Source organism: Dermochelys coriacea, chromosome 12, assembly GCF_009764565.3.
Source record: "Dermochelys coriacea isolate rDerCor1 chromosome 12, rDerCor1.pri.v4, whole genome shotgun sequence".
NCBI lineage: Eukaryota > Metazoa > Chordata > Testudines > Dermochelyidae > Dermochelys > Dermochelys coriacea.
In genome coordinates, this window is record NC_050079.1 from 15,693,001 (window position 1) to 15,765,089 (window position 72,089).

General features: G+C 40.6%; 1 long non-coding RNA gene across 2 annotated transcripts; it reads left to right on the forward strand.

The window, feature by feature from the left end:
- The first annotated feature begins 23,025 nt into the window (after positions 1–23,025).
- LOC119841483 lies at positions 23,026–48,882 on the forward strand. Of its 2 annotated transcripts, none has more exons than XR_005288563.2 (3): positions 23,026–23,148; positions 23,544–23,720; positions 46,767–48,882. It is a non-coding gene; the product is annotated as an uncharacterized LOC119841483 (long non-coding RNA). The 2 variants fall into 2 exon arrangements; XR_005288562.2 differs by having other exon boundaries at positions 23,033–23,155.
- Positions 48,883–72,089: the final 23,207 nt, after the last annotated feature.

Sequence of the window (72,089 nt, forward strand, 5' to 3'; positions counted from 1 at the left end):
AGGAGATCTTTAAAAGGACCTGAGCACAGGTTGTTAGGAGATGGAATAAGTGTCCCAGAATCACTGTTGTGTGATCGTCAGGCAAAGTATAATGTGCTTCCTACCAACTGTCTACACATCTAAGGCAGGATCCTAAAAAATGAACAGAAATTATGAGTTCCTTTTGAAAATCTTGGCCTTACTGCCTATGACCCAGCTTCAGCTTTCATATAACAGATGGAAATGGTCATCGGATGTCTCATGGGCTAGCCTAACATTAATTAAAACATCACCATTCATTATCGCATGCCATTATTTATTCACCCTCTCTTCTTTACCCATTGTTTACATTTTACCTTTAAAACTGTATTGTTTCCTAATACAAATGAGAATATATCTCACATCTGTCTATTTCTAATAAACACACACATTCTTATAAATTATGGAATTAAACATCTGCTTTATTATTTTCATAATTTGATATCTTCAGACCTTTTGTTAACAAACTCATTAACCGATATTGTAATAATAAATACAAGACGTGTTTAAGTAGTCTCACTTCAGAATTTTGCATCCTACTGCATTAGAAGCTCTTCCTCTTGTTGTTTCAGTGTATTCGGTGTGATCTGTGAATTTCGGTGCACTTTGTGTTCTGAAAGAGCGGATCTCAAATTCAAGAAAGTATCTTACCTAGAATTTCCCTTGATATAGGCAGAGAATGAACAAGTGAGAGGGAGCGAGCATGAAAGCGAACAAAAAATTCTGTACCCTCATCCATGGGATGATGATTAGCTAAAGACACTTCTTAAAAAAGTAAGGGTCCAACTTCTCAAGGACTGTTAAATGTCTGGTTAAATGAATGTTCAGCTGACTGCCATCATATGGGTATGCTTTTCAAACCATACAGTAATTGAGATATTATTATGTCGAGTCATCCTTGAAAATATGGAAACCAAATGGGAACCTCTCCACTATGATCTAATTACATTGTCTTTCTCAGATGGTTTTCTTATTAACTTGAAGGTTATTGATATTTTCCTTATATGCTGTAATACTTATGTATGTTGGATAAGTGTACCAGTGCTTTAAGCTGATGGTGGCATCACCATTTATTATTTGTTTTTTTTTTCAAAGCCTTCTCTTCTTTTGGAGCAATTGTTATGGCAAGAAAGGAGTGAAATGTAGTATGTTTACATTATTCATATATGATAGGGCCCATAATTCAGTCTGCAAAGATTTTAAATGGCCTGTCACATACAGCAGACTTTAGGCCTGAATGGTACATAATATCACCTATTCTTATACAAGAGAGAGAATAAAAGGTAAAATTCATTAGAAGCCATTCAGATGTGTAAACAAAATTGCATATTTGCTTCCAAAATGTGAAAGTAGATATTGATTATGTGGCATTAAAGCGCCTTAGGCTTTCAAAGACATTCAAAATAGGACTTGCTCAAGATCAATAATAGATTTTATGCTTCTGACCTAAAAAAAAGTACTAGTGCCATATAATTTAAAAGCAGACGGCTCTTTGTATATCTCCTTCGTATCTGTTGAGATTTCCTCATGTATCCCTTACACATCTGTTAATTCCTCTGTGACCAACTTCCTTTCTGCCAGAAGATGACAGTAGCAAAATAGAACAATATGCTGAAGTATAGGACCAGTTGTCCCCACTAATATTGCTCTTACACGAAGCACCGTCTTAGACTGGGTCAAATGGTTATGCCCCATTCTGTAATTAGAGTGAAAGTGAGGCTCTTTAAAGATTTTGAAACAAATCAGTATGGGTTGTAATGTTATATGTTCTGCTATCATGTCAATGTATTTGTCTAAGTTCAGATTTCAGATTAATTAGAGCAAGATTGATGCAGTTTCCCCCTGAAGATTAATTGCACATGGAGGATATCTAAAACTATATTTCTTTTGGGTAACCCTTAACAGACTTGTTGCATCCCATCTTAATTTTTTAGTAAAGAATAGTATCTGAATTACTATTGTATTTTACTTCTCATTGGCAAATGGAGATGCATCATTTTTTCACTATTAAAACCATATATGTTTGCTAGGTTTCAAATACAGTACAGTGAAACTCTTCACTGTTATGATTGCTTTGTTTACAAGTATACGTAGTACAAAGGCTTTGCCTTTAATTTTATAGCAGGATAAAACAGCTAATCTGTTTTGACATGCTATCTAAATGGCACACAAATCAGTATACGGACTAACTCATCCATAAGTCATTTCTTTTATACACATGTACTGGTGTGTCCAAGAAAAAGAGTTATATTGGCTGCAAGAGTTTGAATAATAATGGTCATTAAAATGGCGAATTGAGGGTCACCACATTCATCCCACATATCAAATCCCCTTTCAATGAGATCAGTTCCATCAGCTGTCAGATTCCATTAAATATATCCCCCAGACCTACTGACCAGCTGACAGTAGAGAAACTCAAAACCATACACCCACTATTAGCATTATAAAATGTGAAATCAGCTGGAAGGAATGATAGCAGAACTGAAAACAAAATAGATGAAAATCTGTAATGCCCCAGTGTCTTTCTAAACAGAAACCCCAAAGAGTTAAAATACATCCATAAAATACTGAGGTAAAAACAAAGGTTGTCACATTGTTTTCTGCATAACCTATAATGATTCTTTTACCTTTTGCTAATGCAAGATTTGCATAAATGTTTCATGAGGTTAATACAATGCATAAACTGAACAGTTTATTAAGCAACATCTGTGCTGTTTTCTCAGATAATGCAGTGTTGTTTCCAAGTCACTGAAATATAACCTATCATAAGGTTTTGGTTGTTAAAATACTTGTTTTGCAAGGGCTGTGATCACATCTGACATTTTTAGCAGATGCCATAGTAGTACAAAAGAATTCCTTAATACAACAGTATGTGTTCGCTAGCACCAGGGAAAAAATGAACAGTGTTACTCTGCAGTGGTATAGTTTTAAATGCAGTGCATAACATGTTGGAACATATTGTTGTATATATTCTTTCAGATAAATACCTCCTTTATTTTAAAACTTATGCGGTTGCCTCTGACACTTTGTGCAAGCAAGACCTTTTTGTCTTGTTTAGTGTGTTTTGACTTTGTCATAAAGTCTCTTCATGATTTTTTTTTAAATCAAGGTATTGCTTATGTTGTTTATGATACATGCTGGAATATAGTAAAAACAAAATCTTTGGGCTGCTACAATTTTATTATGATATTGGCTCCACATGGGACTCTTTAAGGCAAAAAACAAGTTATGGGACCAGTAATTTGTAATGAAACTTGGCTTAGCTCTTTAAGCAGGTCGTGCAGCTAAAAAGTAGGCACAGAAATTCTGTAACCATAGTCTCTTTTTTCCTGGCAGGGATTAAAGAAAATGTAGTCTCAATTAAATTAGAACTTAATGGAGATGTGTTTTATATTATTGATTCTGCAAACAATAATTTGGGTATTTTCCTTCTGACCACATGTCTCTGTGTTGATCTTCATTGGTAAATATGGAATTTCTATTCTTTTAAGTATGGAAGTTTACCTGCACAACACCCAGACTCTTATTTTTGGTTCTTGATTTGAAATGTTGGTTGTAACACAACTTCAGAATAAATTGTGATATCCTGTCTTCATTGTCAATGACTTCAGTGGAGTCAGGATTTCACCCAAAGTTAGAAAAAAAATCCAGATTTTATTTTGGAAACCTATACTAGTACAATATCATACAATTATGACAAGGGATCCCAATGAATTTCAGAATTTGGTACACCTGACAGTGTAAAGTGGGCCCAGTTCTGGGTTGTTCAAACAACTAAAACTCCTATTGACCATTTGTGATTATTAAAGATCCCATGGCAATATGAGTCAGCATGCTAATCTGCTGTGCCAGCTAAATTCCAATTATGGTAATTGTATGCTGCCTACCTAAAATTCTCCTTGCATTTTCAATTGAATATAGATTTCTTTATTTCCTGCCTTTACACAGTTGTGTAGGGTTTTTCTGTGCTTTTAAACAGCTGCCACAAGGAATGGAAGATCAAGCAATATGTAAATAAGTTCATGCACCAAAATGCAGCCACTTCTGGAGTAGAGCAGAACAGCTGTTTGAAGGCACACTACAACCCTAAAGTTTAGTGAACAAATTCTGAAGTCCTCCTTGTGGCAACACTCCCTTTGAAGACTTGGCTCAAAGACAAGAAGTAAAACACTATATCTGGATGAAATGTGGGATCTAGGTAAGCACAATGGCATAATTACCTGAGTTAGGATTTGGCTAGGACTCCATTGTTAACACAGAATTGAATTCATTGTGGACTCTGGATGCACCAGGATTGCAGGATCAAGTCTCTTGTAATGAAAGGATTGTTTACATTCATCCTTGATGAAATGCTGTCAGCATGGCTGACGCTGCTTTTTTTAAAAAGCTAGCTGAAAAACACAAACATGATTTTGTGAATCATTTTCAAATTTTAAAGTTTCCATACTGCAGGGTCAAAATAGACCCGCTTTCCATTTGCCCCACAATTGTATGCAATTTTTTTTACTGGAATTTCTATCAATTATGTGTTAAATCATGTTTGTAAAGTTTTTGGTGAGTAAACTTTTGGTTTTCAGTAACCAAAAACTTTTAATGATTCTGAAAATAATGACAGTAAAAACATGGAAAATTTTACAAAACCCTGAACATTTTGATGTCAACAATTTTTTCATGAGCAGTTTCATTTTTTTAAAATCCCTCCCCCCATTTTTTTTTCCGCTCAAAACTTCTCATGAAAAATTGGTGACCAGCTTTGTGTGCGCTATGCAGGAATGCTGGTTAGAAACTGACTTTTATGACCTAGCCTCAGCCATGGCATGAGTTTAAAAAGCTGAGTACCTCTGTCACATGGCAGGAGTGCTATTCCCTGTAGTGGGTACTGTTTTATATTTTCTTTTATTAGCAATCATAATGTAAATAAAAACATACTAGTCCAAACCAACAAACACAAGCTAAAACAGCCAAAACAAAAATGGAGACTTCTGTATATAGAGTAGAGATCAAGGCAGAACAAACTGAACCCCTTCACAGAAGAGTTGGTTATTCATCCCTCTTGTTGGATGTCTGTAATAAGTGCTATGGCTAACACATGGCCTTCTGCAATGGACTGATTAAATGTTGAAGTGGAGTTGCCTCTTGGAACTTGTATTTACTGCTGCTGCTGGTTTTCATGTTTTGTGTCTGGGGGGAACCATGTTACTTTTGACAGCAAAGGAACTCAGTAGCATTCTGGAGCACTCAAGAAACCGAAAGCCAGCATCCTCCTCAGTTTTATTTAGAGATTTTCTGTCCTCCTGTTGTAATGATTCTCTAGGTAGTTATGACATATGAATGTGGTGTGGGTGGCATAGCTGTTTGGCTTTGTCATAATATTTTTTTCTGTTCTAGTTTCCTGTATATAGAACTCTTTTGTAACTAACAGTTCTTAGGGGTTAATTGGCTTTAGCTCAATCATCTATTGTAGAACTTTGTTTAGAAAATGTATGAAGAGACAACAAAAATGTCTTGTATTGTTATCATCAAACCTTTGTCCTCCTTTGTTTTTTTCTTTAGTCGTTTTTTTTCTTCTTTTTGCAATTTGTACTTCAAAATGTTTGCTTCTATTATGCATATTACTGCACACTTTGTGCTGGACACTTCTGTATGAGTATGACAACTACACAAGTGTGTTAGGCCCCAATCCTTTAAAGAGAGATACATGGGTAAAGCTTTATGCTCACAGAGATCTGTTTCAAGAGTAGACCCTAAGGAAGGAAGTTTTTTGCGTCAGAGCTAGTTGAAATTCTTTTAAAATCTTCTGATACACAAGGGACTTAAACAAAAAAGCACAACTTTTTTTTTTTAAATGACAAGCTTTATGTTGGAGATCTTCCATCCAAGTATTGACCTAGGTCAGACCAGCTTAGCTTGTGAGCTATAAGGGGGTGCATCATAAGAATGTATAGCTGTAGATGACTGACAAGATAAATAAGTCTTTCATACTAAACACTTAAAGTGGGTTTTTCAGAAGCATGCAGTATGGCCTAACTCTTCTCCCACTGGAGTCAATATGAATTTTAGCATTGATTTCAATGAAAACATAGTTAAACCAATGTAAGTGCTTTAGAAAATCCCAACCTACAATATTAGCTGACTAATGCTAGCGGTGAAGAATGTTCTATTTACATAGGGCCCTATTTATGAAATAAATTAGGTTTTTTAGTACAAAAATGGAAACCTTTTTAGACCATATCTCATTTACATTTACTGATCACAGCACTATGATTTGTAACGCCTCCACCTCACATTAACAATGATATGGGCCTCCTTTAAAAAGAGAAGGTGATCCTGTTAGTTCAGGTACATTTTGTGTGTACACAGCCTGCTTTTGCACACTCACCTATTGCAGGTGTATGCACATAGTGACTGACTGTGCTCCTACTAAGTCAATAGTATCTTTCATACATGGATATGATTTCAGTGGTCTGCATGTTTCTACAAGAGACTCTACAACACCCACTTGTTCAGATGTGTACCAGGTTTGTACGTTGGCTTGCTGTAAGTGCGCACCTGAAAGGAAATACACCAGGTGCGTGCACAAAAGTGCGTGCAGTTTTCTAATTTTTTTTAATTACTGCTTTACATATCTGAGTGGAGTAGAGATCAGATACACAAAGAAGCCTTCACAGTGCTGTTGCTAAAATGAACATTTCACATTTTTCCCCCCATTCAAAGTGTGTTCCTAAATGGATTCTGGTAGTTCCAAAAGAGCATAAACAGACTGACAAATACTGTGGCATTTATGGGCTACAGGTTAGACACCATAGAGTGTGCATGCACAGACACACATACATATTTAAAAATAAATCACACCATGATTATAAAAACCAAGATAGGTAATATAATCATAATAGAACTAATATTTGCTCTTATCTCTCACACTGAAAATGGGCTCACAAAAATAAATGAGTACACATTCACAGTTTTCTCTCTAAGCTTGGTCCAAAGCCTATTAGAGTCAATTGAAATATTTCCATTGTATTCACTGGGCTTGGGGCAGGTCCTGTGCCATGAGTAAATCCTATTGAAGAGAAGAATGCAGCAAAAAGGGTTTGTTAGTGAGACACGACTATTGACTGGCAGATCAGTCATGAAAGTCCCATTCTGAAATGGGTTTTCTTTTTAACTCCATTTGATTTCCATTTGTAGCTCATCTAAACCATAAACCCATCCCACATTCCAGTACACCAGCCTTCTAATTCTCTTTATGAAGAACATGTAGAATTTGCATCCAAGGTCACATGTGAAGATTAGAGAAAAGAATGTGACCTGCCTACTTATAATTTAGGAACAGCTGAACTACATTTCTGAATTTTAAAGTAAATTCAGCAATATAATAATGTATCTATTCAGGAAATTATTTGTAATTTCCAAGTGGTAAATCATCATTTGTAAGAAATGTGCTCAATCAAGGAAGAAACAGACATATAATTATGTTCTTTATAATGAATTCTGAAGGAAACAAAGACTTTATGAAGGAAAACTCTGGAGATAACCAAGGAAGAAAATCCAGCCCAATAATACGGGTCGCTCCTAAGAAGATGCGTAGCTGATCAAACATTTGCATTTATAATATGAAATTCAGCCTCTGATAATTCAGCAAGGGAACCATCAAAACTCAGGAGTCTAGGAGAACAAGCCTTGACTTTTATTACATAAATTACACACTCTTTTCTACTTCCACAAGCATCAATAATATCAACTTTTTGACAAATAGTTATCTCCTGGGTGTGAGTTCTGAGGATTTCTTCTAATCTTCATCCTTTGAAGTATCCAAAGGATTAAAATCATGTGTCAATAACAGTGGCCTCTGACCTTTTAAATAGAAGGTACCACTGTCTTTCTAAAATAGCTAAGCCTGTGATGTGAGTTATGTATAAATGCTTAAAGATCATTGTGGAGCCCTCATTGTGCAGAAATCTGTGGACTTGGGAAAAATGCTTTCCTACTGTAGGACTCTTGAATGGTCTCTATTATCTGAGAATTAGACTTCATTTGTATTTCAATATAATTTTACAAACAGCTCTGATTGCAACCCCTCCCCCCTCCAACACCTTTAACATGAAAGTAAATAAGGAAGGAAAGACTCAGTAAAGTATGAGAGTTTTCTTGGGCATGGAATGAGTTTCACGACAGGCAACTTCAAGAAACACACTGGCTCAGAAATGACTTCTTATCACAAAGATAGATGTGTATAGTCTGATTCTCTTCTCACACAGGAATAACTCAGCTAACGTCAGTGGAATTAAGCTGATGTAAAACTGATAGGAGAAGTAACTGTGTGTGTGCGCGAGTGTGAGAGAGAGAGAATATATTAACAATGAGTACGAGATTTGAGTATTGCTGTTTATGATGATTGAATATTTTGGTTTTCATCATATAATCTGCCTATCAGATTGTAGCATTTGTGCAGTGATTGTAAACCAGTGGTTAGGGGGCTAGTCAAGAACTTAGGAAACCTGGGTTCAATTTCTGCTCTACCAAAGACGTCTTGTGTGACCTTGGGCAAGTCCTTTGGTCTCTCTGTGCCTCAGTTCCCTCAGTAACAGAGAGATAATAGTGTTTCCCTGCCTTACAGGGGTGTTATGAGAATAAATCCATTAAAGACCGCAAGGTGCTCAGATGCTATGGTAACAGGACCCATAAATGTACATAAGTTAGACTGAAAACATTGGGTTGAGATTTGATTTAATTTTACTACAATATTACCAAAGGCACATATCACTAACACAAAGACTAAAGGTGAATCTTGGCTCCACTGAAGGTAATGGGGGTTTTGCCATTGACTTTAATAAGGCCAGGATTTCACCCTAGAAGTAGAATTTACATTGCTGGTGGTAGCATTTTTGAAAGTCTGTTCATGTATATATTTAATGTAACTAAATTTTATAAAAGGTAATTTTAACTTCCTTGTCAGACTAAAGTAAATTCAATAAACATATCCATTCCATTTTTAACCCACTCTGAGCTTGATTCTGATCCACTTATGCTGAGTTTTACACCATTTTGGTCTGACCCCTTTGGGGAGAGTTGGCTTCAGTTGAGTTACTTCAGATTTACACCAAAAATAAAGCTTGTTCAGTATCAAGTAAAATGGGGAATTGGAAGACAAAACAAATTAATTGTGTCCATTTCCTTTTTCTGGTGTCATTCTTCCTGGAGTCGGCAAGTTCATCAGGGTCATGGTGCAGATCTGAATTAGAGCTAAATGCTATCACAAATGCTGCTGCTGCTGTTTTGCTAATGTCATTGTAGTGCTGCCTATCAAAAGAATTCATCCTGAAAAATAGCATATTGTCAGTGTTGGCTGCCATCCTGAGAAAACAATTCATATTGTCAAAAAACTAATGACCGCTTGGTCCATCCTCATCTCCCAGAGAACACAATTAAAAGAAGAATTGCCATGGGGCGGGGGAGGGAAAGAACTTCCAGAATATGTCAAAGATGTTTTACTGTTGAGCTCCTTAATCCTATATTATGGTCTTTAGGTTTCCCAACAGTGCTTTGTACAACACTTGCTGGTGGTCTGAGAAGAGTTGTCTGGTCATATGCTGCTGGCTTTCCTGCTTGTTCCCAGCTGCTAAATTGTGTTGAAACCAGCTAAACATACATTAAGTACAGTCCCAATAGCATTCTTTCATGTAAGCAAATAGAAGTGAGTCTTTGCAACTATGACTGGGAGAAAAGATAGTTTAGAAGACAATCTATTAATATAGACCATACCTTGAAAATAAATTGAAAGATCTACCCTGGATCAAATTGGAATATATAGTGCATATGCTGGGAACAAAGTGTGCCGCTGGTCCATAATATACATCTGTTGTGTGGTGTCTGAGGAAAGCCCAAACGTAAACATCTCCATCTGAAACATAAAACATTTTCCAACTTATAGAAGACACTAGATGTCAATGTTGTTTGATGTATTTGCAATAAAATTGTGAGCCACGAGAGGTTTTAAATCTATTCTCAAGTGCTATCTACAAGCAGTATCTGCCACTGGTTGCCTGTCTAAGACCAACTGTTTAGCTGCCCAGGTTGCTGTGAGCACATCACCTTGATACTCTATTGTTTCCACTGGCTCCAATTCAATAGAGACCCCAGTTCAAGGTCACTGTTTTGATAATAGGGCCAATCCCATGGATGGTTTTATCTACCTGAGAAATCGACTTTCCTTCTGAGCATGACCTTCCATTTCAGGTAAGTGAAACTATGAAGCCACTGGATCTATGAAATGGTGAATCAATAGAGGAAGGCTCCCGAGTGCAGGAAGGAGAACTTCACAGGAGCTGGACTATGGAACTCTCTTCCTCAAGAGAGATGCAGTGTGGGTGTAGCGCTGTTGGTCCCATGATATTAGAGACACAAAGTGGGTGAGGTGATAAAAGCTATTACCTCACTCATCTTGTCTCCCTCATTAAATGACAAGAATGACTACGGTGCTACCCTCTTTCAGAACTAAATGAAAAATTTATTTCTGACCTGTCTTTTCTATAACTTCTTAATAGACAAACGTACCCACTGTCTTCACACACACACACACACATCAACCAAGAAACAAAATGTTCAGCTAATCAAGCTGTCTCTCTTACACGCTGAGAAGGAAGGAAGATTATTTCTATTCTGAAATTTTTGAGTGGCCCTTGGGCACTATGGGGGCCACATAAATACATAGATACGATAAACAGTTGAACAACATCAAGTATCCATGGCTCTTATGTCAAACACCATTTCTTCATCTTCCATTAAATGAACTTTTTAAAAGGCCCATTGCAGGGTTATATGTGGCCAAAGATCTTACAGCAGTTGGTCCCACCTGTGCACATTGTATTACAGCCCAAATAATTGGCCACTCAGTTGTGATGAGTGGTAGAGAACTGAAATCTGATAAGTCAGAGAGAGAGGGAGAGATTAGTGGCTATAAGCTTTCTGCTGTGGAGAAGTGCCAGAGGACAATTCCTTTTTCCATGAAATAACAATGGGGGATTTCCCTAAACATCTGGCCGATGGCTGGCTATCTTGAAATGACAGCCTGAAAAAGTTCTGGGCCAGATATGTACAGCTGTGTGTGGGTTTGTTACTGCTGAACTATCCACAGCACATGCCAAAGGCATTTATTTAAATGTATGGAATCCATTAGAAGGATAAAATCCACTAAACAATATCAATAGATCATTCAGTGATTGCCAGCTTACTGTTATATGTGTAGTAAAGAGTGACTGCATGGTTTATAGTGTATACACAGTGTACTGCTTCACTTTCCTCACCTTTAGTGATTCCTTACCTGATGATAGTTTACTGAAAGCCAGTTGGAGCTCACTCCAGTCCAACAGATGTAGACGAGTAGGAGAAAGTTCTTATAACCAAACAGCTTCAAGATAATATCTTATCCCCCTTCTTCCCAGATCCTTTGAGGTACAGTTTTTGTTCTAATTGCTCATTTCCCCAAGTTGCAGGGTGGGGAAAATGTGGTTGAGAAGTTCTATTTCATGCTATGGCCATGGTTCTCAATATCTTGCATCTATCAAATGCATTTTTTAGTAGTGATTGTTGGATCAGGTTACCCAAGAAACCATAGGAGTCTTTTAGTAGCACTGACAGGTACCAGGACAAACTGGTATGTCTTTATAACCTCTCTCCAATATTTCTTCCTTTTTCTTCACTTCCTGAAAAAAAATCACTAAATACATACAATTACAAGCTTATGGGATTGGAAATTTCTATTTATTTGCTATTCCATATGTCGGTGCTTGATACTACCGTGAAGTGTGCTATGGAAAACATGGAGACAGAATTATGTGTTCTGAAACAATAGTTACATGCACATTAGTCTTTCTATTCCCATCCCCATATCACAGACTTTGGTGGTCTATAAGATTTTAGTAGTCAGCCTATATTATGTCTCAGTTTTCCTTTTCTTAATTCAATCTGTTTGTCCTTTGGTGTGGGTCACAGCACAGGGTTGTCCTGCCACCATTGGGTATCTCTGCCCAGCTCCCAAGCTGCGTGCTATTAATCTTTCTCTCAGCAGCCAGCTCTCTGGTTACTATTTCCAGCCTTTTGTACCTGTTGTCACTTAGTCCCTGGCTGCTTCCTGAGCCTGACCCCCATGTCCACAGGTTATGCTTCCTTTATGCTATACTGTGGATGTTATGGTGTCCTCCCCTGGCTGGAAATTAAACCAAGAGCTAACACAGTTACAAGTAATGAGCCAGCAGGTTCATTACGATATTAATTAGGATGAGACTACAGTGATCCCTGCAGCTGCCCATTGGACCCATGTCATAACTTAATATGCTGCCCTTTTAAAGGTCAAGATGGACAGTTTTCACTCAGGTAGAACAACAGTTTCACCCAATCAGCTTTAGTTCATTTTTCAAGGCAGGTCGTGTGAGGCACGGTGTCAGAAGGCTAAGCTTCAGATAAATCCATTGTATTCCTCACTTCCAGCAAAGGCCTGATGCTGAGAGTTGCTGAGCATCAACTTTTCCTTTTAGAAGCTCAGAATTTTTTCCTTAATATTTGTTCTATTATTTTGCTAGGAATTGAAGTTAGGCTCAATGAATAGTAATCAGAATTTTTCTTCTTATCCTTTTTGAAAATTATCACTCTCTTTCAGTTCCTATCCAGATCTCCATAACTTTTTAAAAAAATTGCCAATGCTTTATTTATATAATTTGATTTATCCTATATAAAAGCATGCTTATTCCAGGCTCCAGACACCCAGACACCTTAAAATCATACTGATGCATGTAAAACATAGCAGTCCACACCATTAACTATTTCCTTTCCCCCTTAGCCTCCTGGAATGTGTGATATCCAGATCTACTGATTTGGATATTTTCAGTTTGTCCCAGTATTCTGTTACCTGCTTTTTTTTTAATCAGCATGTCTCCATTATCTCATAATTGTTCATTCTTCTTGTTCCTATGATAAGTATAATCTTATAAGTTTAAAAAAAAAGCAGTTCAGCAACTCAATTTTTTCACACTTGAAAATATCCTCCATCCCTTTGTCTAGTGATAACTTACTCTGATTTTTAAAAAGAAAAGGAGTACTTGTGGCACCTTAGAGACTAACAAATTTATTAGAGCATAAGCTTTCGTGAGCTACAGCTCACTTCATCGGATGCATTTGGTGGAAAAAAAAACAATGGTTTTTTTTTCCACCAAATGCATCCGATGAAGTGAGCTGTAGCTCACGAAAGCTTATGCTCTAATAAATTTGTTAGTCTCTAAGGTGCCACAAGTACTCCTTTTCTTTTTGCGAATACAGACTAACACGGCTGCTACTCTGAAATCTGATTTTTAACTTACTCTAATTTTTTTCCTGTAAGCCTTAAAAAAAACTCTGAATAATATATTTTTACTGGCTCCATCTCCCCCTCCCCCGTCTCTCCAGTACACCTTTATACCCTCACATGTCTTGAGTAATTCTTCATGAATGTGGATTGGGAATTTTTTGTTCCATGCAGTTTTATTTTCAGTGGAATTGTCTGTTGCAAGTCATTTATCGCATCTCTTAAGATTCACCAGCCATCGTCCTCCTTCATGGGTTTCAGCATTACCTATCCTTGCCTCATGTTCATTAATCTTAATTCATCAGCATTTGTTTTCTTGCATATTTATGATCCATAATAAACTCTATTTAATAATGTGTTGAGTCATCTCTGAGCCTGTGTGGTCTGAGTCTGATGGGTCATCTGAAGTAATTATATGCAAGTCTTAAGGGTCCAACAGATCCACAAGCAAGGGTCTAATTAGGTGACCGCATGGCAAGTATATAGGCTTCTAATGAAGGGAGCCAAGCTAGTCTGCTGAACGTTGTTACCGCCCACCTACCTGTTTGGTAGTTCTGAAAGGCTGCTCCAGCCTGTGCCTGCTCCTGCTCCAGTCGTGGCCGGTTGCCCAGCTGTCCTGACAAATAACTTACTATTGACGCTACTAGATTACTTTTAACTTTGGATCACTCAGTTATCAAAAGTAATCGCAGTGTGGTAGCTAAGATACTGCAAACATTTCCTATTCTAAGCCCTTAGGAAAAGCTACAGTGTATTGTATACCACCATACAGTGGCTGTTGGAAAAATGTTGACTTTCTCATAGCAACCACTCTAGATATGTCTACACTGCAAAAACAAAAAACCCAGGGCAGTGAGCCTCAGGCCCTGGGTGAACTTACTGAGGCTTGCAGGGCTCATGCTATGGGGCTAAAAATAGCAGTGTAGACATTCTAATGCAGACTGAAGCCCACGCTCCAAGACCAGCCAGAGTCAGTTGACCTGGGCTCTGAGGTTTGCTGCCAAGTTTTGTGTTTTGCCATGTAGACGTACCCGCAGTCACTAGTGTCTCACCTCGATTATTATTATAACAGTTTAAACAATTCCTTTTTTAGTAAGAAGAAGAGGAGTACTCGTGACACCTTAGAGACTAACAAATTTATTTGAGCATAAGCTTTCATGAGCTACAGCTCACTTTTGTTAGTCTCTAAAGTGCCACAAGTACTCCTTTTCTTTTGGCAAATACAGGCTAACACGGCTGCTACTCTGAAACCTTTTATAGTAAGAGGACTGATCCAAGGTGCCGTCTCCTCTGATTGGATTGTCTGTATTCCGGATCATGGACTTGTCCTCTGCATAATCCATGAAGCTTTTGGATGATCCGTGGTCATTTGTCACATAGCAGGTTTCTGGGTAGTTTAAATCCTTCAACAGTACAATATCCTAGAGTTTCAAGCTTCTTAATAAATCATCCAGGAGTTTTATTTTTCCCTCTCCTTTAAGCCTGGCTTTTGTCTGCTATAGTTTCTCGCGTCTTTCACTTCTTGTATCCTGTTCACAATCAAATTGTATTTCATTGGTTTTGCAAATACTTTTTTCTGCTCAGAGTTCTTGAGTTCTATGTTCTTGTAGTCTGGTATTGTGGGATAGATAGTTTTCCCACAACTATGATGACTAGCCTAAAGAAATGCTTGCAGTCTGATGGTTTAAAAATAGATCTGAACAAACATTTTTGGGCCAAATTCAGACCTGAAATAAGCAAGTAAATCTCTGCTGACTTGAACAGAGTTGCACCTGCTTACACCAGATCTGAATGTGGCCCTCATTCACTTTCTAAAAGCATATTATTTAGAATATTTGCAATTGCCAGCTGAGAAGGCCTAATGCTTTAAATGTTGTTCAGTCCATCCCCACTAGTTCTTCCAAAGCAAGTAAAGTCTCTAATAGTTTCACGATCTTACCAAGATTTAATACAAATCTTATGGGGAAAAATTAATGAACTGATAAATTCTTGTTTTCTGTGTAACAGTCATCCAGAAATACAATTCATTCATATTTTCCCCAACTGTTTCCATTCTTACATCCCATTTATTTCATATTCTCTCTCTGTCCCCCACAAACACAGGAACATCTTTGTAATGCAAAGTCTGTTTCTAAGGTATGATGTTACCTTTTTCATACAAAAGGCAATTGTGCTATAATTAATGAATGCTAACCATCGTGGATGCCCGTGGAACTGAGACTATTTGGAAAGAATAGTAAGGAATTTAGTAACCAATTTAACTGATGTATCCTTTTCTGGCAAATGCTAAACTTCTTTCTCAGGCTAGGAGAATAAGGTATATTCTGTGTATGAGAACCTGTTTCAACATTTATCACAAGCAAACTAATGTGCTATTCCAAACATGATATATTTCACTTTAGTACTGCTGACTTCAGCTTACTAATTGCCTGACAGCATTTTCTTTGTTAAGCTTTAACTGTGATCATCACACTTTTGTTGGACTGACAGTAGAAATATTCAGTAACAGACGACCTAAATACATCATAAGCACAACTGTACTAATCTTTCATAATGGATGTTCTTTTGGCATTATATAGAACACGTGCATATAATCATTGTCAGGAGCTACATGCATTCAAGTCCCCAAAGGCATCAATTGAAAGCATTTTCTGACAAAGCATTCTGATTCTGAATGCGCATGACATACAAAACCAAACCGAAACACCCACACACATAAAGATGCAGCATTTTATTTTATGGCCCATTGAAGATTCTTATTGAATCAGAATCAGGAGGATGAACATATCACCTGCATATGGCCTTGAGATCAAATTAGTCAATTAGTCTTGTTATGACCCAAATTTGCAGAAATTGGATTTTTCTGCTGTTTCTGCTGAATCCACTGATGTTCCTGACTATTTTAGTCTATTTACGTGTGTGTGTGTGTGTGTGTGCGCGTGCGCACACCATGCATGGAGGGAGAGTGTCCGGAGATTATCTGGCTAAGGGGACACAAAAAAGTGTCCTGTAATTTTGTGATGAAAACATTTTCATAGGTTAGATGGAGCAAAGGCAAGAAATTATGTGCTGGGTTGCTGCTAAAATTTTCCTTTTTTAAACAACTCACAAACAGGGAAAGGGCAGCAATTTGTAAGCACATATCATATGTTGAAATGTCTTAAATGGCTTTTCTCATCACTGGTAGGAATTTGTCTGCTGAAAGATTGCTATTCTTTCCCTTTTGTAGAAAGATCTATCTCCAGTGAGAGAGTTTTTGGTCTAGTGCATAGAGCACAGGCCTCAGAACCAGGAGTCCTGGGTTTTGTGCCTTGTTCTGCCATTTACTTTCTGCGTGATCTCACTTGGCATGCCTTAGATTCCTCATCTTTAAAACTGAGATAATAATATTCACCTTGCTTCACAAGATTGTTGAATCTTCACTAATTAGAGACTTCAAAGGACATGAGAGCCTCAGAAGATGTTATAGGAGTTGAAAATATTTTTGTATGTAAAATTAGCCTTCTGGGGGGGTGTGTGTGTGTGTGTATGTGTGTGTGTAAAAGCTTCAGCCAGTGTTCTTTTGACCAGCTTTTCATGTTGGGGTACTTAAACAATGAGGTTTACAAACAGGGGCCTACCTTACTTTAAGGGTCCTTTGTCATTCTTTGGGGTTCTGTATTCAGTAATATAGCGTGGGATTTTCAGATATGCTTAAATGATTTCGGAGCACAATTCCCAGTGAAAATCCCACCCATGCAACTTAGTGTTGTCATACATGTGTGTCTAATGGTCTCACAGGGGTAAATATGCATTATATGAACTCTGCCACATCCTCCTGTTTGCCATCAACACTTCCTTAGGGTCCACCTTTACCTCTTGCAATGCTTATTCAATGAATAGAATGGACTGGTACTTTACAAGATCCCTCTTCCATCCCAATATCGTTTATTTTTTTCTAAGCTATTTGAGATCTGTTTCATGAGACCATTTTAATTTTCCTTACAATCTTTTATTGAGAACACAATGGACATGAATAACAATTCACAAATTTTTGGTGATAATTTTTCACAAATTCTTGATTTGGCATTTCATACTTGCATATTTTTGTAAGACTCAGGATTGTTTTACACTTACTAGATGTATTATTTTTTGTGTTACAAAGATATTTGATATATTAGTCGATTATTATAACTCAGATTAATTGATAATCGTATAAATGAAAAGTATGATGGTTCATTTATAGGGTTTTGAATTTAACCCATACAGTTAAAGCAAGATAGAAGGGGAGACTGGGAAAAAAGTTGTACTTGAGATAAGGAAAATATTTTTGCATACATATTTTTAGGGCTGTCAATCAGTTAATGTATGCAATTAATGCAAAACAAATTAACTAGATTTTAAAAAGTCAGAATTAATCCCAGTTTTAATCACACTGTTAAAAATAGAATACCAATTTCAATTTATTATACATATTTTTGGATGTTTTTCTACATTTTCAAATATATTGATTTCAATTACAACACAGAATACGAAGTGTACAGTGCTCACCTTATACTATTTTTTATTAAAAATATTTGCACTATAAAAAAATAAACAATTTAAATAGTATTTTTCAATTCACCTCCTATAAGTCCACTCAGTCCTACTTCTTGTTTAGTCAGCACTAAGACAAACAAGTTTGTTTACACTTATAGGAGATAATGCTATCCGCTTCTTATTTAGTGTCACCTGAAAGTGAGAACAGGCATTCGCACGGTTAAATATTCGTATGCCCTTTCATGCTTCAACTTGTCGGCTCTAAAGTTTTACATTGTTTTGTACTTCAGTGCAGTTATGTTAAAATAATAATTCTATATTTGTAAATTTCACTTTCATGCTAAAGAGATTGCACTACAGTACTTATGAGGTGAATTGAAAAATGCTATTTTTACAGTACAAATATTTGTAATAAAAATAATGTAAAGTGAGCACTGTACGCTTTGCATTCTGTGTCGTAAATGAAACCAATATATTTGAAAATGTAGAAAAACATCCAAAAATATTTATAATAAATTGAAATTGGTAATCTATTATTGTTTAACACTGCAATTAAAACTGATTAATTGCAATTGTTTTTTAATCATGCAATTAATTGTGATTTAAAAAAACCCATTTGAGAGTCTTAATATTTTTACAATATTTTGCACATAAAAATTAAAAATATGTTTTAAAAAATATTTTGGACTAAATTTGAAAAAAAAATACTTCTAACTTTATATGTTAGGATTGATTTGGGACCAGAATAAGCAATTATATACATTAGATTGAATTTAGGGTCCTGGTTTTCTTAGGAATAAACTGCACAACAATGCCTCTAACTTGTGCATTTAATTAGTTAATTATATAAATGACTTATTTCTCTTTCAAGCACTTGTGCATGCAATGTCTCTAATTAGTCATGCAGGTTTTTTTTACACATTTTTGAATTCCTACCTTTTTTGAGAATAAATTCCTACATGTTTGTCATACTACATCAATTTAGGAATACATTTGATTCACAAGTAGCCATATGTGTAAATTGTCATTTTCACCTACAGTTGATTTAACTGACAAATTAGAGACTGGACTGATTTGTGATTTCTTTTTCTTTAATTTTAACTTGTAACAAATAACAATTAAAAAAATTACACACAATAATTCAATTACTTGACCCCCCCAACACTTTCAATTCTGCAAAGTCTTATGTATGTGCTTGATTTTTCTGTGTGTAAGTAGTGGCACAGACTTTAAGGCGCACTGTTCATGTGCATAACGTTAAGCATGAGTGTCAATCTTTGCCATATTAGGGCCTATATTGGGAAAAGAGGAGTGTTCATACTTATGGTAATGCATGGAAGACAGGAGATGGACAGAAACGTACTGTAATTCTTTGGGAATTAGTTATTACATCAAATAATACTTCTGAATATATTAATGTAAACATTAGTGTTTTTTATTATTTATAATTTACAGGGATTATTTTCCTTGTTTAATATTCTTTGAAAAACATCCCAGTGTTTCCTTTGTGTTGATCTTCTCATATGAAAATGAATAAGGAATTAATTTTAAAAATAACACTTACAGTAGATTTTTAGTTTATTGCTCGGAGACATTGCATCGAAATGGAAGTTTACGGTGATTTTCTTTGTGTAGTACATCATTATGGCATTGCTCCTCTTGCCAAGCTTATAGGGCATATTTCAGTCTCTATGACTTTGAAGTATGTGTTCTCTTAAGGCTTAACAATGTCAAGCTTCATAACACAAGAGCTAGTTTGCTTACTTCCTACTTTAAATTGCTCGTAATCTGAAACATGCAAACATTTCCACTTTATCAAGCAAGGCTACTAAACATATTATTGCTGCAACCTGCATGTTTTATAGCCTCTCTATATATTGAAAGCTGTGCTTTATTAAAATAGACTGTAAAGAGGCTTAACTCATTATGGAATCTTCTAGTCTCTAAAAGGAAATATCTAAATTTATTATAGAGGTTTAGGAACCTTTTGGAAGAGGAAGACCGTGGAGCTGTTGCTACAGAAGCAGTACGTTCACTGGTGTTTAGGCCCATGATGCTTGTAGCTGATGTGATGTTATTCAGCATCTAGCACTGGCTGGAGGATGACAATTCCAATCTGCGACAGCTTTCAAGGTTTTGAAGTTTTGTTTTTGTTCCCCACTGAAATGAAAACAAATATTTGTCAGAATTGTCAAAAAATCAATTTTTTTTAAATCAAAACTGCAAGTTTTCGATTTTGCATCTCGCTCTCGTCTCTCTCCCGGGTCAGAAATGATAAGAGAGTCCACCTTGGACCTTGGAAACCATCCCATTGAACACTATATTGAAATCTGTGTGTCTTCATGAAAAGGTTTTGAGCTTCAATGAAAATACATTGGGTCAAAAATGTTCCAGTCAGCCGTAGTGCTGTACTGTCTTTAAAAATAACAATTATATGACAGCAGTAACAAAAGTATTGATTTTATTGAAATTCATTCCACTCTTTATGTAACATTGATTTTTAGGCCTATGTTTTCATTTGGACACAAACCTCTTGGTAGACAAAATAAAATTTTTAAAATAGTCAAGGGTTAATTTTAACCATATACTTAAGTGATTTGCTGAACTGGGGCCAAAGATAGCCGCCATTCTAGACCTGGGCAAAGATACCATTGAGAAACATTGGCTAAGGATCCCCCCCCCCGCAAAAATCTCCTGCTGGCTAAACCATTGTCTGTATTTTGTCTTTAGATCTTGGTAAGCTTTAATCACATAAGTAATGTTACATTACTGAACGGCTGAAGCTGACCCTGATCTTGATCCTGCAAGAAAAACGGTATAAGTGAGGGGTTCTGCCCAATGTTGGAACTACACAGCCATAGACTACAAGTTCTTTGGGACAAAGATCATCCTTTATGTGTCTGTAAAATGCCTGGCATACTTTTGGTTGCCATTTAAAATAATAATAAAACACAGTGAGGAGACTGAGAGCTGAGAGCCAGGGAGCAGTATCTTTCTATCAGACAGGGAATTTTATTAGCCCTGTAATGCAGGGCTTCTAATGACATAGGCTTTGGAGGGTGGAGTCTATATCAGACTCTTAGAATTATGCAATCTAATTTAACACAGACAAGTTTTTGTGCTATTGAGCAATAAAATAGCATGTAAGGCATTTAATAATACTTTGTGATGACGATGATGGCTTGGATCTTTAGAAAAAGATTCAATGATAGATAAATTGCAACGAAAAGTACAAAACCTGCACTTGCCACTGTTTCCAGGACTTGATCCTGCAAATATTAACTCACATGTTTAATTTTACATAAGTGGTCAGCAGGGCTACATGTGCATACGTTTATGCACGTGCATAAGTGTTTACATAACTAGTGCCCAATAATGAAACACACATGTTTTTGTGAAGATTGTCCTTTTCTTTTTTCTTTTCTTTTTTTTTTAAACCAGGTGTTTTTTCCCTTCCCTTCTTCCCCACAAAAAATGAAACATTTCCCACCTCTTATAATTGTTTAACCAAAATTCCTTTGGATTATGCAGCCTGAAGATAAGTAACCTTTGACTGGGTGGTATCAGTCCAGTTTCTAGTAGGCAGGGATCCACATCGCAATAAGCAACCAGCACATTGTCATTGATTGACTCATATTATGATTGTTCCAATATGATGTTAAACTATTCTTAACTTGATTTTAGGAGATGGTCAGCTATTTTAGAGTTAACTTATATGTCTGCCGTTTTCTTGTCAGTTCAATAATTTTTGTACCAAATGAAGATACTGAAGCTGTTTGTGTCTATATTAATTGCTTTCCAATTTTGTACTTTTTTCTTTTCCTTTTAAGCACAGAAATTATCCGTAACCATCATGTCAGTATATGGAAAAGTGCTGGTGAAAGCTGTTGCTGGACCGTTAGATGCCCTCTAAATCTATTCTTACAATGTGACTTCCAATTTAGTAGAAAACACTTTGCTGCCACTCATTCAGGCTCAATGCAGAGACATGGGATAACATTTTCCAAAGGGCCCAAGGTGACTTAGCCTAAGTCTCATTGAAAGTCTATGGGAATTAGATTTGTAAGTGCCTAATACACTTCTGAAAACGGGATTTAGATGTTTTGAAAAATTTCTCCATAGACTATATGTTCATATCAGAGTATTTCCTTGAACAGATTGTTTCCCACTTAACTAGAATTTATAAAATAATAACTTTCTCTTGCTAATGCTTTGAGATGGCGACAATGCCTTTTTGACATCGTCGCTTATAGACATCAATGAAAAAATATATTTTAAAGGAAATGTAGAAGTATGCTTTTTGTACTTGTGGCTGTGCAATAGAGATTTTTAATGAATATCATATGGTAAGCGTTTAATTCTATAGTAATTTACACTCTTTTTTGTCATAAATCAGCCAGAGCTCTGTGTTTTTTCTCTGTTCTCAAACATCAAAGCCCACTTCTTACAATTTTCTCACTACTCTATTTGTAACACACAATGGGGTGCATAATATGATCATGGGTTAGTTTTGCCAAAAAAAAAAAGAGAGAGAGAGAATTCCATACTTTGGGAAACTTTGTAATGTTTCAATGTACACATGCTGTCAAGTGTAGAGCCAAGCAGCATCTGCAGTGTCCCCTTAATAATGGGTTTTCATACTGCTGTGCCTTTCAGGACATGTTCACACAGTGTGTTTCCATGATATGTTTGGTTCTGGCAGTGTAGTAATCACATACCTCAAGCTGTCCAGAGGAGTAGCTCCTGCTGGATTCAAAATCAGTCTTGCAAGAGGGGGGAGTATAGTCAGGTTTGCTCTCTGAGAAATACGGTTAGCACCTTCATCAAGAAGTGGCTCTGCTACTGTTTTCTGTCTCACGGAGTATCCTGTACTTAAAGACTTTGGCCAAAGATACATCTATTTAATGAAAGCCTCTGTGAACTGTATGTAGAATAAAGGAACCTAGTTTTTAACATTAGGGGCTACATTACATTACATAATCTGCATATTAGAGGAAAGGGTGCATGCTTGAGTGCTGAATGGGGTATATGAATCCCACATGGAAGGAGCCAGTGAGGGTTTAATTGACAGGGGAACCAGCTGTGACTAAATGGCTGACCAGCAACAGCTAAGATAAAAGGCTGCTTCTAGAAGGAGAAGCCTCCTGGAGGGAGGAGAACTCCCAGGAAAAGAGAATTTAGGGCAAGAACCCCCCAGATAACTGAAGGAAGAAATCCTAACCTGTGAGGTGCTCCTCTCTCCCAGGCAGCAGAGAAGCCACTGCCTGAGCCTGGAGGTAGGAGGTGGGTCAGGGAAACAGCAGCAAGCCTGCAGAAACAGACCCTAGCTGCTTAATACAGGATCTCTGGGCTGGGACCCAGGATCAAGAGGGAGAAGGTTTGAGTTCCCCTACTAACCTCCAAGGAAGGGGGAGAGGTGTTCATATATATTTATATATTTAAAAGGCTTAAGGGGGTCAAGGGCTGTTGAGCTTAGGGTGGGGTTGAAGGTCTGGGAAAGGGTCATTAGACTTCTGCTTTAGTGGACACTTTATTACCTCCGAAGGGGTGGGACTGCAAGTACCCCAGTCAGAGGGCTGTGAGAAGAAAAGGGGCAAGCTTTAGGGCACTCTAGGCTTTGAGTAACAATTGAGAGGGGGGATGAAAACATTGTAAACTGTTATGTCTCCAGGAATATGACAATTCTTCCTACTCCTGTCTGGAAAGCAATAGCCTTCTCCACCACAGTGTCCTGATGTTACCACCCTGACTCCATTTAAAAAAAAAACAACAAGAACCCCTTTCAAAGCCAGTTAACACAGCAGGCAGCACTAGAACAACCCTCACTTTGCCAGCAGCTGAATTACAGGTAACTGTGATGTGGGTATCCTTGGACTGGGTAATGTACTCCTGGTGCCTTTTACCATTCAGGGTCACTTGTACATCAACCTGGTGGGCTTCTCTTTGTTCAGCCCAGCTTGTCTAATTGTCCGTATACTGTTAGTTATATCATAATTACGCTTTTGTCATTTTTCGTGCATGCTTTCACCTTTTGGGGATATGGGTCATGAAAGGGTCAGAGAGGTGATAACAAGTTGTAAAATGACCTTACCACTGGCTATTTAAGCATAGGTAATGTTCTGAAATTGCCTAAAGCCAAAACTGCCAATTCAGAGCTGATTGTAATGAATCAGGTTCTTCTGTACAAAATAATGTGATCAATTTCTCATTTCACTAAATAAATAAGCTTGAAGATAGGGAACTGTCTATGACCCTCTGTTAACCTTTTGCCTCATTATTCATATCAAACCTATGACATGCATGTAAGAAATCTCTGGTTCAATTTTAGCTAATTATTTGTTAGGACGGAAGGCTCTGTGAAGTGTTACTGATTGTACACGTACCCAGGGACCTTATAACATCTAATGAAAATAATCCCAAAGAAGCTATGCAGGCCTATGTGCTCTTTGTCTAACTATCATTATAACTACAAATCCCCAATTTCCAGAGAACTGGGTGTGTGTATCCTCTCTAAAACGTGAGATGCTAAATTCACAATAGCCAAGATATAATAAATTATAATGGCATATTTTTATCATACTAAGCTGGGATCACTGGTGGGGAGGAACTGGTGTCTCCAGTTGAATAAATTCTGCATTTTTTATATGCATTTGTTATGTATTTCTCAATTTAGTGTCTAACTTGCTTTTTACATACAAAAATAATTTTACTTGGCTGTTTTTATTTTTGTAGATAGATAAAGTCACAAAAATGTTAATGTGTTTTGAATATGATTAATTCCATGTGAAGTTTTTGGCATGACTAAGTTATAACTATCTTTTTAAACTGTTCAGATTTGCAGTACAAATCTGAAGACCTGCACATGAAATGGCTATAGGACATTAAGAATAAAATTTTTCATGAACACTTAAGTGAACTATCAGTCTAAATCCCATTTTGGAAAGTGATTTAGGCACTTAAGACTCAGTCTTATTAAAAGTCAATGAGTCTTAGGCTCATAGGAGCCAGATTTACAGAGCTATGTAGGTACCTAAATCCTACTGATTTCAATAGGAGTCAGGCTCCTAGGCATTATTGCATCTTTAGGAGCCCAAAGACCTTTAAAAATCTGGCCTTTGGTGCTTTAGTCATTTTCAGAAGTGGGATTTAGGCATGTTAGCATGCTTTAACTGAAGTCACTTAGGTGTCTAAGCATAGTGCAGAGAGGGCCTGACCCTGCACCCGCTGAAGTTAGTGAATAAACTCCCATTGTCTTCAATGGATACAGGATTGAGGATTCCTTCTTAGCATCTGTCCCAGAGAGAGAAGGAGCCTAACAAAGAATCCCTCAAAGTGTCCCATTACTACTTGTAACAAGTTGCCTACTTCTAAGCCCAGAATGCCCTTCCATAAAATTTGGTTGATCTGGTTCCCTTGTTTTCTCTTATGCCATTGAGGTCCACAGCATTATATCACAGTGCATCACAAATCCTGCTTAAGAAATCTTGTAAAAGCTAAATTAGTGGAAATTAAGAACAAAGAACTGAATATTTGTAATATTATTTAACATTCATCTATAGTAACACCTTTCATCCCGAGGGATTCCAAAGCACTTGACTAACATACAAGCTAAAGTGCTTCTATACAACAAGAATCACTTCAGCCATTGTTGGTGTGGCATGTGGCAACAGTTTACTACGAAACAGCAAGATTAGATGGTAATTTAGGAGAAGTAAAGAATACCTTGGCCAGCTCAGGCATTGGTGGGAGGATTTGAGTGGAAAGGATGTGCTGTAGTTTCTCAAACTGGAATTTTACCAGGACCCTATGATGTGTAGGCAACAAACAATATTTTACTGTAACCCTTGTCCTTCACACAGCTGCTCTCTTTGAAGTTTTGCATGCACATGAAATGCAATATTGGAGCCTCATTCTGCAGAACTTCCACTGATTTCTGTGTCAGTTCTGCATTATAAGTTGCTGCAGCACTAGGTACTAAAACTGCAGTTCTGCTGCAGGATATTGTATTTCCAGTTCAGTAGCGAGTGGCAGACTTGGAGGCTTTTCTGTGGTGCATGTCTCCTTGGTACATTCGCAAGGATTAATGGATTTATCCTCTTTAAAAAAAGGAAGTATTTTTGCAGATGCGGAATTGTGGCACAAACAGGTCATTTGCGTTGCTGAAGCTTACACAGGAGGTTGATGGCAAAACTGGTAACTGAACCCAGATCTTCTGCCCTCTTATCTAGTGGTTTAACCACAAGAGCGTCCTTCTAATAGTTAGCTCCTTCCTTATAATACCTACATCGTGAAACAAAAATCATTTTTGTTTGAAGTCAAAGAATTGCCACCTCATTCAGGAATGTGTAATTACAGCTACTGTATGAGCCATCAAAGTACCAAATCCTCTGCCCCTAGATATATGCATGTCCCCCCACTCTGTCTTCTGTGGGAACAATGTGCACCCATCTGATGGCACAATTTATCCCAATCAGTGGAGTTTGATAGCTAGCCCCAGTGATTAAGGGCCTCATTCCCAGACCATTGGAAGTCAATGGTTTGGGGATCACGTCCTAATGACTAAACTATTAGCTAATAATAGTTCAGCTCTGGTTCTTGAAGCACAAAGATAGAGCATTACTAAGTGTTGTATGTCTGTACATCTGTGTACTGAGTGAAATGCATCTCCAAATCAATCTGCATACACACCTATAAAATAATTTTCATGTTATACCTTTTCTGCTTGAAGAAGCCTCTAGAGAATTTACATCTACTCATCAAGGACAGAATAAGAACAAAGAATCCTCAGAGGAAATAGAGAATAAGAACAGAAAGTCTGAAGAAAAATACACAAAACTTTCACTTTATATTTTAGGCTTGCAATTACAGAACTGTTAGCATAATCTTAGGTAGGCATCAGATCCAAAATGATATAAATGGATTAGAAAACAGCTGAGTGAAACAGAAAATCATGGGAAAAAAACCTAAAAGAATCACCCTGACCACAAAAGTGATCCTACAGTGTTCTAGAATAACTACCATGCCATTAATAGCTACCAGAAAATTACTTTTTGGCTATATGGAGCATGATTTATCAATGGGTGAACAGAGTTGATAGTTTACTTTCTTTTAAATTTAAATGGATAAATGATGTGTGCATGCATGGGAAAGTCATCATCGTGATAAATTTTGTCCCTAGTTTAATCTGGTTCATAATTTAACTTGTTTGTTTCTTTCTCTTTATTTTATTTATTTTTGTTTTTATTTCTTTATATATTTTTGAGTAGGAAACAAAAGGAAAATGACACAATAAAATTACAAAAAAACCTGAAGTACACAGTAAATGGTGTATGATGATGATGAACCTATAGACCAAAACAATCTGCAACAAAACAATCCAGTTCCCAAAGGTAATCAAGGGAAAGTAGGCTTTGTGATAGTAAACTCAACAAAAGTATTTACCAGTGTCTGGGTAGCAATATAATATGTCCAATACTTTATTGAACCAGATACTGACTGAAAGAATGTAGGAATGATGCTACTGAAATTGAAAATTATGACTTTTTTCAGAGTAGCAGCCGTGTTAGTCTGTATTCGCAAAAAGAAAAGGAGTACTTGTGGCACCTTAGAGACTAACAAATTTATTTTGAGCATAAGCTTTCGTGAGCTACAGCTCACTTCATCGGATGCATTCGGTGGAAAATACAGTTATTTTATAATCAGTTATAATAAATCTCCCCACTGTATTTTCCACCGAATGCATCCGATGAAGAGAGCTGTAGCTCACGAAAGCTTATGCTCAAAATAAATTTGTTCATCTCTAAGGTGACACAAGTACTCCTTTTCTTTTTACGACTTTTTTGTTAGCCTCTGTTTTCAGTGCCCTGTTTAGCTTGGTATTTTTTACAAAGATTACAGACTGTGCACCAGAGAGTGGTTTGAGGATGAAATTTCAACTTTCTCTTTCCATGGCCTAGCTTTAATACATTCAAATCAGAATGTAAACAGTAGTAGTAGTGGGGCTCAATGACTGGTAACTGGATATGGTGCCTTTCATCTTGAAGATGCCAGTTTGAATCCAGCCAAGGATAGCTGTTTCTACCTGATGGCTGGCTAATGGCTTTCATAACAATAATTTGATGGTCTTAATCCAGTTCCTAGAAGACAAGCGTCCACTTTACAACCTACCACTGTACTAACTACACTAATTGGCCCCCAGAGGACAGGGATTGAATTGGCAGGGACACTGCTTGTATTTTTCTTACGCCTACAGGTACTAACTCTCAGTCAGGACTGAGGCAGATTGACAAGTGAGGGGTAGATTCCACTGCCCAGGCTGAATGTTTGTTGACAGAGAATTTTGTTCTCCAGGATTGACAATCTAGTATCTTTTGGCAGACTGCACTAAATGTACTCACGATACCCTAACATCAGAAGCCCCTCACTGTCCTAAGGGAAAAGAGGTTTCTGTTTGTGCTCAGTCCCTCCCCTTTCCCCGCCTGGCTGTCACTGATTTCACATCTATGCCCTCAATTCCTTAACTTTCTGGGGACAGAAACCAGGTTATATCATAGAATCATAGAATCATAGAATATCAGGGTTGGAAGGGACCCCAGAAGGTCATCTAGTCCAACCCCCTGCTCAAAGCAGGACCAAGTCCCAGTTAAATCATCCTAGCCAGGGCTTTGTCAAGCCTGACCTTAAAAACCTCTAAGGAAGGAGATTCTACCACCTCCCTAGGTAACGCATTCCAGTGTTTCACCACCCTCTTAGTGAAAAAGTTTTTCCTAATATCCAATCTAAACCTCCCCCATTGCAACTTGAGACCATTACTCCTCGTTCTGTCATCTGCTACCATTGAGAACAGTCTAGAGCCATCCTCTTTGAAACCCCCTTTCAGGTAGTTGAAAGCAGCTATCAAATCCCCCCTCATTCTTCTCTTCTGCAGACTAAACAATCCCAGCTCCCTCAGCCTCTCCTCATATGATATAGTCTAGTGAACAGTTCAACAGGGAAAGCAGAGTGCTTACCCTTATCTCCTTTTCTGGAGAATTCGTGGTCAGTGTATGCCAATGCATCCCTTCAATATCTAGTTCACAGAGGATGTTATGCTGCCAGTCAGGAGCCTGGGTCTTGAATTCAACCCTGGAGATTCATGGCTTTAGCTCTAAAGTGCCTGATTGTGTCTCTGGTGCTTCAGCCAAGAAGGCAGTCATCACAAAGCAGGAGAGTTCTGTCTGGTGTGTGGCCTCTCTGTTGCTTCGGTTACACACCTACCTACCGAGTCAGAGACATGTATCACGTGGCAGGTAGGTAAGCAGTTCTCAAACATGAGAAGCCAGCTGACTGCTCCCCAGCAGAAGCACACTTCTTCAGTGGGGGGAGTAGGGGTTCCATGAAGTGCACTGGATCTCCACTTAAGTGAGGTACTTAAATATGACTACTTATCTTGTGTAAACCTAAAACCAGATACAGGGCCAGATTTTCAGCTAGCATAAATCAGGATATCCCCATTGAAATGAAATGGAGCTATGCCTTCCTACACCAGCTGCTGATACCACACCGTGCACCCTCCTGCAGAAATGGTGGCTTTTATAACGCTGACAGAGAAGAGTGTTTAGTACCGGCATTGCAATGACATCACCAGTGGGTGTAACATGCAACCCGATTTTTGACTTTGTCCTCATTCCACACAAGTGTCAAATGACTCTCCAAGCTGCAAGGCAATGGAGAATCGGGCCTAATTAATTTTAGCCCAAAGGATTTTTTGTAGCCTCTTCAGAAAGCCCTCTAAATCTGGGTTAATCATAAAAATGGTGGCAGATCCTTAACGGCACCAACACCAGCAGGCACAGCTGAAATGAAGTTAGTGAGAAGACAAATGAAGGCTGCTGTCTTTTCAGCTAAGCTGGCCCACAGTCTTCCGTGACCCTGAGGCAAGTGATAACTGACCAGCATCTCAGTGGCTATTTTCTAGTGACAACTTGCGTGTCTGAACTCATTAATCAATTTCTAGTCAGCAGAATCAGTTTGTGAGAAAACTTGCAAAGGCTCAGTCCAGAGGGAGTGTGCACTCTTAGACAGAAGGCTTTCCAGCCATAGTATGAAAAAAAATTCCCGAATCTGTTTCTTTGCCTCACATTTTCCATGACCTTATCAATTACTGATAGCAAGGAACAAATCAGGCTTTTCAGTATGATATCACTCGTGGTAATATTGGAAAAACATAACCTCTGCCTGCTTTCCTCAACAAAAAGGATCCTTTTTACAACATTATGTCATGAAGAACTGTCACATCTTAACCCCTTGGCTTAAGCTGTGCTCCAGTGTAAAACAGGAAACGATCATATAGAAATGCTCAAATATGGACACACGAGAGAGACTTTTCTTTAATTCTCTCCAACCATATCAGTTATCATCCACTCTAAGAACTGGATTTGAAAGCAATTTGTAGACAACCCCCTCCCCAATCTGTTCAAGTCTTTGCAAGGTTAATCCTTACAAGCACCTGGCATAGAACTTCAGTGACTGGAGGAATTCTTTGGATTTACACAGACTTATGTAAATACATACACTACAACAGAAGGCCCATGAAGAGAAGCTGTTACAGTGGTCGCTTGTGGAAATGAGGAATGTTTTAATGGTTGCTGTATGAAAGAATAAAATCATGTTTTTTTTTAAATATGGTAACAATATTTTTAAAAGCAAACTGTCAGATATTTGGGCTTTGTTTCTATTGCCCATTGTGTGTGGGATATTAGCTGCCCAAGGGAACATTCCGGCAAACTGCCTTCCCCAGGGAGGCACTTTGCCAATATTTTGGTTTGATTTAAAAGCATGACACAGTGGAATTTTTTTGTGCTCAGTGGGTTTTTTTTTTTCATTTTTCAAATATTTTAGTGATTTTTATTGTCTCCGTCTGTTCTCCTCCTGCTGTTTGAGATAAAGTTGGGATAGTTTTGTCAGTAACTTCTCCTCCTGGTTGGGAATGATGAGCTATTATGGATCACACTTGATACCCCATTGCTGGGTCTGGCTGAGCTGTAGTTAGCATGGGATGTGGAGTGGGGAGACCAAAGAGGATTGTGCACCCCCATGTGCTTCCAGAATCCCTGAGACTGTCTGTTCAACCCCAGCATAAATTAGAGTAGTTGGGGATCAGAGAAACAAGGGGGATGGGGTAATATCTTTTAATGGACTAACATCTGTTGGTGAGAGAGAGAGAAGTTTTGAGTTTGCACAGAGCTCTTCTTCAAGTCAGACTGGCAGATTCTTCAATTGGGGATTGGTAGATTGAAATAGTGCCCCAACCACATCCCCTTCCATCCAGGCATGACCCAATACCTCTTCTAAGACAGAGAGGTGCACAGGGATCATAGCTGAGGATCTGGCCTTTAAAATTGTTCTTTCTTTCCTCTCTCTCCAGTGAGGAGGGTCATTCAAGCTTCATCTGGATTATTATTATTTCCTTATTATACCGCTCCCTGCCACTTCTGCATCAGGCAGAATTTTGCAGCCACAAAGGACTGGACATTCCCCTCTTTGCCCATTGTAGCAGAATGACACAGCAGCACATGTGCTTGCTCTTGTGTGCTTTTTCACTCTCTGAAAGGGGTGTTCCAGCTGTCTTTTCATCATCCACAGTCCTTACCTGCCCACTTCCTCCCTTGAAGCATTGCAGACTTTATTCAATACTGTTATTTGTGGTGGGGAGGAAGATATCTGTGTTTCAGCCCTCCTCAAATCATCTTTTGGAAAGGCAGCATTCCTGCCTACTGAATAAAGAAGAAAACCCTGCAAGAGAAGCTAAGCACCTTTTCCAGCATGTTCCTGTTCTGAGAACAGGAACTGCATGGGCTGTGGCAGTCAGCTTCCCCATTCAGCACGGCCAACCCAGAGCTGCAGGAGCCACCCCTTGAGTTCGTGCTCATTTAATCCTTGACCTTGCTGCCACCACAAGGTTGCAAATTAGTGCCAATTGTGTATGAACATCTGTCTGCTTGGAACTGTATTGAGGCCACCGACTTGCTGCAGTTCATGTCTCAGAGGTTAATGCATGCCATAAAGAGTACCTGTAATGCCCTTCTTGAGAATTAAGGTGCAAATAATGGAGAGTTCTAGCATTTATACCATGAAGCAGGATGTTGAGGGGAGAGATGAACTGAGTCCACAAACAATTGTGGGTGCAAAAATGGAGGCCTAGTCACACCCAAGTGGAAAATCAGGTCCTAATTTTCTTAATTGTAATTAACACCTCCTCTCTCCCCACACGAAATCCAAATATAACCTATTCACTCTTCTGGGCTTCATAGTACATTTTATTTTTTCTACATCTGTCTTTTTTTAAATTTGGAGATAGAAGTAGATGTAAAATAATGAGCACTTTTTCATGAAATGTGAAGGTTTTTTCAAAACTTTGATTAATATTTTTAATGAAAAATATCAATTTGCTCTAATTGTAATCTCTTCTTGGCAAAGGACTGTCTGCATCTTTGTCTCTGTACCATGCTGAATGCATCACTGATGCTAAACAAATAATGGTAATTAACTCAAGTGGAGGTTGATGTAGTCTAGAACAATGTAATCTCATAATACCGAAGATACAAATGCAGCGGAAGAGCATTCTCTTGATCCTTTCAGAGATGACTACACTGCAAGTGTTGTTACTTCTGCAGTTTGGTTCTGGAGGCATTAGCCGGAGGAGTGATTGGACTCCCCTTCCTACACACCAGCAATGATCATCTTGCACCAACAATGCTGGAGATTTTGAAATGAAGTGACTTTGTGAGTTTCCTGAATTGAAATTCCTCTACTGTAAAGCAATATCCTCCCAGTTACCTGCCACTCAGTGAACTGAGGGGAAAGGGAGGAGCGATTTAGAGTGTCTTAATAGTTTTGACTTTTTGCTACACTCTTCGGGGCTATCTGCACCGATGGGAGGGATTCTCCTCTCGGCATAGGTAGTCCACCGCCCCAACGGGCAGTAGCTAGGCAATGGAAAAATTCTTCAGTCAACCTAGTGATGTCTACACAGGGACTTAGGATGGCTTAACTGCGTCACTCAGCGATGTGGATTTTTCACACTCCTGAGCACAGTTAGGTTGACCTAATTTTCTAGTGTAGACCTGGGCTCCCTGATAATGCCAAGCTATCACAGACTGACTCCGTAGCTGCTATTATGTATATTCTGTATACAAAATATGGGTCTAATAGCAAGCTTTCTTTAATACACACACGCATGCGCGCGCACACACACACACAACCTTTATTTATGGTATTTTGTGCTCAGTAAAATGGGAGAACTGCATAGGCATGTCAGTAGAGATAACTTATTAGAGGAGAGAAGGAAGCCAGATCAAAACAACTCTGTTGCTATCAATTAATACTTGCTACCTTCTAACTGGGAAACAGTATTTTCATATATAGTATTTGTTCACTATTTGACCCCTTTAAAAAAAAGGTAGAAATGCTGTTCACTTGGGTGAAGCCTGACTGTGCTTGGCCAACAGAGTTCACAAGGACTGTATAAAGGGCAGCATCAGGAGGCCTTTGCTTCACCATTCATTGAGGCTCTCCAATATGACACCAATTGGAAAACTTGATCCTCCCATGCTGTCTATCCCTCACTTTTTGCCAGGAGAGTTGCTTAACAAAGAGGTGACTTGGCTTTGGAAAGGCGCATGTGCAGAGGTGGGTGGCCATTAGCTGTGTTGCATTACAGTTGTGGAAGATGGCTTTAGCATTTGGGGAGCTGTTCTCTGAAACATTTTTATGCTGCCATTTTGCCAGCAAAGTAACTGACTCCTTTCAATCAGTATTGTGTCACAGGGCCAGCTTTAGGTTTTTGGGAAGGGTTGGCTTGGTGATTCTTTGGGGGTACATCTCCAATGTAACTGGCTTAATTGCACAAAAATTGTGTGTGCATGTGGACAGGCTCTTTAGTTTCCATCCCCAGCCCTGCAGTGCAGAAGTGGAGCCCAGTGGCTTGTTCCTTGCTCACAAGCTGGCTTATGTTGGTCTGATTTGTTTGTTTGTTTGTTTTCCAAGACTCAAAGTTTAATAAGAATTGAAATTGTCATTTGTATGTTTAAGATCTTCACAATCAATGCAAACTGGAATGAATACCAAAAAAAAAAATAAAATCAAAGAATGGAAAATTTGGCACAAAATATTGAGATGCTGTGGAAGCCAAAACACAACTGTGGGAAAGCAAGTATTGTTAATTATTGATCTGGTTTTTAAACCATGCACATGAAAGCATCTGCATACACCTATGCCACCAATTATCAGGATTCAGCATGAGCTTCTGGAGTAGAACATTTTGGCAGAGTTGGGAGATCTAGATTCTGTTCTCAGGTGTGGCACTGATGTGCTGTGATCTTGGACAAGGCAAACTCCTTGTGTTTCAGTTCCTTCCTAGATGTTTACACTCTTTGAGGGAATAACTGTCTACTGCTATGTTTGTGTGGTGACTGGTCCTGATTTTGACTGGAGCCTTTGGGCACAGCCAAATGTAAGTATTACATGATGAGTAAGGAAATGGTATCTAGATACATAACTGGTCACCTGTGTATGAAAACATCTGGTTTGCAAGAGTAATTGTCTGTACATTAACAGACACATGCACATTTGAACATCTGATTCTTTGAAAAATCAGACCCTGTACGTTCGTCATCTTCAGGCCAGGAATGTGGCTAATTTTAGGACTATGCATCCCTATATTTCCCCCTTCCTGAAATTCTCCTTTGCTACGTCATCTTCTAAATGACCTGTTCTTATTTTCATTCTGAAAGTATGGATTGCCACAAGTGTGCCTGCATACAGTGAACGAGAACAATTTCCAAAACAAGATCCCGACTCTAATCCTGCTTCATAGGGAGGGAGGTAATCCCCACTATCATGCTATAAATTACACAAAAAGGATATAATTTGCCTCTTGGTATGAATAATTGTCACTCCATTTACTCTAGCATTCTTCTTGCCTGCCTCTAACCTCTTGTTGAAAGCGATGCTGCTTTTATGAAATTATTCACAGCATTAAGTATAGCAGAGTCACTAGTCCTGGAAGACATGAAAGAAAATTATAGGCAATGCTCTCAAGCAAATAAACAAGCTGTGTCTAGTCTGTCAGCATTGCCATCTACGATACTGTTTCACAAAACAATAGCCTGGACAAGATGATACTGACAACTAATAAAATTAGAATTGATCTCTGAAATATGTTTTTAAATTGGAAAATCTATACATGGGGGTTCATGCCCTGCATGCCACAAAGTCATAATCAGATCATTGGGAGCTCAACATCCACTATAAGTATTTGTAAATTTCAGAATAAAGTTAGGACCCTGATAAGTTTGGCACTTCATCCCCCCTGATCCCCCCTCTCCCCGCAAAGTATATGTGGGGGAATCTGTACTCTCTGTATGGCATAGCAAAGAGGTGAAGCAACCTATGTTTCCCTAAAAAGAAAAGGAGTACTTGTGGCACCTTAGAGACTAACAAATTTATTTGAGCATAAGCTTTCGTGAGCTACAGCTCACTTCATCGGATGCATTTGGTGGAAAATACAGAGCGGAGATTGATATACACACACAGAGAACATGAAACAATGGGTTTATCATACACACTGTAAGGAGAGTGATCACTTAAGATAAGCCATCACCAGCAGCGGGGGGGGGGGGGGAGGGAGGAGGAAAACCTTTCATGGTGACAAGCAAGGTAGGCTATTTCCAGCAGTTAACAAGAATATCTGAGGAACAGTGGGGGACGGGGGGGGGGGGGAGAAACAACATGGGGAAATAGTTTTACTTTGTGTAATGACTCATCCATTCCCAGTCTCTATTCAAGCCTAAATTAATTGTATCCAGTTTGCAAATTAATTCCAATTCAGCAGTCTCTCGTTGGAGTCTGTTTTTGAAGCTTTTTTGTTGAAGGATAGCCACTCTTAGGTCTGTAATCGAGTGACCAGAGAGATTGAAGTGTTCTCCAACTGGTTTTTGAATGTTATAATTCTTGACGTCTGATTTGTGTCCATTCATTCTTTTACGTAGAGTCTGTCCAGTTTGACCAATGTACATGGCAGAGGGGCATTGCTGGCACATGATGGCATATATCACATTGATAGATGTGCAGGTGAAGGAGCCTCTGATAGTGTGGCTGATGTGATTAGGCCCTATGATGGTGTCCCCTGAATAGATATGTGGACAGAGTTGGCAACGGGCTTTGTTGCAAGGATAGGTTCCTGGGTTAGTGGTTTTGTTGTGTGGTGTGTGGTTGCTGGTGAGTATTTCCTTCAGATTGGGAGGCTGTCTGTAAGCAAGGACTGGCCTGTCTCCCAAGATCTGTGAGAGTGATGGGTCGTCCTTCAGGATAGGTTACAGATCCTTGATAATGCGTTGGAGAGGTTTTAGTTGGGGGCTGAAGGTGATGGCTAGTGGCGTTCTGTTATTTTCTTTGTTGGGCCTGTCCTGTAGTAGGTGACTAGAGCATCTGCTGGGCAGTTTGAATCTGGCTTCTCTTCTCCGTGTTTCTGCAAAGAATGATGGAATAATAATAGTCCAATGTAGTTGAATGTTGTTACACAGGCAGACAGCATTTCTCATGTATCTTCTAGCTGGGCGAAAGATTGTAATTCTCTTAAGGCTAGATAGTAGAAGATTGAAAGAAGCAGAAATTCACAATTTGTTACACAGACGGTAGCGACCACATGTGAATTTTCACAGATAAAGCTCTGAAGCTGATTGTGACATATCAGAAAAAAAGTATCCTAAATAATGTTTAATTGACAGAGCCACTTGCAATTTAGTGCGATTATTTGAAAATAAATAGTGCTTAAAAATAGTTAGGTTTTCCCTGGCTCTATCAATCTAATACAGCAGCTGGTGAATCATATGGGTTTTTTTTGCAGTTGCAGATGTAAAAATTAAAGTAGCCTGAAACTACTTGTTTTAATGTAGTGAATGACTCCCTGGCTCCAGATGTGTTTTGCATTGATCTCTCTGTTAAAGCAGTGAGCCACAGCCTAGCCTCTGGGTCACAGATTTGCCTCTTTGTTGAATACTCATTAGAATTGTAAAATTGATCTTGAGGGCCTTCTCCACAGAAACGTGGCCCTCTGAGTCTTACAATGTTTATGTGGCTGTTTTCTGTTTATGGCAAAGTTTTTTGGCATCACTCTTCCATGTCAACGACCCCGAATTGGTATTCATCAGCACAGGTAGAGGGGAAGGGGAGTCTTCCAGCAAGTGACAGATCAAGTAGAAAACAATCTGAAAGCCCTAAATGAGCCAAACCAGCACCAACATGAGAAAAAACTTTGGAAAAGACAAGTGCACGAATCACATAAAGTGAGTGAAAGAAACTCTCTCACTGTTCTCTGAAAAACAAAAAGCTTAGGCCCAAGGGTTCAAACTTGGATGCCTGTTAGACTCCTAAATGCTTATTTAGGCCTACTCCTGCAAGCAGAGCCACCTTGTGTAACCAGGACAGTTTGGGGTGGGTTCTTCCCACATACATGTTGGGTAGGGTTGCCAACTTTTTAATCACACAACTGAACACCCCTGCCCCGCCACCTGCCCTGTCTCTTCTCCAAGGCCCCACCCTTTTCCTGAGGCCCGCACTCCTGCTCACTCCATCCCCCCATTCCTCTGTCACTCACTTCCCCCCAACCTCCCTCATTCATTTCCATGGGGCTGAGATCGGGGTACAGGAGGGGGTGACTGCTCCAGCTGGGGTGCAGGCTCCAGGGTGGGCCAGAAATGAGTGGTTCAGGGTGCGGGAGGGGGGTCTGGGCTGGGTCAGGGGGTTGGGGTACAGGAGGGGGCTCTGGGTTGGGAGCTGGAGCCAAGGGGTTTGGAGCATGGGAGGGGGTTCCAGGCTGAATCAGGGAGTGGGTGTGGGAGGGGCTGGGGATGGGGGTTCCAGAGTGGGGCCAGAAATGAGAGGTTCAGGATGAAGGAGGGGGCTCCGGGATGGGGCAGGAGGTTGGGGTGCAGAAGGGGTTTGGAGTATGGACTCCGGGCAGCACTTACCTCGGAGGGCTCCCCAGAAGTGGCGACATGTCTCTCAGCTCCTAGGTAGAGGGGTAGCCAGGCAGCTCTGTGGAGTGCGGTGCACTCTGCCTCCACAGGTAGACACACACTGGGAGCTGTGGGGGCAGCACCTGCAGGTAGGGGCAGTGTGTGGACCCCATGTGGCCATGCCTAGGAACCGAGACCCATGTTGCCACTTTCAGGAGCTGCATGGAGTCGGGTACGGAGCCTGCCACCCCCAGGTCAACAAGATTTTTTTAATGGCCTGAGTCCCTTTTCGACCAGGTGTTCCAGTCGAAAACCAGACACCTGGCAACCCTAACAGTAGGTTGCAGAAGAGGGGTGGGTCATAGGTACCTAAATAATTGTCTTGGTTTATAAAGATGTTGAAAATGGGAGTAGAGGGTGCTCAGCGATGGGAGTTGTCATTGGCACTTCTGAAATCTAGATCAGATTCTTAGCTGCCTAAAGAATGGACAGGGCTGTCGATAACTAGGCATCTAAGTTCAAAAAGGTTGGCCTTGCTCTCTCTAGTGTCAAATACTCAGCCATATGTAATTAATGTATTTGATAGTGTTTGTTTACACTAACTTACCGATAGGATCCTATATTTTGTTTGATTTCATCTGTAACACTGACACAATATAACATGAAAAGGAGTACTTGTGGCACCTTAGAGACTAACAAATTTATTTGAGCATAAGCTTTTGTGAGCTACAGCTCACTTCATTGGATGCATTTGGTGGAAAATACAGAGGGGAGATTGATATACACACACACATGCAGAGAACATGAAACAATGGGTTTATCATACACACTGTAAGGAGAGTGATCACTTAAGATAAGCCATCACCAGCAGCAGGGGGGGGAAGGAGGAAAACCTTTCATGGTGACAAGCAAGGTAGGCTATTTCCAGCAGTTAACAAGAATATCTGAGGAACAGTGGGGGGTGGGGTGGGGGGGGAGAAATAACATGGGGAAATAGTTTTACTTTGTGTAATCACTCATCCATTCCCAGTCTCTATTCAAGCCTAAGTTAATTGTATCCAGTTTGCAAATTAATTCCAATTCAGCAGTCTCTCGTTGGAGTCTGTTTTTGAAATTTTTTTGTTGAAGAATAGCCACTCTCAGGTCTGTAATTGAGTGACCAGAGAGTTTGAAGTGTTCTCCAACTGGTTTTTGAATGTTATAATTCTTGATGTCTGATTTGTGTCCACTCATTCTTTTACATAGAGACTGTCCAGTTTGACCAATGTACATGGCAGAGGGGCATTGCTGGCACATGATGGCATATATCATATTGATAGATGCACAGGTGAAGGAGCCTCTGATAGTGTGGCTGATGTGATTAGGCCCTATGATGGTATCCCCTGATTAGATATGTGGACAGAGTTGGCAACGGGCTTTGTTGCAAGGATAGGTTCCTGGGTTAGTGGTTCTGTTGTGTGGTGTGTGGTTGCTGGTGAGTATTTGCTTCAGGTTAGGGGGCTGTCTGTAAGCAAGGACTGGTCTGTCTCCCAAGATCTGTGAGCATGATGGGTCGTCCTTCAGGATAGGTTGTAGATCCTTGATGATGCGTTGGAGAGGTTTTAGTTGGGGGCTGAAGGTGATGGCTAGTGGCGTTCTGTTGTTTTCTTTGTTGGGCCTGTCCTGTAGTAGGTGACTTCTGGGTACTCTTCTGGCTCTGTCAATTTGTTTCTTCACTTCAGCAGGTGGGTATTGTAGTTGTAAGAATGCATGATAGAGATCTTGTAGGTGTTTGTCTCTGTCTGAGGGGTTGGAGCAAATGCAGTTATATCGTAGAGCTTGGCTGTAGACAATGGATCGTGTGGTATGATCTGGATGAAAGCTAGAGGCATGTAGGTAGGAACAGCGGTCAGTAGGTTTCCGATATAGGGTGGTGTTTATATGACCATCGCATATTAGCACTGTAGTGTCCAGGAAGTGGATCTCTTGTGTGGACTGGTCCAGGCTGAGGTTGATGGTGGGATGGAAATTGTTAAAATCATGGTGGAATTCCTCAAGGGCTTCTTTTCCATGGGTCCAGATGATGAAGATGTCATCAATGTAGCACAAGTAGAGTAGGTGCATTAGGGGACGAGAGCTGAGGAAGCGTTGTTCTAAGTCAGCCATAAAAATGTTGGCATACTGTGGGGCCATGAGGGTACCCATAACTATTTCACATTTGGGGACAATGTATACCTTCAAATCAACGGCACTGCGATGGGTACCCGCAGAATAAATGGACACAAATCAGACGTCAAGAATTATAACATCCAAAAACCAGTTGGAGAACACTTCAATCTCTCCGGTCACTCGATTACAGACCTGAGGGTGGCTATCCTTCAACAAAAAAGCTTCAAAAACAGACTCCAACGAGAGAGTGCTGAATTGGAATTAATTTGCAAACTGGATACAATTAACTTAGGCTTGAATAGAGACTGGGAATGGATGAGTCATTACACAAAGTAAAACTATTTCCCCATGTTATTTCTCCACCCCACCCCACCCCACCCCCCACTGTTCCTCAGATATTCTTGTTAACTGCTGGAAATAGCCTACCTTACTTGTCACCATGAAAGGTTTTCCTCCTTTTCCCCCCCCGCTGCTGGTGATGGCTTATCTTAAGTGATCACTCTCCTTACAGTGTGTATGTTAAACCCATTGTTTCATGTCCTCTGTGTGTGTATATCAATCTCCCCTCTGTATTTTCCACCAAATGCATCCGATGAAGTGAGCTGTAGCTCACGAAAGCTTATGCTCAAATAAATTTGTTAGTCTCTAAGGTGCCACAAGTACTCCTTTTCTTTTTGCGAATACAGACTAACGCGGCTGCTACTCTGAAACAATACAACATAACATTCCTATCTAAGTATTAAATAACTGGTTCTCTTAACTGTAGGCCTACAGCTATTTCCTATACTCCTTTGGCTCAGTATTATGAAATAAACACTTTCAAGTAAATCTGTCCAGACATGTTTTTATTTTTAATGATAACACTGTTAAAACTCATAATTATTTTAAATCGGTCCCTTATAATTTGACCTCCATGATCGCTCTGTCATTTCAATCCTATTTGTGCCTACCATATGCTCATACTTATTGTCTGTGTTTTTCTCATTTATCATCTGACCACAAATCTTTTTTAAAAAATTGTCAAACATAAAATGAACTGCTATCACACTAAAATGAAACACAATATCCACACAAGCTTTCCCCTGTCTCCCCACACCCCTAAAATAGTCTTACCAGGTGTTCTTGTCCAAAAGGCCAAAAATGGGAGATGCTGATCATGTGGCTACAGCTGGAATGGACTTAAATCTCTATTCAATGGAAATTACTGTCTTTTTTTCAAAGAAATTTCTTCAACAACAAAATGTTTGCACTGTTTACCAAATCACTCCTCTCTTGGAAAAATAACCAGTCACCCCTACTTTAAAAAACAAAACAAAACAAACAAACAAACAAAAAAGACAGCAGGAAAAATAAAACAATTGAAAGAAACAAATTATGTTTTTCTTTAACTTCTCCCACTGTTATGAAATATGAGCAATTGGTATAAAAATAAAGATGCTATTATTGATATACTGTAGGACCTGATACCCAAAGAAATCCCCAAAGCACTTAAAGGCTTCACCATCTGAATGTAATAGATATTTATATATTTTCCATGTGATTAACTTTTGATGCCATTTATCATAAGCCTTTGATTTCCGCTCTTGCACTCCATCCACCAATTAATTTTCTGGGATTACTTTTAACATTCCAAACCTACCCAACAGCACTACTATAAGAGAAATATTTCTTTTCCCATCAGCAAAATCTGGAATTCCCCCCCCACACACACACACAAATTACACTAGCGTGAGCAATAGCCACGATATGTAATATCCCATCTTGAACAAATTAATTGTTTGTGACCCAGCTTCTGTTGGTGATAGAGTAAGGGATACAGTACAGAAGCAGTTTCCAGCTGCAGCCATTCTGCTCCTCAGACGTGGAGGTGCAATGCCTATCTGTTTCTCAGATTGAGGGTTGTTGGCATGAGGATTCGGCCATACCTGTACACCCAAAATGAAGAAGTAATGTGAAAACATAAAAACCCAAAGCACATGTAATAAAAAGTAGTTGAATAGATTTCAGCAATATGCATATTTGGTTGGCAGCATGCATTCCCTGGATTTGCATGTGTAACTCCTTTGCCATTGAACAAAGTTATACATGTTCACCAAAGATAGATGGTGGGACTTTTGAAAAGCATGTGGCTTTGGCTAATTCTGTTCCCATTGACTAAGTATTTTTGAAAATTTCACCCAGAAAGTATATATAATTCCTTGTATGGAAAAGATCAGCAAAGTGCATTCTTCTCCTGCTCTCTTTTTATTCCCCCTTTCCCCGCCCCCCATACTTGTAAGTGTACAGGAGACTTGTTTTGTCTTATCTGTAACACTGCATATTTCCACATGCACCAATTCCTGGTGCCTTTGAGAGAAGCTGTCCATACAGATTGCAGGATATTATCACCAAAGGGAGTGTGGTTCCATGTTGACTAATAGTTTATATTCTTGAATGAGCTTAGACTAATGTGGTTCCATGTTAGACTATTCAGACTAATAGTTTGTATTCTTGAATGAACTTATTCCACATTCTTATCTCTTTCTGGCTACCTGCACCTCCTTCGATTTTGTTTTTTGATTGGTTACACATTATGGAATATATCCAAAGATGATATTAGCAATTCCCAACATTGTAAATCGTAGTCTCCAGAGGAGATGAGCCTTTTCACTCACTTTCTCTCTCCTTTCATTTGTATTCCCTTTCCAAAGGAAAAAGAATTACATATCAGCTCTGCAAAACACATTAATTTCTAAGCATTACAAAATGTTGCTAGTATTCAGGCCGGTATTCCAGGAATTCCAGTTCCTGTGCTTGAAATAATCATATTCACACATCACGTCTTGAAGGATGTAAACAGTTTTTGTTTTTGTTTTGTTACTTCGAACCAGGAATTTTCAAAACAAAGTGCCCCAACTTAATCTGTGGGATTGAACCTAAATTCATATTTGAAAAGAACCTTAAAAAATAAAGAAGCAAAATGAAACAACAGATAAATCTTAATAGTTTGAGAGAGCTTCTTATTACCTGAATTTCCGTTAAATGCCAAAATATAGGGCAATTACTGGCTTCTAAATATGGGTATCTGTGGGAGTCAGCTGGCAAGAAGAAAAAAGGTTTGGGTCAGTGGCTTGGTTTGACTTGAAATCCAGTCAAGTCCTGAATTCTAAATACAAACCAGCTGTTTGCCTAGAGTTTTGCCCTGGATGTTTCATGTTGATAGCTAATTTATTTTCCTCTTTTTTTTTTTTTTCATTTGAAATGTGCCAAAAAGTACGATGTGAATGAAACGGTGTTCACTGTATTCCTGAGTTACACTATCTCCTATAGACAATCTGGAACATTATGCATTGCTTTGTAAGCAAGTCACATGCCTTCCCAAACACAAATGTTTACATAAGAAAGGGGGGAAATAGTAATCGATCTATAGCTTTGGTACAGGAGAGAGTCAAACAGGGCAAAGTATTCTATTGCAGATTCAGTCAAATGAAATGCTAGTTGATCTTTATCTGGTGTAAACCAGGGTATCTTTAAAACAAATCTCCTGTTCCACAGTAGGCACAGAGTTCAGTACTTTCCTACGCTGGGCAAATGGTTCAACATTGAATCTACACATATCAAATAGCAGCAGTGGTACAGTAGGAAGGATTCAGATGCTGCTTAAACATGCCAATAAATACTCTTGTTGTTGCCTTTTGTAATGTAATGTCCATTTCTGATTCTTGTGCCTAACGACTGTAGGGTGTTTCATTTCTGAGGCAAAGCTCATGTTTTGTTCAGCATTGTCTTTTCAAATGCCACTTTTTCAATGGGTTTGTAGCACTTGCCCAAAAGAAAAATGTTAATATTTTTTCCTCTTTGGTTAAATTTCTAAGTAAGAGATCACGCTAGTTTAAAATTGTATATAACCAAAAAAAGGTGTGGGCTTTTCCGTGAGTTTTAAAGAGGGGCAGGTTAGTTCACATTGATCAAAATAATGGTTTAGTTATTATTTTTTTAGCCTGAAAGTAATTCTTATAACTGACCATATTCTCGTAGGGAGTGGGAAAGTGGAATGGATTTTCAAAGACACCCATGAGTGAGGCATCAAACTCTAGGGTGACTAGAGAGCAAATGTGAAAAATTGACTCAGGGTGGGGGGTAATAGGAGCCTACATAAGAGAGAGACCCCAAAATCGGGACATCTGGTCACCCTATCCAACTCCTATGGACTTCCAATGGCCACTTTTTTGAAACTGGGACCTAAATGAAGGTGCAGTAGATTAGTCAGATTCTGAGATTCTTGCACGCATTGAGTAGAACTTTACTAGACTCATTGGAATCAAAGGATCCGCTCATTAAGTAAGATCCCATTCAATGTGGGTAAGAGTGGCAGAATCCATCTCTTAGCTTTCTTCCATAGAGGAATTACAGCATGTGTTAATTTAGAGGCTTTGCTGGAGAGGAATACTTATAGAAACTGACATTTCAATAAATTGACTAGGTTTACAAGATTCTGAAAAGAACAGCAAGAACTAAGGAAAAACCCTCCTGGCATAGCAAGCCAGCTTGTTTTAAAACAAACAAGTTCTGACTTGTGAACCCATGGGTGCTTTCATATAGTCAATGGAGAAAACAAATCACACTTGTAACTTATTGTTTAAGGGCTTGCAAACAACTTGGCTTGGTTAGAAAACAAAATATTTAATTATTTGTGGTTTTGAGCTTATGAATGTTGCTTTCTTTTACTTGGGCTCTTTTAATATTCAAAGTCTGGGGAGAAAAATTCTGGGTAACGTTGTGCTTTCTGTTCCCATGCAGCAGAATTTGATCCTAATATTCTGATAATCCAGCAGGACGAATGCAGGATTCTTATCAACATCTGTGAGAGTGCCTTAATATAGAATAAAGAAATTTAAATCTTTGCTGATCTGATATTAGAATTTTGCCTGGGAGTGCAATCCAGGCCCTTCTCCTTAGTCTATATAATGCTGTCAGTGTCATCATTCGGGTCTTCTGCTCATTTTTTTAAGTGATGCAGACTAAAAACAAACCCAGGTTCCAATGCTGTCATAGTGACTTCATTTAAAAGGTTCCTTTTAGCATTTCCTTATGGCACTTTTTTCTAAGTAGTCTGAATTGCACATGGGCCCAGATTTGGACAGGTTGTTCAAGGCCCATTCTTCATTTGCAGATTGAATGAGTGTATTTAGTATATTTGGAGAGAGTGCATCTTCAGGGTAAACTGTGGTAAATATGCAAGAAGCTTGTTCACCAGAAATTGCTAATGTGGCAGCTTTACTAAACCTTTAGTTTGAAGTTTGCAATTGTCACCATGAAGAAAATGTATCCGTCCCTAGCTCTGTGTTTTTCCTCCACATACACTTTTGTTTGGATGGCTAAAAGTATCACCCTACAGAGCTGGCATGGCTACAAATTTTACAGTAACCAGGGCTTTGTTCCTCAAGTGTTTTCAACGTGGGTGGTAAGGCCAAGGCAGGAGTGGTCCAAGGCTGTGGCATGGGCTCAGAGTCTAAAAATGAGACAACTATAAAAAAGCAAAGAAAAAATGTGGTTGTATAATAGGAGCCTGGCATTGTGGACAAGAAAATTCTGATTAGATCACTGGCTAGAAGGATTTAGTGGGACTCCCCTGTAGCCAATTGGGGAAAAGAGCCCAACAAGGGAAAACAGGCCAGGCCGGACCTGTGTGGGAGAAAGCTGCTTAGAATGTGAAATGACTGAGATAAATTTTTGTTTTGTTTGGTTTTTTAGAGGTCATTTGAGGCTCAGGCTTTTCAGTTTCCTCCAGATGATATGGCAGAGGGAAAGGATCCGCATGAAAAAAAATTTCACTATTTGGCTTTTACTAAATCCTGTTTTTTCTTTGTTCCATTAAGGTTACACAAATGGTGAATTTTATACATCTTTAGTTTGGAACCAGTTTTAAACATCCATTGGCTTTTGCACACTTCAGTAATATGTGCTCACAAATCTCATTTTTGTCCATAGATAGAATCCTTCATATTAAGCCATCAAAAATCCTTATACTAGAGGCATCCTGAGTCTGTAGCGACTGTATGGTCTTGATCCTTCCAGGTGCTGAGTACTCCCAGCTTCCATTGATCTCACCTAAATTCGCTAGATTGATACTTCTCAGAATCAAAATGCCTATATAAACAAATCAGAAACGTACCAGAACCGTAAGGCACTTGCTCAGGCTAACGGTTGGAGAAAGATATTTCTGCATGGATTCTCAAGTGTCTGGAATGAGTTTAGGGACACACAACCCATTCATATTACAAATTACCCTTTGCTTTTGAACTGTAAATTATCTTTATTATTAGCTTGGCCATGGTGCTGCAATTATTAGGTGCCCTGTGTCTAAAGGTTTTAGCAATTAGAAGTCTGAGGTGGCAGTCCCGTGATATAGAGGGATAATATATGTCCATTCAAGACAAAGGGATGGTCTATATTCGTGTCTTTAGCATGTATCACTGTAAGCCAAGAAGCTACGGTGCACTTAAACATTTCAATTAGCCCTGACGTGGCCATTGTGACCCTGCAGGTTATCTCTGTATTGCTATTAAGTTTTTATGAGGCTTTCCCCTCAGACTACCCATTTCTATTTCAATCTATAAATCTGCGATGGCAACAGCTGATTAATTCTCCCCAAAGAGAATAGCACATACTTTATTAATAAAATATCTTTATCTTCACTATTGTTAGGACCAACACATTATTTTTCATAGGCTTTGCCCCCCACTTCTAACCTCTTTTTTTTTTTCCAGGTACCAGTGCACAAGAGGTTGAAACCACACCCTGCTGATGAGGCAGAGGCTTCAAAATCACTAGCTTTCTTGCTCCTAACCATGTGGGCTGAGTTTGACTGGTTTTGGTAGCTTTCAGATTTAATGCAACCTGGAATTCTTCCAGTTGCTTCCCACCCCATTCTTGGCAAGAGGATGCCTTCCAAACCAGTCCTTCGACTTTATTTCCAGTGTAAAAGTCTTTGCTGCCCTTCTTTCCACAGTGACCAACAATATAGACTACTTTTATTTCACAGCTAGCATTTTTTGGCCTCATGTTGCTGTAGGTGATATTTCAATCTTTCTTTTCTATGGCACCTTTCAAAACAAGCTCCAGTGTATGTGGCTCTGCATATCCCTGAGCTTTGAGATTGACCAAGTCCAAAAATGCAAAAGAAACTTGGCCAAATCTGCTGCATTTTTCCTGCATTTTCACAGATGGAATCTTCAAAAAACAAACAAAAAGCCCCAACCAACCCCCCTCCCAATAATACTTAGCATTTCACAGTGTGGGATCATTATTTCCATTTTACAGATAGGGAAGTTGAGGCACAGTTGTTAATTCCAAGACCTTTCAGTGACCCCGTGGCAAAGCTGAGAATAGAACTTGTCTTCTGACTCCCAGTGCCTTATCCACTGGCAAAAGCTGGCTGAGAGTCGGTGGTTTTCCCCTCATCATGTGTTTCATTCATGAAAGGAATTAGCTGAACAATCAGCTAAGAATCCTTGTATAGTGTATAAGAATAGGGTGGTAGCCCTTTAAATCGGAGGCTCACAACCAGAAGGTCTGGGGCCCCCTAGGGGGTGGTGAGCAGGTTTCAAGGGGTCTGCCAAAATAAAACATAGAGCAGGGCTGGTGTTGGACTCGCTGGGGACCAGGGCTGAAAGCCGAAGCCTGAGCAACTTAGCTTCATGGTGCCTCTTGGGGTGTGGCACCTGGGCAGTTGCCCTCCTTGCTACCCCCTAACACCAGCCCAGGCTTTTAATCTATGGGCTGTGCAGAAAAACAGTTGTAGCACAGCTGGGCAATGGAATTTTTATAGAGTGTTGTGGGGGAGGGAGGGGCTCAGAAAGCAAAAAGTTGGAAACCCCTGCTTTAAATAGTGTATGAGCCCTCTAGGGTGCTCAGTGTTTTAAGTTTTAGAAGCCCCCCAGAAAGCTGTCAGAGCAGCAGTGTGTATATAGTTAGGCCTCGCATGCCAGTATGTATTTTGTAAACAGTCCTTTAGCATCCACTTCTGCCTGGCTGGTTTCTTCCTTTTGTAATTGTTGTGGAAAGATGGAAAGACACAATGCCAGGACACAATGAGATGGGGTCTCTAGGTGTTTTATTTGCTGGTCAATAGAGTAACAATACTGTATTTCAGCTATTACCAGTGCTTGTATTCCTATGAATAGAGTTGACAACCCTCCAGGATTGGCAACCCTACCTAGGAAGGAAGGAAGGAGCAAATTCTCCATCTCTCCTCTCCTAGCCTCATCCTTTGCCCCCAGCTCAATCTCTGTGAGCTGCCACTAGGGGAGCACTCTCTGCACTTACCCCATAAAACCTGCTCCCCTCTGCCCACACAGTGGAATATGTTCTGGTTCTGCTGCAAGGGGACTCTCCCTGGCTGCAGAGGCAGGGGCAGGATTTGGCCCTATCTTACCTCTGCTGTGGTAAAAATATACTGTAGGGAAAAAACCTACACTTACATAGGCATGAACGAGACTAGTAATTCTCAAACCACATAATCTATGGATCGCTGATGGTTCGTGGAGCCCTTCCTTGTGGTTCAAGAAATTAAATATGATGAGAACCCAATAGTGATAGATGGTTTAGGAGGTGAGGTGGGGCCACAAGGGAATCCCAGACTTTTGAAGTGGTCTGCAGAATGATAAAAGATGGACTAACTGACTATTCCCAACATGAATGATTTGGGATTCTGTATGAAAGATTCCAATCTTCTGATCAGATGGAAGGCAATTCAACTTGGTTTCAGTCTGGCAAGGGTCCATGTGCGGATGCTTTCATGCGTCCCAAGTGGATTTGCACAGGCCAAATTCAAATCTACAATGAAGCCACTGTGATTTGATTTTGTCAGAAATGCCAGAAGTATTTGATGTCAGTAGATGCAAGGAACTTTGGGAAAATCTCAATGTAGTTTATGTAAAAAGAGGATAAATCAGTAACATTAAATGTGAACATTTTTGTGGCCATTTATGTTTTCCTTGTAATCTATAGAGAGCAGAAGGGTATATTTGCATTAAGTTATGTCCATTTTTATGTAGAAATGAATTAAGGAATCTTCTGAGTAAACAACACTTTAGGAAAGCGTTCAGATATTCAGCTGCATTATTCCATAAGGATAATCTTTACAGAAGCAAAAAGAAAAGGAGTACTTGTGGCACCTTAGAGACTAACAAATTTATTAGAGCATAAGCTTTCGTGAGCTACAGCTCACTTCATCGGATGCACGAAAGCTTATGCTCTAATAAATGTTAGTCTCTAAGGTGCCACAAGTACTCCTTTTCTTTTTGCGAATACAGACTAACACGGCTGCTACTCTGAAACCTGTCTTTACAGGAGCATAACACCCTAGAAAAAAATGAGGATATCCCATTGCCTGCCAATGTAATTCTTCTCCAGTAAAGACCCTTGGACATTAATATGCAGACACATAATTTGATGCATAACATGTTGAGAGCACAAATTCCAAAATATCTCATTATTTTTAAACAAAGCTATGACGTTGTTACTATTCCTGTCAAACTCATCTGAAGGCGATCAGTTGTATAGCTGTTCTATATCCGGGGTCCCAACTCAATGTGACTCATCACATTCCATTAAGAAAAGTTTTAAACACATTTTACTGATTGAAATGAGCATCCATACCATGTTTTATTAGTAGCAGGGAGCACTTTTCCATATTCACCAGCACCCTGCCTGGAAATAAATAAGAGTATCAATCCAAGAGAAAATGTTTTCAAAAGATCCGATCCTATTAAAATTTCACAGCATGATTCTGTTACTTATGCAGTGCATGAGCTAACAATACATGTCCAAATATGAGACAACATCTCTGCTGTGCACACCATAGGTTTTTAGAGGGTGGAGACAGGACCAAGAACACATCCTTATGGATAGCATAAACCACTGGGGGCTATTTGGCAGGATAGTTGTCAGCTCAAGTACTATGTAGTTCTCTGTGCTGTACAGATTGTTATAGATACATAAAGTACCTGAAAAATATAATATTTTACTAAAGCAAATCTCATTGCTTAGCAAATACCCCATATTACCAATAATACTACTTAGCTGTATCAGATACACATTGGTTTCACAGCACTTTACAAATTGGGGGTAAGAATCATTATCCCCATTTTACAGATGAGGAACAGAGGTATAGACAAGTGAGTTGGCCAAGGTCACATAATTGGTCAGTGGTAGAGCCAAGAGTAGAATCTGATTTTCCTGACTCCTAGCCCAGTGTCCTTCCCGCTAGAACACAGTGCCTCCCTGTACTTGGCAATTTTACCCAAGACAAACAGATACAATAAGGTTACGTTCATATCTGCAGCATTCCCTTGTATTCCCCATTATTAGTATTGTTACTTGTATAGTAGTAGCACCTAGAGCCCCAATCATGGAACATGATACCATTATGCTATGGGCTGTGCAAACACAAAACAAAATGATGGCCTCTGCCCCAAAGAATTTACAATCTAAGTATCAGATGAGAAAACAGATGGATACAGGCAGACGGGGGAACACAAGGAAACGATGAGACAGTGTTGGTCAGCGCGATAGGCAGTTGTTTTGTTACTATAGGGAATACCTTAAATACTGCAACTACTAAGCTGGTCTAAACTGCAAATATTGAGTTTTCTAAGGCAGTTGGCAAGTTTTGAAGAGCCACTGCTGTGTGAAGGTAAATTTGGCCTAGTGTTTCTATATTATGGTAAAATCCATATGGGCAAAACTCCCATTGACTTCCATGGGTTAGAATTCCAACCTGTATTATGTGTAAGAATAATGCAATGTTTAATTAAGAAAACTAAAATCATTCTTCTCATAAATATAAAGGGAAGGGTAACCACCTTTCTGTATACAGTGCTATAAAAATCCCTCCTGGCCAGGGGCAAAATCCTTTCACTGTAAAGGGTTAAGTAGCTAAGGTAACCTCGCTGGCACTTGACCCAAAATGGCCAATGAGGGAACAAGATTCTTTCAAATCTGGAGTGGGGGGGACAAAGGGTTTGGTCAGTCTGTGTAATGCTTTTGCTGGGAATAGATCAGGAATGCAGCCTCACAACTCCTGTTAAATTAGTAAGTAATCTAGCTAGAAATGCGTTAGATTTCCTTTTGTTAAATAGCTGGTAAAATAAGCTGTGCTGGATGGAATGTGTATTCCTATTTTTGTGTCTTTTTGTAACTTAAGGTTTTGCCTAGAGAGATTCTCTATGTTTTAGAGTAGCAGCCACGTTAGTCTGTATTCGCAAAAAGAAAAGGAGTACTTGTGGCACCTTAGAGACTAACAAATTTATTTGAGCATAAGCTTTTGTGAGCTACAGCTCACTTCACATCCAATGAAGTGAGCTGTAGCTCATGAAAGCTTATGATCAAATAAATGTGTTAGTCTCTAAGGTGCCACAAGTACTCCTTTTCTCTATGTTTTGAATCTGATTACCCTGTAAGGTATTTACCATCCTGATTTTACAGAGGTGACTCTTTTACTTGTTCTTCAATTAAAATTCTTCTTTTAAGAACCTGTTTGATTTTTAATTGTTTGTAAGATCCAAGGGCTTGGGTGTGTGTTCACCTGTACAAATTGGTGAGGATTCTTATCAAGCCCTCCCCAGGAAAGGGGGTGTAAGGCTTGGGGGGATATTTTGGGAGAAGACATCTCCAAGTGGTCTCTTTCCCTGTTCTTTGTTTAAATGCGTGGTGATGGTAGCAAATGGTTCAAAGGCAAAGTTTGTACCTTGGGGAAGTTTTGAACCTAAGCTGATAAGAATAAGCTTAGGGGGTCTTTCATGCAGGTCCCCACATCTGTACCCTAGAGTTCAGAGTGGGGAAGGAACCTTGAAAATTCTTATGAAAGGAAGAACAGGAATTGTAACCGAATAAGCCAGGAAGCCACCTTTAGAAGTTCATCTTTCCTGCTACGGTCTACAATTATCAGCAATTCCCATATATTCCATTCAAAGTTAGAGAACTTATGGGGGCTTCCCATGCTTTTTCAACCACATTATCTCTACTGGTAAGGATTCTTGTCATCTTGCATATCCTACGGTGTGTATAACTGCTTCATTTATGCTCTGCATCCATTTGCTATTTCCTCATATTCATCAGTTTGGAAAGCCAAGCGTTTGCTACTTATGCTTGACATAAATACATCTTGGGAATGTGTTTTAAATAATGCTCACTTTCAGCATAAGCCTGCTGTTGATGGATCCTAATGACATTACGGGGGATAGTGTGTAGTATTTAGAGGGGGCTTTTCAAAGCGTTCTATGGAACTGGGAGTCGTGTCTGAAATGTTATTGCTGAACCACAATTATTAACTCTTTTGTGCTACAAATTGAAGTTCTGAGCTACTCAAAACACAGAGCTGCTATCACATTACTCCTTAGTAAGCTGACTGATCTGTTGAATAAAACCTATGACAATATCACTCACTGGTAGCTTTTATCATGGTCCCCTCTATTCATATCAGTTTTTAAACCTAAATATTCCCTGTACATAATCAAGTTTCTCTCCTTTCTAGTTCAGTTCTCCTCATCTACCACAAACTCTCTCCCCAGTCAACAAACCATTTGACCTCACTCTTCTGTGTCACAGCCACTGTCCTTCCAGACAGCACTGCCTTTGGCATCACTCATCCTCCTTTCTGAAGTGCCTGAATCTCTGCTGGCACTTCCTCCCCTCCAGGAGCTACACACTCTGCTTCTCAGCTGCGGACCCCGGCTGTGCTAGTTAATAGGAGCCCTGGAAATGAGCATTAGCCCTCTAGATGATAGCTCTGCCACTGCGCAGTTGGACAGTTCCCAAACTATCTTATTTAAATATCCTTTCTGCTGGACTCACTGATATGCAGAGGTGGAACACGGTGTACAGTTCCAAAAAGCCCCTATTCCATCAGGAGATTGCTCTTCACAGACTTAGTTCCTCAATCAGTGCTGGAAATGCATTTTGTCTGTTCTGTACAACTGCATGAGATGGCATCCGCATGGTATATTTAATGACAGTATGGCTGCATTATTCACTCCCCTATCTCAGTATTCTCCTCCAAATTTATTGTAAAAAGGTACAAAATGTAGCACATCCAACTGAACCTCCTCTCACTGCATCTGCTTGCAATGATTTGAACGCTGTTCAGTACTCCTGATAGTCCCTAGCTATTCAATCAGTCGTAATTTCAGTTGTGGTGTTCTCAAAGTTTCTTCTTTTGGTAGAATGTGGTGGTGTTTTGTCATAGATGTTTACTTCTACCCTGCTTTGTATCTAAGACCTCAAAAAGCTTTCTAAGTATGAAATAATTAGGCCTCACAGCAGCTGCCCCACAGTAGAAAGCAGAGAACTGGGTAAAAACACTTCTTCTTTTTAATAGAATGTGAAATGGAATAAACTTTTTTATCAGAAGCATAAACAAATGTTACTTCTGCTGGAATTACAAGGTTTCTTTCTTGTTTACAGTTGAGGCATGAGTTTAGTGCTATGGTCTTCTTGTCCCCTGCTCGTGAGGCATCTCACAATGTAAACTTTTCTAAGTTGTGGCAGAGACCGGTCCATTACATGGAACGGATCATCAGTTTCCTTTACTATCAAAAACATAAGTGATACATGTTCGTTAGTTTGTGTGCTCACATATGATGCGTATGGTCCTGATCTTACCGATCTGTTTTCTCTCGGTCGAGCGCACTGATAATATAAATGAGACCCTCTTGCATACCCAAAAAATCAGCAGGGAAAGGTGATTGGAGTAGGAGCTCAGTCATCCTTGGGATCCCCCTTGGGGAACACTATCATTGAGCTAGGAACGTATGTTAGCTGTATACTTGATATGCCTGCACTTCATCTGTTGTGCCTGAGTGATCTGATAACAACTGCATTATTGTAACTGTAATGTACAGCCAGACATGATTTTACAAAGAGCTTTTAGCATTAAGGCTACACCTTCAGCCAGACTGAGTAGCTGGGCAGGGCATTGGATTGATATGCAGGAGGGCACAAAGGGGAAAATTCCCCCACTCACAGGATTTTTATCATCCCTGTCTTTCCTCCACATCCCAACCTGTCACTGGGAAAGCAGATCCCGAGGATCAAGGTTCTGGTCAGCAGCTGGTATGCTCGAACCTTTAGCAGCCCTACCAAAGTCTTAACTTTTGCAGAGCAGAACCAAACTGGTCCCACTGCAGGATGCACTCCACTCCCCCCACATGTGAACATGGGTGTGTGACTGAGAGTTAGAGAGTATACGCTTCCCAGCAGGCTCTTTGGGAGCATATTTAATAAATCCGAGATGCACGACCCTCTCCCAAATCAGAATAGTGTTAGACTGCTAAATAATATAGCAACAAAAACATGGCATGGCCAGGCCATGGGCAATGATTTAGTTTCTAATAATCTCAACAGAAGGCTACATAGTTCCACACCCTTGGGGACTTTAGAGCTGAATGCATTGCAATTTGTACTAATTGTTTGAAAAGTAACTTTTGGTAAAGCGGGGGATGGGGGGACCAACAGCTCATGTAGGATGTAGACGAGTAGGCTGCATCATTAAACTGACTAGAAAGCTCCAGAAAGGGCTTTTTTATGGGATATTATTGTGCCCTTTTAAAAGCGGGGGGGGGTGGAGGGGGGGAATTAGGCCTCCCCAGCTCTTTCCTCATCTGTTTAATTCCACAAATCTTTTTCTTTTGCCCTTTATTTCTTTATCCCCCTTCAATCCATTGCTCCCTTCCCCTGCCAGCTGGCTTTCTCAGCTGCTCCATTGATCTCTTAGCTGCTCAGCACTCCTGATATCAGACTCAGTGGAAGGGAGAGTAGCTCAGAAATCAGCAGAGCGGCTGACAGACCAATATAGGAGTGAATCCCAGAGACCAGGCAAAAAACCCTGAATTTGTTCTGTTGCTTTCTCTCTCCCATAGCAACCCCTTTTGAAATGGGAGGTCTGCATTCAAAACTCGGAAGCATTGAGTAATAACAGTCATAGCTCTGATTTTCTTCCTCTAGTTTCTGCACGTTTGAGTGCTGGGCCAGATATGAACTGGCAACCAGTAGTACTATCATGAAAGGCTACATCTAGACTACACAGACCCCCTACTTTTGGCAGCATGTAGGTCTGTGTAGCTACAGGCCGCAGTGAAAAGCGGACTGCATCCACGCTGTGTCAGGGAAATGCTTGGGCAGAGGTGAGGCAGCGGGGAAAGGTTTCAGAAGCTACCCTCTGCAGGTGCCTTTCCCTGTGATGAGGAAGGACCCAGCTTTTCCTCCCTGCCTCTCACCTGCCAGTGTGTTTCCCCAGAAAAGTCACCAGGGCAGTGGGGAAAGACTCCAGCAGCAGGATGCTACACTACTAAAAAGAGCATGTAGACAGGGAGGCACTGCTTGGGTGAGTGGAGATCCATGTAGGGTATGTACTCAAGTACATAGGTATGTCCTTCAGATGTCTGTCCTCTACTTGCTTCAGCCATGCCTCACGGCTACCCTGTTGTTCTAGGCGGGCTCTCTGGACCTGCTGCCTTTGCCTACCCCTGGGCTGCCCCTCTGCAAACCCAGTACCTTTCCCGGCCTTTAGTAAGGCCTGCAGCCTGGGGGTTTTCCAGCCTGGAGCTCCTCTGTCCTTTCCCCAGCCCTGCTCCACTCTAGGTACCCTGCTCAGCTCCCAGGCAGCCAGGCCTGTCTCTCTCCACAGCTAGAGAGAGACTGTCTGAGCTCCTGGCTCATAGCCTTTTATAGGGCTAGGTGTGGCCTGATTTGAGGTGTGGTCCCAGCTGTGGCTGCCCTCCACATCAGCCTAGCCTTTGGCTCCCCTGGGGCAGCCCTTTCCCTGGGCTGTTTTAACCCCATCAGGGTTACTATGCTACGCTCTGCCAAAAGAAGCACACAGTGTAGACACACCCAAAAAGAACCAGAGTCTGTTACTGGCATTGGGAATTTGCTCTGTCCACTGCCAGATGGTGCATTGCTGCTGGGTCTGCCCTGATCACGGAGTTTGCACCGTGCTAGCAGATCTTTGTAGGATGCCACTTCTTTATTTCAGAGTTAATTCGGTTAATCTGGGTAAGGGCAGGTAGCAAGGGAAGGACTTAAATATCGTTTTATTGAGCTGTATTCCGTTGTGTTCCAGTATTAGCCTTTGTTGGCCCATCACTGCTTAGTTTTTATGCCAAAGAAAAACAGATGGGATCATCAGGATAAATTCAGCTGTAGATGGGAAGTATCAGTGTGATTTCATTTGAATTCATAAACAAATCTCCCTGGCATCCCCTTCAGCAGGGAAGGTGACTTGAGTAGCATAGGAAGTGAATTTCCATGTATTATCAGCATCATTTAAGGATAGATACTGCAGGGCCAAGTTCATACAATATCTCACTAGCTCTCATTTTGACAGCTATCTAGAGCAGCAGCTGAGCTTATTTTTAAGTTTTTATTTTAATGTAAAGTGCCAGTGGAGATGCACCACAGTGACTGTTGATCAAAAGCAAGCCTAGAAAGCATGCCACAGAGCCACGACACCTAGCAATGACTTCTTCACCCTGGAAGAACTAGTCGACATTCTCTCTCTTCCCTCACCCGTATACCAGGAAGTAGCAACAAATCCTATTCACATGATGTTTTTGAGCCACTTTATTTGAAATTTTAGAAATTACAAACATTGACGTAACTGTTTTAATTTAATAGTGATGCACAGGGAAAACAGACTATGCGATTGATAATACTTACCTCTGATAGTCCTATTTAGTAGTACATCTCAAAGTGGCAAATATCAATATCCCCATTTTTCAGATGAAGAAACAGACATGCAGAGACTTACCTAAGGTCATCCAGCCAGGCGAGTTGTGAAGCCCGGAAGAGAAGTCAGGCCTCCTGAGTCCCAATCCAGTGCTCTGTCTACGAGGCCATGTAGGAAAATATGAACGCCTGAACCAAAAGTTCCCAGGCTTTGGGGGTTAAAAATCCAAACTTTATCCAAATTTCATACCCAGTTTCTATTTTTTTAACATGAATTAACTGAAATAGCAAATCTAAATATCCCCAGAACACTGGCATATTAAACATCTAAACTTAGATATGAACTTTTTTCACTAGGATTCTTCTCTAGAAATAAACAGGTGTTTTTATAAATAACAGAGCCTTCCACAAGGAAGAAGAGTTCCCCTTAAACTAAGCCATCATAAGGAGAGGAACCAGGTGGGAAAGGAAGCACAGAGTTGAAGCACATAGCCTTTAAAAATAATGAATATTGTAGTAGTGGTGGTGGTCGTAGCTTGACTAGATTTCCGGAGATGTTTCATTATATTTACATATTAGTTTATAGGTTTCAGAGTAGCAGCCGTGTTAGTCTGTATTCGCAAAAAGAAAAGGAGTACTTGTGGCACCTTAGAGACTAACAAATTTATTAGAGCATAAGCTTTCGTGAGCTACAGCTCACTTCATCGGATGCATTTGGTGGAAAAAACAGAGGAGAGATATATATATACACACACACAGAGAACATGAAACAATGGGTTTATCATACACACTGTAAGGAGAGTGATCACTTAAGATAAGCCATCACCAACAGCAGGGGGGGAAAGGAGGAAAACCTTTCATGGTGACAAGAAGGTAGGCTAATTCCAGCAGTTAACAAGAATATCAGAGGAACAGTGGGGGGTGGGGTGGGAGGGAGAAATACCATGGGGAAATAGTTTTACTTTGTGTAATGACTCATCCATTCCCAGTCTCTATTCAAGCCTAAGTTAATTGTATCCAGTTTGCAAATTAATTCCAATTCAGCAGTCTCTCGTTGGAGTCTGTTTTTGAAGCTTTTTTGTTGAAGTATAGCCACTCTTAGGTCTGTGATCGAGTGACCAGAGAGATTGAAGTGTTCTCCAACTGGTTTTTGAATGTTATAATTCTTGATGTCTGATTTGTGTCCATTCATTCTTTTACGTAGAGACTGTCCAGTTTGGCCAATGTACATGGCAGAGGGGCATTGCTGGCACATGATGGCATATATCACATTGGTAGATGCGCAGGTGAACGAGCCTCTGATAGTGTGGCTGATGTGATTAGGCCCTATGATGGTATCCCCTGAATAGATATGTGGACAGAGTTGGCAACGGGCTTTGTTGCAAGGATAGGTTCCTGGGTTAGTGGTTCTGTTGTGTGGTGTGCGGTTGCTGGTGAGTATTAGCTTCAGACTGGGGGGCTGTATGTAAGCAAGGACTGGTCTGTCTCCCAAGATCTGAGAGAGCGATGGCTCGTCCTTCAGGATAGGTTGTAGATCCTTGATGATGCGTTGGAGAGGTTTTAGTTGGGGGCTGAAGGTGATGGCTAGTGGCGTTCTGTTGTTTTCTTTGTTGGGCCTGTCCTGTAGTAGGTGACTTCTGGGTACTCTTCTGGCTCTGTCAATCTGTTTCTTCACTTCAGCAGGTGGGTATTGTAGTTGTAGGAATGCATGATAGAGATCTTGTAGGTGTTTGTCAGATATCATGTTACTACAATGTCTGTCTCATTCATGTTTTAGTAGCAGACTATCCTATCAAAAGTTGGTAAATGTGATGGAAAATCAGTTTGTACAGTTCTGTCATAATTCTGAATTTCTTATCTTGCCAGGAGTTTTCGTAATATGCAAGCATAAAATTGCCATGCAAACAGTCCCAAAATAATTGTTCAGTATAAAATAACCTGAAATTCACTAGCAGTATGGCCCTTTACCGCCATCCAATCTGCAGGAGAATCTATGCAATAACCAAGTGCACCTCTCGGCCCATTTATTTTTAAAACTTCTCATGGGGTCCTTGCACCCCTCCAAACGGAGCATAAGACTGTTCAAATGCATCCTCAGGCACAAACTCAGTTTGTCATGGACTGCACAACCACAAAGTGTCTCCCTTCCTGTGCCTGGCTGCTTTTGTCACTCACCTTCAAGGTTCATCCTAATCTACCTCATACTATTCCTCCCCCTGCAATTTCTACACTGCTCTAGTCAGATGCTCAAAGGAGTGTTGCATGAGTTGAGGGTAGCAGGCAGAATGACCAGAGCATGACCAGCTTCACAGAAGTTGCTAGATGCTTTCCTGGATCCCCAGATTTAGCAGTTTTCCCTCTTTCTGCACCCCTTCTTATGCCTATGCTAATTTTCTCATAATCTCTATGTCCCATACAGCATTCAGAGGTTGGAGAACAGGCTGCCCTCTTCCTTCTGTGGCAGCAATAGCTCCGTTACAACCCCTGGGTTTATAGACCTCAAGCACTGCCAGGAGCAGAGGTCCCCTTCAGTATGTATTGTCATGGACTTGTATTGATATCTGTTTTCCCCAAACTTAAATCTGAATCTACTGACTTTTGCTAATAGTAAATCTGAATTGTTGACTTCTAGATAAAGAGCACAGTCCTATCAGAAAACCCTATCATGGTCAGGCAGAGGGTTGGGTTTTTTTTTTAATTGATACACTTTAAAATGAAATAATATAAAAATTTAATGACAAAGATGTTTGCATTTAAAAAAAGACAGCTGAAAATTCTTTGGTTGGGCTTTCGGTATGAAAGTTCTGAGACAGCTGTAAATGGCAGCAGAATGAGGGGAAGCAGGTGTGATTTATTTTCTTTGAATATGCAAAACCTTGGGGGTAATATTTTGTTTTGCAGCTGCAAAACCAGGGGGTTACTGATTGAGGTCTCATTTATCTGAACTTGCCCATGCCCAAAGTTCTGTTGGTTTGGGTATGTGGTTCTGGCTCGGGCCTTTCTCAAACTGGCAAGGCTATATTCAGCTAAAGAACCTTGCTCTGGAACTTGCCACATTTGAATTGTAGATATTGTCTGAGAAATTTCTCTTTATGACCCTGTGTGCAAAATATCATCATCTGCCTAAATGAGCAGGGAATCATGTATACCTGAGTTCTAATCCCAGATATGTCACCTGACTTGATATGTGTGACTTTGGCCAAGTCACTTAGCTATTTCAGTTTCCTCAGAAAAATTGGGGATAATAATCTTACCATATTATGTTCAGTTTGTTAATGTTTGTACAGAGCTTTGAAAATACAAAATGCATAAGCATTGTTTATTACACAGTGAAAATATACTATCTTAATAACCGAACAATGTGAAATTGTCTGATCTCCCATATGAAGCCTGGTGACATTGGCCACTATTTGCATGGGAGACTTCTAAAGAAAACCCAGGGTGGTACTGAAGATTAGATTGTGGGAACTCTACTCTGAGTCAGGACCAAATCAGTGCACAAGGATGGAGTTAAGGAGCACCATGCTTTAGAAATGCCATGTCGTGGATGAGATGAAAAGCTGGAGTCCTGACCACAGTATTCATTAAATTATATCATGGCACTTTCTGTTTAACTCTACTGTTCTGGCCAGTTCCAACTTGGAGAGTGATATTTTTCTGCTTGTTATCTTCTCCGTGCAATTTTAACTGTATTCATTAGTCAGATGATAGTAATCAAATTATTTGACTAATTTCATTATTTTTAAAAAACATGTTTCAAAAATATTATTTTGTATTGTTTGTCCATCATTAGATACAAAATTTATCTTCACTTTCCAGCCCAAATTGTTGCTCTGAGCTGTTAAACAGCTGCCATGTATACCCCAGAGGTGGCTGCATTGCAGTGATGGTTTAAGAGATTCATTTACCGGCTTGTGAAGTGTTTTGGGATCCAGTAATAATTTTTTCCAGATACAAGGCAATGCACCCTAAGCATAACTCAGCAGCCAGTTTATCCCTGTCTTTATGTGAGAATACCAGGAAAATAAGTCTCTCTGCTCAAAAGTTGGAACTACTATTCCAGGAGGGTTCAATAGGTATTCTACTATTCAATAAGCATTCAGTAGTCTGGAAGGAGAGAGATTCCTGTCCCCACCCTCCCTACAAAAATTCAGCAGACACAGGGTATAACAAGATCCTGAGTATAGTGTATCATTACTATGGGATATTGTAAGAGACACAAAGGGAACCTCAAACTTGCTGTCAATGAGTCGTGAGGTGTTCCTTCCTCTGGCTGCATCATGTACCAAGTATTTATCCAAGAAAATAATAACTGAAACAAGGAATAAATATAATTAAATAAATGGATTTTACTCCTATGTGTGTCCCAAGAGTCACTGATAGTAATTGTATAGCTTGCCCCATGCTGCTACTGAGGTCAGTATCAGTTAGACTTATGGGGTGTGTAAGTATTTGGTCTCTCAATTTAATGTTACCAAGGGCAGTGGTAACTTGTGAGATTATGCACCTGACTGATCCAGCAATTTCCAATGGCCAGATCCTCAGCTGATATAAATTGATATCATGAAGTTATGATGAGTATCTGGCCCTTTAGAGCCAAGGATTGGTAAAACTTTTCTATTGTTGTTAGATCATGCCCTTTTTAACCTATATATGTATCAAAAAAGTGGTCCACTGGGGGGGGGGATCAATCCACATTAGAGCATTCATCTGAGATTTCACATAAATAAAGAAAATTTGTCATGGTAACTTTTTGTCCAGTTGCTAAGAAATCACCAGCAATAGGCAGGGCATGGAGTATCTCAGAAAACAAACCAAAAGTATATAGGGAAATTGCCTGGCAGTAGTGTAAAAAACAATCCATGCAAATAGAGTGAAAATCCTATTCATCTGGAATTAACCATGAACAGTTAATAACAGAGTCATGCAGACCTCTGTGGTTTTGGATTGTGGAGGATCAGGAGAACATGGTTTGCACCTCCTGAATTTCATTTTGTTTCCATTTCAAATCCCCAAAGCTCAAAGTGAAATTCAGTCAGTAGCTCAGTTTCCCCTGACTGCATTGAAACATTGCAAAAGGCTTGTTTTGCCAGCGAGGATGGTTATACCTCCAAAAATTGCTGCAGATAAGGTTCCACAGAACAGTTTGCAAACTTTCCGATGCTTCTGAGCTGAGTTTTCAGTTTGCAGCAAAACTTGAAACTAAATGAGTTTTAATACCGCTTCAAGTTGCACTGCAAATATTTTGGACAGTTCTAATTTATAATCTTTAAAATTCTCTCAGGAGAGAGAATTGGAACAGCAAATGCAAAGGCTGTGTGGGATCACCTAACCCCAGTCTCTGTCCTCCAAATAACTGTAAGAGCTCCCTTTGCCCACTGTTAGACTGATGTTTCAAAATTAGGATTTTCCCATTTAATAATGATATATGGCTAATGATAATTTGGCTAGCTAGAGTAGTTTGAAATGCTATAAACTTTAAGACACGAAAGGCTTTCAATTCCATATAACAATGCTTTGCAATTTCCTTTAGAATACTGATTTTCGAAAGCAGAGATGCCTTCATGGTAGGTGAAGGAGTTTGGCTTTGCTTCATATGTTTCTCTGAAGCTTTTTCAAACAATCTGAAACTCACAGGCCAAAATTCTAGTTCCGATTTACACGCCAATTGAGTTTAGAGGGACAGATTGTTGAAGTAATTGGAGTTAGTTGATATTCAATTGTGGAGTGCACAATTTGGTTTTATGGAATTTCATGGAGTATAGATCAATATAGATTCTGATCCTCTGAGTCGGCAAAAGTGCATTGGAAATTTCATTGCCCCAGTTAGAAATCAGAAGTGGTGAACCCAAACATTTCTTAACCTTAAAGTCAATTCTATAAGTAGGTGAAGGATAGGCAGGGTTGTCCAGTGCTTAGGGCACGAGCCTAGGGCCTGGGAGACCCAGGGACAATTCACTTCTGTGCCAAAGACTGCCTGTATGAGCTTGGGCAAGTCACTTAGGTCTGAATCTACACAGGTACTTAGTGTCAGGGCCAGAAGTAGGTGGCCAGGCCTAGTGGTTATTAAAGGGCAGGGGGCCAGATCCCCATGCCAGCTGGGGTTCAGAACAAGAAGATCAGGAACTGTGGGTCAGATTCCAGGAATGAGGAGGAGTCAGGAAAACGGAAGGTCAGGATCAGGAGAGAGGAGCAAATTATACTGGGTGAGCAGTCTGAAGCAGGGTCAAGTGCAATTGTACAGATAGCTTCCTGTTCTTCCCTCCATCTTAATTAGTGGGAGTGGGCCAATCAGGAGCGCTGATGTAAATTTGCAAAACCTACTAAGACACCTACCTCTCCCCTTTCATCGTATAGGGAACCTAGGTACATACTTCAGGCTTTGTGAATCACATTGTTGCACATAATTTCTAGGTTCCTAAAGGTTAGTCATTGCACTGCCTAAGTCCCTTTGTGGATCTGGGTCTTATCCTCTCAGTGCCTCTGCTACTCTGTAAAATGGGTATAACACTTCCCTACATCATAAGATTATTGTGAAGATAAACTTTAAACTATGTGAAAAGCTTTGAGATCTACTGATGGAAAGTGCTATATAAGAGCTAGTTATCTGTTGTGAGAGGATATTTTCCCTAAATCAGTTGGGATATTAAATTATTGGTAAGTGAAAGCCATTTTTCACTAATCATTAATAAGAGGCTAATCATTAATACCACAGACCATGTAATAGTGATCATATGAGCCTTAATCATAGGCAAGAAACACAGAGGCTTGACCGAATTTCTGTGTTTTGGTGGTTAATCGTTTTCATCCTTTTTCTAGCTGACAGAAAGGTTGTCTTCTATGGTTTGGCATGTCGTAAATCTGTGGAAGTGCTTCTGTCTCATTGAAATCTATGACCTGCTTTCTTCAATATGTTATCAGTAAACATAAGATTTCACAGTATTTCACAACTAACACATGCAGTACAACAATCCCCCTCTACGATGTTCTCTCAGTCTGAAGTCTGCTCGCAGTGCTTTGGTCCTGGTAACCCATTTGTGAAGTACCAGTGCTCTGGAGGGACAGGGCGGTTTGTTTGTTTTACAGTCTTTTCGTTTATTTAGCAAACTACTGTAACAGTTGCTTTGGAGTCAACTTTGCTGGACAGATAAACAATGGTAACAATTTCATATGATGTGTATGGACAGAGGAGGTTAGCTGCAACCTTTGAGTGATGAAGCTTGTCATATTCTCTTCTCCAGTAAGGCACAAGGTTAGAAATCAATGTCTTAATCATGGGCAGCTCTAGGCAATTCAGATAAATCACACGCAAACAGGCTTCTAATTACATTTAAGAAATACATATCATACATATATAAACTGACATAAATGTCAGAGTGGTGTTGCTAGCTGTCAAAACGGATAAGTATAATTCCCACAGTGGCCCTTGACAGGTTCAGTACCTGGTACGGAGGTGCTATGAACAGCATTATACGGCTGATTGAGTTATGACAGCTCTAACCCAACAGGGAAGTGAGGCAGGAAGGAGTGGCCTGGGCTGCAGACAAATGATGATAAAGTGATCACTTTAAAGAACAATCTCCATAATATTTCATGCTTGCTGCATGGTATAAAGGCAGCCTTGACTGCAGGGCTAACTGCTCTATCAATTGATTTGATTCACTGCTGCAGCTACTCCCAGTCATAATATTTCAAATAAATGGTACCGTGGATAGAAATAATATCTGCATCAATATTAACCCTGAAAGGACTAATGGACACAAGCTATAATTTCCTGGACACCCTAATAATGCATTTTGACTGGGCTTGGCATGGAATGATTTTTCTTTTTGTTTTTTTTTAAACCAGCATATTGTTTACTTAAACTCTTCCTTTTATGGCCATCGTGAAGCTTTGCAGCTCAGGCCTTGCGCACTGTTTCAACACCTAATTTTCAAGGTAATTCTTTTTGATGTATTTTCAAACTTTAACATGAATCATTATGTGGAAACTAAAATTACATTAAGTCTCTGGGGTATAGTGGAGTGAAAGCCACATTGATTAGTATATATGTGTGCATGTGTACATATATGTGTGTGAGAAAGAGAGAGAACATATACAGAGAGAGAGGTTGTATTACATTATTTATTAAGATGCATTTAAAACAAGCAATAAAACAGCTTAATTATAAAATGCTGGAAAAGACAAATTTATGGATTAATGAGTTTAAATCAAACCTGATTTCTACTGTTCATTAAGTTTTTCACATACGCTGTAACACAGTGGATGTTTATCTAGTCATTTTGTGCTAACACTCTGTCCACATTTAAGTCCCTCTTAAAGATCTGCTGCTGCCTACAGTGAATCAAGTTGACTTGTATGTAACTTGACTATTGTTGTTCCTGTTCCTTTTCCACCACCCTCCCTCTACTTGACTGCAGTTGTGAGTTCCTTGAAGCAAGGGCCATCCCTGAGTGTTTGGAAACTACGTAAAGAAATAATATTAATGCATGTTAATTAGAAATGGGCTGGATGGTTTAGAAATTATCTTCTCTGGTTACTAGTTGGTATATGGACACAGATGAGGAAGCATGAGACACAATATTTCCCTACGTACTACTTATGGGGTTGCAGTCAATCAGGGGGAGGTACTTAGTCTTGAATCGCTTGGAGTTGATTTCTTTTTAAAGCCCGAACAGAGCTAAGTATTGTGTGGCAGTGAATAGTGCAGGCAGTCCAGTCATAATTTCATAACCCTTTCAAGTGATCCTGGGCCTACTTTCAAAAGTATCTGGGTTGATTTATGGTTTTCCATAAGGATCATGCAATATTTCTGGTTTCTTATTATGTCAGCATCAAACTTGGTGGTTCTGGTGGAGCTTAGGGGATTGTTTGAAATTTGGGTGAAGGGGAAATCCACATGACTTCAATATTCAACAAACCTCCTGGGAAGGAAAAGCATAGGTTTTTTTTGCACAGCATTGGACCTGAACTCACAGGTGGCCTTCAATGCACCAGGCAGGTTATTGTAATCATATGCAAAACAATGTTCATCACTAGTTACAGCGTTTATACACAAGTCAATATCTAACCTTAACACAGATAAAATAATTAGGGTATATGCTTCTCTCTCTCTCTCTCTCTCTCTCTCTCTCTCTCTCTCTACTTCTAAATGCAGACTCAATGGGCACTTTGTTCATTGACTACACCATCACCAGAAGTAGGCATGGCAGTGTCTCATGTTATTAGCCATAATAGGCTAATAAAAAGAACAAATGTTTTTATTGCACTTTCTTTAAAATACTTTCTTGATTGTCAAGTGTACTCTTCGTTTAACTTCCACACCAGCAGAGCCACATCTGATTAACGTAAGCATGCATATGCCCTGCCAAAATGCTGGCTAAGCCCTGCTTTCTGGTAGGGAAGCCAGGTGCAGGGGCCCAGGCAGCCAGCAGAGAGCCCAGCTGCAGGCCCAACGAGAGCCGGCTCACAGCGATGACTTGAGCTAAGTCGCGGCAGCTGGGCTGAGGAAGGGAAGGGCTATAAAAGCCCTGGAGAAAGCTCAGTCAGGAGGCTAGCCTGGGAGGGGATAGGAGGCTTACAGCTCTGTCTCCTCACCAAAGGCAAGGAGCCTCACGGGCCAGGAGACCCTGGGAAGGGTCTGATGGGAATAACTGTTGGGGGAATAAAAGGGACTACACAGTTGAGCTGTAAATAAAGACACAAGGGTGAAGCACCAAAGAAGGCGTTGGGACTCTTTATTTGACTGGCCAGCACAGGCACGAGGAGGTGGAAGCCTGTGTGGACACTGTGAAATGGGGGCTTGTCCAGGACCCTCCTAGCCATTGCTGTTTGTGGCTGCCAGCATGGAGGAGACCCTAAAGTGGCTGGTGAACACAGTGCAGGAAATGCAACAGTCCCAACAGATGGAATGGCAGGCCCTGATGACATGGCAGGCAGACCAACAGAGGACAGTTCAAGAGTTCATCCGGGAGCAGTCGATGGCCCAGCAGCAGATCCTCCAGAGAATATTGAGTCCACCAGTGGGGGATGGCACCACGACGCTGGGCCCTGCAGATGACCCTGATGCGTTTCTAGGGACTTTTGAATGGGTGGCTATGGCGGCCGGCTGGGAGCGGGAGACCTGGGCCCTGTGGTTAGCCCTGTACCTGGGAGGAGAAGCCCAGGCTGCATTTATGGCTTTGGGTGACACCCAGGCCAGGGTCTACGACATGGTAAAGGCCTCTATAATGGACCATGTGGGACTCTCAGGGGAGAGATATCGCCAGCGGTTCTGGGCGGCAGGCCTGCGGCCCAGGGCATTAGCCCAAAGACTGGGCCACCCTGTGGTTGAGGCCCGCAGCCCAGACAATAGAGGAGGTCATGGACCAGGTGGTCTTAGAACAGTTACTCAGGGATCTCCTGGACCCAGTATGCGTGGGGGTCCGAAGGCATCAGGCAGCCCACATGGCAGATGCAGTCCGGTTAATGGAGGAGTATGTGGAAGTGGAGGTGCCCCGTAAAGCCCAGAAGGGAATGGGTCTGGGGAGAAGCCTGCCGGATGCTACACCCAAGAGGGGGCCAGACCCGAGGCCCACCTGCAGCCGAGAACTGACCCACTGGCAGTGCCGATGCCTTGGCCATAAGAAGCAGGACTGCCCACAGATGGAACGTGGGCTGGCCAACTTTTGTGGGTGGACTGGGGGCCTGGAGAGAGACCCCCTGGGCACTATACCAGTGTTGCTGGGGGGGAAGCCCCGGAAGGGGGTGGTAGATTCCTCCTCCTCCCACTCACCGATGCGGAGGGGTTTGGCAAAGCCCCACTGGGTAATCCCAGGGGCAAGGGTAGCTCTGAGATGCGTCCATGGGGACACCCAGAGCTATTCAGTGGCCCAGGTGCCTATAGAGGTCCAAGGGTGCTTCCCGTGGTACCGGGTGGCCCTAGGACAGAACTTAGCTTAGCCAGCCCTATTGGGAGCTGACTGGGGACCAAGGGCAGGCAAAGCCAAGAGTTGGGGTGTGGAGCTTGAGGGGGGCCACAGAGTACCCAAAGGAAGGGGTAAGGGGAAGCCTGAACCCCCAAAGGTGACAAAATCCCCTCCCCCAGAGATGGGGGGCTCAAGAGGGGGCTAGCAAGACGACAAAGCCCAGAGCATAAGGAATGCTGGTTATGTGGCAACAAAGGACCCTTGGGGGAGGGGTGCCACGAGTGTAGCCCTTGGGAATCGGAGGAAGGCCAGGACCTGGGGGCCAGGGAACAGTGCCCCAAAGTAGGGTACCTAGGCCACCAGTCGCGGGTAGAGGAAGAATATGGACTCTGTCAGGCGAAGGGGCATAGAGGGGAGGCCTGTCCCTTCCGCGGATGTGGGCGGGGGGGCTGGTAACCCCAGAGAGGGTCCGCCAGAACCCACAGCGGGGGTGCAGGAGCTCCCACTGAGGGGCGGATTTGTCCGGCCGAGGAGGGGCAGGGCAGGTGGAGCCTGGCAGCTTCTTGAAGGGGGCAGATGTGTGGCAGGGCAGGGGTAAAACCCTTTGAATGCCCTGCCAAAATGCTGGCTAAGCCCTGCTTTCTGGTAGGGAAGCCAGGTGCAGGGGCCCAGGCAGCCAGCAGAAAGCCCAGCTGCAGGCTGCAACGAGGGCCGGCTCACAGCAATGACTTGAGCTAAGTCGCGGCAGCTGGGCTGAGGAAGGGAAGGGCTATAAAAGCCCTGGAGAAAGCTCAGTCAGGAGGCTAGCCTGGGAGGGGATAGGAGTCTTACAGCTCTGTCTCCTCGCCAAAGGCAAGGAGCCTCACGGGCCAGGAGATCCTGGGAAGGGTCTGAATGGGAATAGCTGTGGGGGAATAAAAGGGACTACACAGTTGAGCTGTAAATAAAGACACAAGGGTGAAGCACCAAAGAAAGCGTTGGGACTCTTTATTTGGCCGGCCAACACAGGGCACAGGCACGAGGAGGTGGAAGCCTGTGTGGACCCTGTGACATGTACACACACTGTTCTTTTAGAAAAGTTTGATCTTTGGGCACTACTGTTACTACCACAGTAGAGGCAGAAACTCAACACTGAGCTTAGGTCTTACACATTGGAGTACAAAGCACAGCTTCTAGACTGAGTCAGCCATTAGGGCATTTCAACACTGATCGGATATATGATCATGTGGTCACAGGCTTTTTCAGCTAATATACTTCAAGCATAAATATATTATTTAAATAAGCCCCTGTACAGTACTGTAAATGAGGAAATGGAAGGATTCTGGGCATATTAAGGACCAAGGAGAATCGCATCAGGGACCACTTCAAAGATTAATTCCTTATGTCTAGTTTAAAACAAAGATTAAATTTGCTTGTGTGCGCTGCTGTTACCAGATGCACTATTACATTATGCATGATTCTTGACTGCTCATAGCATGAATAAACTGCATGCACAGTGTTCCATTAGTGATTTTCAATGGTATGCTAAGCTTTAAGTCACATAGACATTGTATTGGGTTTACTTTGTGGATGTGTTTTCCAGGCAATTTCACAAGCTTCCTGATCACTGGTATTGATTGACTGTGTATGAAATGGATAAAAGAATTAACCTGTGTAAGGGTAGCACAGTGGGCTATCTATAGTATCCTATATATTGAAGAAAGTCAATAATCCTGTAATACAGAAAACTTACCAGCCCAGGCAAAAATCTATTAGCCCACATGCGTTAGTGTTCATGCCCCCCTGAATCTTTACAGCCAACCAGATGCTTTATATACACACTCACATATTCTTTCACAATTTTTTCTCTCATGTGAACACCCACCCATCACCAGACACATGTATAACCCTAGACATACTCTCATATGCATATCTCTGAACGTGCATACTCACCCCACACAGATACTGTTTTTCTCCCATCCACACCTGTGGCGAGAGCGGTGCCTGTGCACCCATACGTAGGCTACTGATTCAGCTGTCTTGCTATAAGCTCTCCAGTATAGCCACTCCAAGCCAATGGGGGAGAGCTCTCCCATCAACTTAATTAATCCACCCGTGATGAGCAGTGGTAGCTCTGGCCATGAGAGACGCTCTCCCGCTGACATAGTGCTGCCCACTCAGGCACTTAGGTCAGTGTAACTATGTCACTGAGGGGGGTGGCTTATTCACATGTCTGAGTGACATAAGCTGCAGTGTAGGCATTACCTTAGAAACACTTGCTGTCAGTACTGGCAAATGCATTCAGACATTTCCTCTCTCTCCACCTCTGTCTTACCACACTGGTTTCTCATGCACACCAGACAGCCATCCCACCACTTGCTCACTAATAAAGCTGACTGACATTTTTTGAACAAAACTTTTTATGTTGAAAAATGGTTATTTGTGAAAAAATGTGTCCGGGAAGGGGAGTTTTTTCATGTTTCATTACATTTTTAATTGAAATCTTGATCTGTAATATCAATGACGTTGTTGGCATTTCTTGTTCACCCCAAAACGGGGATTTTGGTAAATGCAAATTTTGACTTTTACTCGGGGCTTGTGAGAGGGGCTAGGAAATACACTTGAGTCTCCTGTGAATCAGACCTGTTACGGTCACCAGTTCAATCCCTGCACTGCAGAACTGCCAGCACCAAGCCTCTGACCTATGGAGAATCTTGGCCTGATCGGGTGCCCTTCCCTATCCCCTGCCTCCTGGGCAAGGACAGCCAATCAGAAAGTCAGTTTGCTTCCTGCCCCTTGGAATCCACAGGACGTTTCAGGTAGGGAAAAAGTGAAGAGGAAGGTACTGCTTGACCCATACGACTTCCATGGGGTGGGAGAGGCAAGGAGGGAGCAAATGGAGGCCAGCAGCTCAGACCCCTCTCCCAACCAGCACCTTATTCACAGGAGTGGAGAGGTGAGGGGTGACCAGAGGCCATTACCTACCATGCTTTGTTTGCGGCTCCTCTTTCCCCTTTCCTCCTGTGGAAGAGTGAGTCAGTTCAACCTGCTAGCTCTCTTCCCTGCCCGGGGAGGGAGGAGTCAAGAGGCCCAAAGTTGTAGCTGCCTTCCATCCCAAGCCTGCAAATGCGGAGAAGAGCAGGGCGCTTCCCTAAAGGGGAGGGGAGGCACAGCATGAAATACTGGGGACGTGGGGGACTAGAGGGCAATGGAGAGAAGCAGGAAGTCCGGAGTGGAGGGAGACAGAGAGAGGAGATGGTGGAGGGGAGATGAGCCACACAGAAATGGGTGATGGCCCTTCCCTGGGACAGGGATGAGAAACCGCTCCCTCAGTTAATCAGATCTCTGCCCATCTCCACAGAATAAATTGCTGGGCTCCCCCTCGTCTCATTGCCTCTCGGGGCTAACTTGTGTGGTAGTGCAGTTTATGTCACACCCTTTCCCTGGAGCTGTGCCAAAAGTTATAATTTAGCCTTCCGAAATTTGCTGTCATATAACTTTGAAAAAATTAGGGATTCTCAGGGAAATCACTATTAGTCGTATTTTGCATTTTTCTGAAGTCAAGTGTAGTTGTCTGAGTACAGAACTGAGAGCCAAGAACTCTTCTTCTAATCTTCTAAACCACTGACAGTAACTCCATCTATGCCCTTAAATCTGTTTAGATTTTCCCTCAGTAAAATTGAGATTACAGTGCTTGCTCACTTTGTCAGGGTGTTAGTAAAGATTAATAAGTGTCTTAGGTAAAGTGGCTTGCAGATAAAATGACCATATAAGTGCCATTATTGTTTCATTAAAAATATTTAAAGATCTGTTTTTTCACTCGTGCCAAGGGCTGGTGAAGTTAGACAAGCCAAATTAATCACTTCTGCTTTACACGTGAACTCTTTTTGCTCCACTCTGCCTAGGCAGGATCAACCTGGGTGGTAAGGTCACTGGGGTCACACAGTTGGCTAACTGTGTCACTCCTTCACCAACACACACTGTTCAAGTGTTGTGGGATCTTAGCCAAATCCCCCTGCACGGTGGCAAGAACACTGCTGGAGAAATTTTCAGTGTGCTGAGAACAACTGGTGGGAATGGGGGAGAGGGGAGAAGGTTCCTCTCAAATGCTAATTTCCTAATAATGACAACAATATTCCAACTCACAGAAATTCCAAAGAGATCTGTGCAGTTTCTAAACAATCAATGTGGATAAACAGCATAGTCACACAGAAAGCAAATACTTACTTTGTAAGAGACTTAGTATCGGCATTAAAGAGTTTCAGGACAGTGTAATGAGTACTGAATCTAAGATCACTAAAGTTCTTTATTGCTAAGGGGAAAAGCTCCAAATATTGCTTAGCAAATTACTGTTCACTAGGGGCACTACCAGTTGACACAATCACTGGTCAGCAAATTGGTCACATTATCGGTTAGTAAATTTGAGAGTGCAGAATTATTTATTGGTAAATTAGAGATGGCAGAATTATTGGTTGGTAA